Raw genomic sequence first — 72,089 nt, 5'->3', positions numbered from 1 at the left:
AAGTAGGGAAAGTGTGTGGGAGGGGTTGGGGGGGAATGAATTGGGAGATTGGGATTGCCATATATGCATTATTAATAAGAAAAAAATACCAAATTGTACATTCTAAATATATGCAGTTTATTGTCTGTTAACTGTATCTTAATAAAAGTTCTTAAGAAAAGAAAAGTACAATAAAACTTCGAGATTTTTTTTCTAATTACACTTTTATTTCCCTCCATCACAAATGTTTTGAATTTTATTTAGGAAGCCCAAATACAAACTTTCTTCAAGTTATCAAAATCCATCTAAGCTCCATTCTCTGATTCAATAAGAAAATTATTTCAATATACAGATGCCAAGTGAACTGAGAATGTACAAATTTCCCTAAAGTAGGCACTGTTGCTTGTAAATTTTATTGATGAATATAGATCTTATATTGAAATTCAATTAAACTTTTTATGTGTTTTACAAAAAAAAATACAGAATAGTAAGAATAAAAGTTTTGTAACTCTATTGCATTTATGTTCCTTTCAAGGAAACACATTTAACATCAATTGCATTGGCTTTATTGGAATATTGAAACACAAGAGAATCAAACATTCCTAGAATTGATAAATTGCTTCAGCATTTCTGCTAACTGAATAAAGTCATATTTATGGAATTATAGAATATCCTTTAATACAAATCTAGTTTTTGAAGTTATTGTGGAAATAATCACATTCCATATGTAGATTATGTGGCCAAACAGATACTTCCACTGTGGTCCACGATAGCATTTTAAGAAAATCTTTGAATTCTGTCAAATGTCTGCAATAGATATTATTTATCTTGAAATGCATAGTAAATGTGTACATGAATCAATAAGTTAAATATACTGTCATGTATATGTAATATCAATCCATAGTACTATGGATTCAGGACTCCACCAAATACAGTGCAATTATTTACATATTGGTTCGAGTGAAGGAAAGACAGAGTTCAATCATCTTAGTAGTTTTCCTAACAATTAAACAAAAAAAGAATCTGGATATAGTTATCTGGAGATAGTTTGACCAAATTAGGATATTGAATTTTACAGTGTCTATCTCTAAGCATACTGCACTTTGGATTAGTTAAAATATATTTATTTTCTTCATGAATTCCTTTATATTATACTGAAATATAATTGTGATTTATAAGGAAATGTAGCTTGTTAATTCAAATCGATAACTGTTTAAAAAATATAATTCAAGTTCCACAGGTTTTTTCTTCTTCTTGCTGTACAATTGATTTGTTTTCTCAAAGCTATTAATGTATAAATGTATACATAATGTTAACTTCCCAACTTATTGATGTTAATGATAAGGAAAACACATCCGTACACAATTTTCATTTATACCAGCCATGGCAAACAAAAGCCAGGATTCTGTCTTTGTCTTCATTGTGACCAATTCACAGCACTCAGGACATTAATCACAAGGGGGCATTTTATTACTTCCAATGTGAACTCAATATCACTAATATCAATAATAATTTACATATTCTTGCATCATTGAAAACAAATTTTTGTCACAAATATATGATACATTTGTTATAGTCATAAATTATATGGTATATGTTTTGGCATTTCTGAGAACAATTTTTAATATTCAGTATTATTGTGAATAAGAAAATTTAAATTTTCAGTAAAAAATGGTGAAAGTCATTAATACCACTCTGACTATTGTGAGGCACAAACTTTCTTTGCTGTTTTCTTCTTTCTTCCTCAATATTTCTGTTTCTTCAGTGTTCACTAAAAATGTGTAGCATAATTAGTACTGACCCATCAGAGTCCATTTCTAGAGATTGTTACCCTTTGTGTTTGGGAAACTTCCTCCTGATATCATCTATTGTAGAATCCATGTTATTTCCATTGTCCCTTGAATTTCCAGCCCCTGACTTTTTCAATCTCATTACACCTACCAAACTCCCACTTGTATCGGGACTGCTGGTTTTAATAAATACAATTTTATGTGTATTGCAGAACTTGATCCCATGAGAAACCAAGCACCACACTCAGAGAGTTGGAGAACTCAGGCTTATTGAGCTGTTGGCACTAGATGAGTTAATGCTCCAAAAATTCTGGGCCCCATTTTGGGCCAGTTTTCTCCTTTTATAGATAAAGACATATAGCTGCAGTTGGTACTAGCTGATTGGTTACACAGTTTCTATAAATCACAGGTGGTTACAGAATGTGGGGGTTGCTGAGGGTTACAGGATGCTGAGGGAGTTGCTAAGGGTTACAGGACATGGGAGTTCAGGCAAAGGTGAACAGAGGCAGAAATAGTACATTTTATACTTATATCAATCATTCCTATGCAATCATTAACAGCCAGGGTTCACATAGCAGGCCTCAAACTATAAATTTCACATCTTCCTCATCAAGTAAACATTCAAGAAGACCTAGAAATATTATGGCCTACATCCTAACCATAATGACACTTGATTTTTCTTTCTTTTATTTAACATTTTGATACATTTATATTATACTGGCCATTTAATGAAGACAGTAATACTCACATTGATTTAATTCACAAAGACAATAACAAAAGCCTGATATAAAAGGGCAAAATTTCAATGTTGGTATATATTTTCAGAAAATTTGGTATGATATTAATTTTAATTCAAAAATAACACAATTCACCTTATAATTTTCTATCAACCTCATATTCATTTCTAAATTTTTATCATATTTAGGACTTCCACATTCAATCTTCTACTACACACACACACAAACACACTATCCATTATTTTGGGGTATCTTAATAACACTTTGTTGCAGAAAAAAACTGATCCTGTGAGAAACCAAGCACAACACTCAGAGAGTTGGAGAACTCAGGTTTATTGAGCCGGAGGACCCAGACAAGCTAACGCTCCAAAATTCTGGGGTCCCGTTTCAGGGGAGTCTTCTCCTTATATAGGTTAAAACATACAGCTATAATTGGTACAAACTGATTGGCTACAAATTACTATAGGTCATGGGCAGTTACAGAGCGGCAGGAGTTGCCTTGGGTTACACACATAGTAGGGGGTCCTAACAGGAACTTGCAGGAGCCGGACATTCCATTCCTTTCAGGACTAAGGTCACAATTTGCATTCTCATGTTGGTTGCAGGTTGAAGTTAATGGTCACTTAACAAGTCTATGTGCAAAGGGTCTCAAACAAAGGCTTGGGGTGGGTGCCTGAGAGCAAGACATCCTTCCCTTATCTGATCACTCTTAGTAATTCATTTTAGTGTTTAACTGAGAGTGGCGAGCAGGCCTTTGCAAGATAGAGAGTAAGCAGTTACAAGTATGGAAGTTTCAATTTCCTCATCAACTTGAGTTCTAAAATTTTACAAGTCAGTATTGGGCATGTTGCCATAATAATGGCTACTCTGTACACTGAGGCCTAATAGAAACATGGAGATGGAGATTTTGGAGGAAGAGAGAGATGGCTGTATTTTTCTTTGCCAGCCAAAGGGAAGACACAGCAGGCTACTGTCTTAAGAACTGCCCTCCTCCACCCCCCACCCAGCCCTACCCCCCCCACCCCTTCCTTGGAAGTCAGGAAAGATTTTATAGGTGGGGCTCACAGTCTGGGGTATGTGATAAGGATCAAGATGGTGGAGGTCTTGCATTCTCATTTCTTCCCATTATTCTTTTTTTTTCCTTTGCAATATTTCAAAACAGTCATAGCTGGCATCAGGCCACCAGGTGACTGGTGTCTGGCAGTTTGCTGATTTTCTGTTTGTCTATGGTTTGCCAGCTGGGGACCTCCTTTCTGAAATGCAAAATAAACTATAGGAATGATTTTGTTACAAAGGTATGGAATGCAACTTTCAAGTTGTAAATATGGTTAACAGTGAGAGGCAGGATGTAACTCACACAGAGGTAAGTATCAGGGAATTAGCTTTGTGAAGTAAAAATCTAGTAATAACAGATTAGTGACAGCTAGAGTAAGATAAGGAATGATTAACTCTTTCAGGCCAGATTATCTTTCTCCTCTAGCCTGTTTGACATTCTCTTTGTCTTCCTTGCTCTCAAGAGGAAAAAGAGCAATCACTTCTATTTGCATTGCGACATTTCCTTCACTGCTAGTTTATTCCCTCCATGTCAATGGAGAAACTCACTATTATTTGTATTGCAGCAGGCATGTCAAGTGAAAAATATGCACAACATAATAGTTGAGAGTTATGTTTTATTCTAGGGACATTCTGAGGACTTCAAGCCCAGGACACAGCCTCTCAGATAACACTGTGAATATGCTCTCAAGTGGCAGGTGAGAGAGCCAGAATATGTGGGAGATTTTGTAGCAAATACCATGTAGTCAGAACATCAAATTATTACATTTATTAAAGAAAACCTGATATCTGTGGTAAAGGAATTTAGGGCTTTTCTATGTATGAGAAGATGCAAGAGTCTGGGCTCATTGAAATCATTCCTTTCACATGCACATCATTTCATTAGAAATCATTCCTTTCTGTGGCTAGTATCCTGTGCTTCTTATCTTGAGTTGCCCCAGGGTGCACCTTCAGGGATGACTGCAAGTGGTTGACTGCTTAATTGGGGCAAATCCTTCCTCCATTCTCAGTTCCCTCAGGGCTCATCATAGAGTGGCTGCAATGTGATGGCTTGATGGCTACAACATCCTTTGTTTACAGGTAAGGCAGGTAGCTTCTTTTTCAGTTCACAGACATATTATGATTCCTCAGAGGTGAAGTAGAAAAGTTCCTGTAGCAGCCTGGATTGGATCAAGAGTCTGATACTATGTATCACAGTGATACTAAAAAGATAATTTGATGTAAAGAATTATAAATTATGATAGAAGAGTCCTATAAGCTATAAGGAAAACATATGTGAAGTATGAATCTCTTGACCTAGGGCTAAGGGAATATACTCAAAGAAGGACACATTTGAAAAACGTGCAGAAATCACTGGCGAAGATATGGTTCAAGGAAGTGAAATTTGCTGCTTTGATGCAAATTTCCATAAGAGGGCACCCAAGCTGGTATAGAGTTACTTGGAAAACAATCAGCAACTCTCCATAGTGCAGGGCAGGGAGCATGTAAGCAGTAAACAGTCGCCTGGGTGTACAGTGTGAGTCCAGCTACCATGGAGAGCAGAAAGTCTTCAGAGCACAGGGACCATATATAGCATTGGGTTGGAGTGATTCTTGGAGAAGGAACTATTGTTTGATATGTGAACATCAGAGCCACAGAAACCTCATACAAGTCACACAAGGCCCTGTTTCCATGTCAACAGGGATTTAGAAAGGTTCTGACCAGCCTGAGGTAGACAGTGGTCTTATCTCCGCCTGGAGTGGGATCTACTAGAAATTTCACACCAAAATCTCTTCACCACAAATTGCAGTCAATGATTTTCTCCTCTAGCAGCCTATGTTAAGAAATCTTAACAGCATGTTCATTTTAAGGGAGAAATGCTTCAAGGAATTCTATTGCTTATTATGGAGTATGATGTCAGGTAAATTCAGAGCTGAAGGCAATGCAAACAAAGAATGCTGCCTGTCCTATTAATGAGGGAATTTTTAAGTTTATAACTTTATGCTAGCTCTGTTTCTGTAAAATCTGCTTGCTGTGCTGCGATAAGAACAAGATGACCTAGTAATCAACTATAACCTTAAGATGTTCTGATAAGTATGGAATGTCCTGCTCCTGCTTATGCAAGTTTCTGTTTGGAACCCGCCCCCCCCACCCAGTGTGTAACCCATAGCAACTCCTGTGCTCTGTAACTGCCCATAACCTATAGTAATTATGTAACCAATCAGTTTGTGTCAAAATCAACTAGAGCCTTGTTTAAACCAACCAATCAGTCTGTGCCAATTATAGCTAATGTGCCTTAACCTATATAAGGAAAAGATTCCCCTGAAATGGGGCCCAGAATTTTGGAGCGTTAGCTCATCTGGGTCCACCAGCTCAATAAACCTGAGTTCTCCAACCGTCTGAGTGTGATGCTTGGTCCCTCGTGGGATCGGTTTTCTGCAACACTATCTGCAAATGAGTGATGTTGCAGCCATCAAACCATCAGACACTACAGCTGCCCTTGGGGAGCCCTGAGGGAACTCAGGATGGAGTTAAAAAGGCTGCCCAATGCCAAATCTCAGCCACTGCAGCTGACCCAGTGGTGCATCCTGAGAGGATTCAGGGTGGAAGAGAAGAGGATACTATTCCTAGATAGCTAAGGTGGGTATCCAAGGGAAAATTTAAATGAGCCCAGATTATTGCATCTCCCCATACATAAAAAAGTGCTGAATTCCCTAACTCAAGACATTTGGCTTTCTTAAACTAACAGTAATCCTTTGATGTTCCCACAACCTGGCGTTTTTTGCAAAAATTCTATATACCCTGGCTCCTCCTTACATACTGGAGCAGTCCATCAGAGCTACCTGAGAGTTTGTCTTCCAGGCTGAATTCTTCAGAAAGTCCTCTCATTAAATCATGATACTCAACTATTATGTTTTGCATGTTTTTTCCATTGACAACAATAAATTGATAACTGAAATAGTCCACTTCTTTCACCACTCAGTTTCAATAGCAAATCAGCTCTATATTTCTATATAAAAATTACATTTGTATTTCTAGCAGGTAAAGGAGTTCTTACTCATACTCACATTGAGAAAACACACACTCCCAGCAATCATAGTATATATTTTGGGCTATATTATTTATTCATGAAAATTTAGTCATAGTCTCTCTGAATATTCTGTTATTTAAAGACTTATCTGTAGGAACTTCCCTGGTGGTGCAGTGGTTAAGAATCTGCCTGGCAATGCAGGGGACATGAATTCTATCCCTGGTCCTAGAAGATCTCACATGCTGCGGAGCAACTAAGCCCATGTGTCACAACTACTGAGCCTGACATCTAGAACCTGTGAGCCATAACTACTGAGCCCATGTACCAAACTACTGAATCCCACATGCCTAGGGCCCATGCTGCACAACAAGAGAAGCCACTACAATGAGAAGCTTGAGCACCACAACGAAGAGTATCCCTTGCTTGCTGCAACAAGAGAAAGCCCATGCATGGCAGTGAAGACCAAACACAAGCAAAAAATAAATTAATTAACTAAAAAATTAAAAAAAATAATGACTTAGTTGTAAAATTAACCTACAATTACTCGAATAATAGTTTTAACTGGAAAGGAGGAAGAACAAGGAAATAATTACTACATATAAATAAACACCTTCATGTAACAAGGAGAGAAAATATGATAAAGTGTGCAAAGTACTACAGTCCTCATTTCTGAAACTGGACATGCATTTAGAGTTAATAACTTTGGCTTCTTTCATTATTAGGCAATCCAGAGTTTTCTTTCTCTGGGCCAGAACCTCAGTTGTGCTTGATTCTTTACCTGAAGTGACCAAAACCTTTATTTTCAAAGGTTCTGAAGTTTAAGTGACCTGCTTTTAGTTGCTGTTGTTTTCCATTGACTTTTATTATTAGACACAAAGATACTAAGAAGTCCCCCAGAGAATCCCCTGGGACCCAAATAATCTTCCTTACCTCATCGTATAAGAACAACTAAATTTTCTCAACCATAGGTTAATTCTTCTTTTGCCTGTTGGTTAATTGACTTGAGGACCCCCAGATGGCTGGGTGTCAATCTCATCTCCCAATTTAAGGCACACATAGCTTTGTTCCCTAGTGGAAACAATCTTGGAGACTAAGATTTCCAAGCCTACAAAAGTCAGTGTTTCTGGGAGAGGAAACAAAAGTTCTGCACATACATCCTTAGGTATAGTAGTGAGAAGAGCCACACCATTTCTACCACTTGATTAACAGACAAATGAATTTGGTTATGAAGGAGACAGAATGCTAAAAGCATAAACTCTATCCTGTAACATGGAATGCTATCCTTTCAGGGTCTGTTTTCCAATGGGTGCTTTAACTGATTTTTTTTTTCCAGGCTGCACCACTCAGCATGCAGGATCTTAGCTCCCAAACCAGGAATGGAAACATGCCCCCTTCAGTGGAGGTGCCGATTCTTAACCAATGGAACTCCAGGAAAGTCCCTAACTGAATTTTTGATAAGCCGTTTCTCCTTTCCATTAGCCTAGCTTCTTCTGAATGGGATGATATATAAGTAAGACTATTACAAATAGGCCATGATTATATGACCATCAGATCATTGCTGCTCTTCTGTTTCTGAGAAAAGATTTTCTTGATCTGAAACCAATGCAGTGTGGAATGCATAATGTTGGACTAGGCATACTGTTAGTCCATGATGGCTTTGCTGTCAGATGCATAGGAGGAAAGAAAATTCATATGTGTAATATATGCCTATTCCATAGAAACCTATCTTTCCTGCTTCCTTCATGCCATAGATCCAATGATGGTAGTCTGGTTCCCTGGGTGATCGAATGATAGCAGGGGCTCAGTGTTGATCCCTGCTCTAGGTGTATTAAGCACTTGGCAATAACAGTAACTAGGTTAGCTTTGATAAAAAATGTCTAGTTTATTGAGCTCAACCATAGCCTTTATCCATGCCACTTTGTTCATGAGACCAGTAACTAAGCACTAAAGTACCCAGATCAGAAGGCTGACCAAAATCCACAGACCATGTTATTTCCTTCAGCTGCACACTAACTGTCTTCTCTGTGATCCATGGCCTATGGTGGACATTCATTTGGGACAGAAACATCTTTACAATCTATGCCTGTCTGTGAGGCCCATGCATATTCTTCTTCACCAAACTTCCTTGTCACCAACCTTCCAATTTCATTCCATCCTAGTTCTTGACCCATCAGCAAAACTATTAGCTATTGTTGTGGTAGAGGAGCTTGTACTGAAGTCTGATTTCACTAAAGAAATTTTTCTTGTTCTGATCTCTGATCAAAACAGATATTCATACAGGTGACTCTGCAAAAGTGTCAATGTTGCACACTCAAACGTATTATATGTTGCCTCCAAAATTCAAGCATTATGTCTGTTTCTGAATGTTAGTTCATGATAGCTGAAATGACTTATTTTCCATCTTGGAGGGAATACCTTCACATACATTTGACCACTAGCAACTTCACTAGGTGGTAAGTCCTTTCATTTTTATGGGATTATTTTACATTAATTTTTTGAATATATCTCTCTAAATCATTTAAAAACTAGCTATTATAATTCCTGCTAAATCCTTATAAGATCATTAATATTGTGGACAAGATTGATTCCTGCTATTTGTGGAATAGCAAGACAATATTTTAGTGAACGTATCATGATAAAAAACAAAAAAGCAGAACAAAATGAACCAAACAAAATCCCAAACTGAGGTGTACCTGGAACAAAACAGTTTGGGGGTATGTTGCTGCCCCAACAGGTAAAATAAAATTGCTTCCAGTGTTATCTACATATTAATTCTGTAAGTTAAAAACTTTTTTCCCCATATAATTCCAAAGACTAGAAATTGTGCTAATTGTCTCAGCAAATATATCTGGGAGAACAGCTATATTTGGATTTACCCCTTGATAAAATTTATGACAGTCCACAGTCCTACTCCAAGACCCATCTGACTTCTGCACAGGCCAAACTGATGAATTAAATGGGGATGTGATAGCTATCACCACTTTGTCTTTTTCATGATTTTGATGATGTCCTTAATCTCTGGGAATCCCTCATGGATGCAGTCTTGCTTCTGTTTTACTATCTTGGCCAAGAGCGGAAGTTCCAAGGCCTTCCATTTTGTCCTTCCCACCAAAATGCCTTCACCCTATGGGTCAAATAGTCAATTTAGAGATTATTCCCATTACCAATTTGTCTGTACCAATTACACATTAAGGAGTTGTGAAAACATCCAAAGAGTGAATAGCACATAGGTCACCATGAGTTAGGCTTGTTACATTTCCACCTATCACCAGAACCACCATAAATCCCTGTTTGGACTGGTCAGCTGTAGAGGCACTTGAGGTAACCAGAAATCAGTTTCATGCAGGACCAGTGTTTAGAAATGCTAAAAAGTTTTGGGGACTTTCTTTACCCTAATACATATTCACTCTATTAATGACCTCAGGCCACACAGGGGAATGCTTACAATAAGGCAGTAATATTGCCATATGAATCAACCTAGCCTCATCTAGTGTTATGTTAGATTTTTAAAAAGTTACAAAATTGAGAATGGATTTTGATGACACAATATTTTTCTAAAATGTATTCTAGCTGTAGAGAGAAAAGCAAAAATGAAGAAGATATTCTAAAACAAAAACAAAATAAAATGACATGAATAAAACTCATTTTTTTTCAGAGTAGAAGAAAGGCCCAGGTGGACACTATACATCTACAAAGAAGGCTGCCAACAGTCCTTTTCATCCCCATGTACACGTCATTCTTTCTTCAAGAACTGAAGTTTCCTGCTCTTTTTCCTGAGTCTTTTTTCACTTGCTTTGACCAAAAATAATTGGCAGAAGTAAAGCCATGCCAGTTCTGGGCCTAACCCTTAGAAAGAATGCCATGTTCCATGTTCATTCTTTCGAAGTGCTATGTCAGCCCATGAGGAAGTCCAGATGGCCTTCCATCACAGGGAGTGAATCCTGAACATTTCTCAGGTGTTAGTTATTACAGCCATCCCATCAGAGGCATCAGGCATGCGATTGAACTCAATCTTCCAGCCCATTCTATTGCCACGGCCAACTCCACATGAAAGACAAATGAACCTGATCCTGTGGAAACTGGTCTTCACAACTGTGAGTGATAAAATAGTTCAGTGTGTTAAATAGAACCCAAGCAGGATAACTTAACACATATACATGCATATGCAAACACACAAACACATACCATTCGCATTGTAAGAACATGATGATACCTGTAATGTTTCAAACCAATATATTGTACACTTCAAACTTACACAATTTTATATGTTATTTATATCTCAATTAAAAAAAACATGTTGAGGATAACAAAATGCTGAAGTATATTTGTTATGGGGTAGTGGCAATGTGGGAGAGATTGCCTTTCAAAGAGCAAAGTCCAAATTTAAACAAGACTTCCTATTACCAATGTTGATTGCACTAGAAATATTTCAACATGTTCAAAGTTTTGTGAGGAAACTGTCCTCATCATAATACACATGGCTGAGATTCATAAATCTTGGTGGCAATAGAATGCACAAAAAATGGTAGTGTGTTTGTGTGTATATTCTTTTTTTTAAATTTTCAATTCTCCAGAGCCTAAACTCAACTCAAATGTTGGCATGGTTGTATTTTCCACCCAAAGCAATCCTTTCTATCACTGAAAGTTAGAGATTAAAAGATGAATTTTAAGAATCTATCTATGGATGTTTAAAAGAAAGACACTTCAAATTTCAGAAAAATATTTTATTGTGCAAATGTTAACAAAAAATTCAGACCTCATAATAATATAATATAAAATAAAATTAAATCAGAAGGCAATAAACCACCAGTGATAGATATTATATGATTAAAAATTAACTACATCCAAAGGGGAAAATACTCCCCCCAAAAAAAGTAATTACAATTAAAGAAAGACTGCAGGGAATTCCTTGGCAGTACAGTGGTTAGGACTCTGTGCTTCCACTGCAGGGGCCCATGTTCGATCCCTGGTTGGGAAACTAAGAATCTGTAAAATGTGCAGCATGGCCAAAGAAAATAAAAAAAGTCATAATTGTATAAGAAACAATGTTCATTTTAAATGTGAAAATAAAGCATGGTTCAAAAATAGAAGGAAACATTGATTATTCCCCAATTTTAACACAAATTTTAAAATGTCTTTCTTAAGTAAAAACAGATATGATATGATAAAATATAAGGTATGTTTTAATAACAAATTGAAAAACTAATTACATAGCATTCACACAACACATGTATAGAAAAACTATGATTTTAAATTATTGGAATATTCATAGAAATCATCCCATTTTAGGCCAAATAATTTCACAAATATTAAGCATTTTCCTTACAAAGTATCCATATTTATTGATAAAGCACATAATGAGTCTAAAATTTAATATATTATAGATGACAGTGATAATAAGACAGATAATAGATAGGTAAGTAGATAGAGAGAGAGAGAGAGAGAGAGATGATAGATAGATAGGGATGATGAAGTGACAGACAAACAGACATACTATGTGACACATGTGAATGAAGGGGTGAGAGGTAAAGCATCTACATGATCTGCAAAAAACCACATCAAGAGTGACCCAGAAGCCCATTGTCTTTAGTAGAGACTCAGCCAACCCAGAATGTCCATAGTGACTAGACAAGCAAATACTCTCTTCTTGCCCTTTTATTTCCTGTCTGTGCTACCACTGGCCAAAACTCTACCAGAATTCAAAGGGGAAGGAACTCTGGAGGGCTTCCAAAATAAGAAGGAGAGGTGAAAAGGGGAGAGAGTGATTCTGAAAAATAAAAAATAAAGATCCAACACAACATTTTTTTTCCTAAAATAGATAAGATTCATATTTGTATGGAAATGAGGTGGAAGAGGTTTGGAAGTTGGGGTAGTGGTGGTGTCTATCAACCTTTTAAGGAAAAGGCAATTAATCTTTTGTATAAACATTTGGAATCCTGTTGTGAATACATTTAAGAGAATTTGGTGATGCAGAACTTTTAATTTTGGAAACTAAGCATAAATACCAAGAAGTTTATTTTTACAACCTCTCCAGATTTTATTTGAGATATTATTGAATATATTTTAAGCACGTTGTAAGCTTAACATGCACAGTGATAACTTGATATTCAATTATTGTGGTAAATGTTTTACAATATAAGATTAACTAATACATTCTTCACCTCACATAATTACCACATTGTTGTTGTCATTGTTATGCTGAGAGCATTAAATCTCTACATGCATTGAAAGTTTCAAGTATGCCATACAATATTGATAGCTATAGTCACCGTGCTAGACATTAGATGTCCAGAACTTACTGACTTATCACTGAAATTTGTGTGCTTTGAATGTCTCCTCATTTACTTGATGATTCAGCCATTGGCAACATTATTTTTCTCTTTGTTTCTATGAGTTAGTGTTTTCAATTTATTTATTCACTTATTTATTTAAGTATAGTGATTTTAAAATATTATGTTACAGGTGTGCAATATAATGATTCACAGTTTTTAAAGTTCATAATCTATTTATAATTATCATAAAATATTGGCTGCATTCTCCAGGTTGCACAATATATTCTTTTAGCTTATTTTATATATAATTTGTACCTCTTAATCCCCTACTTCCGTAGTGCTCCTCACCACTTCCCTCTCCTGCCGGGATCAACTCGGCGACTCGAGGTGAGTGACGGGTGCCGCAAGCTTGAAGAACACACAGACACAGACTGAAGAGAAAGATGGGACCGGGGGACTCAAGACCTCTAGGATCAAGAGCCCTGCTGACTCATCCCAGGTTGCTTTTATTGAGTTCATGGGCTAACATTCTCAGGTTACACTCATAAACAATCAAAGGCCTCATATGACTGGGGCAATGATCCTTGTTTGCCTCCTGGGTCCGAGCTGAGCAGGTGTGGATTTGAGCTGGGTGTGGAGAGCAAAACAGCCCTGGGGGCAGGAGACCTCTCTCAGATATTGGGGGTCTGTGCCCCACCCGTGTTGGCCCCTCTGCGACTGTGCCTGTCTTAGGTTGTTCCTCCCTTGAGGAATCTTACCCGTCTCTGGCTAACCAGTCATCCTCCAGGGCCAAACACGGTGATATAAGGAAGGCTCTATGCACCACCCCTGTTGGCCCCTCTGCGGCTGTGCCTGTCTTAGGTTGTTCCTCCTCTGAGGAATCTTACCCATCTTTGGCTAACCAGCCATCCTTCAGGACCAAACAGGGTGATATTAGTCTCCACGCCCCGCACCCTCAGCTCCTCCACTGCTCAAGCAGGACATTCTGAATCCCATCGCTCGGCCCACATACTTCAACATTTTCAATGTTTCAAAAAGGTTCCCGAATGTCTTCCCACACTCTCCCTACTGGTAACCAGGGTTGTTCTTTATATCTCTGAGTGTTCTTCTTATTTGTTGTATTCATATCTGTTGTTTTCACTAGTTTGTTATATTTTTTAGATTTCAAATATAAATGATAACATACACTATATGTCTTTCTCTGTCTGATTTGTTTCACTTAGTATAATACACTCCAAGTCCAACTATCCATGTTGCTTCAAATGGCAAAATTCCATTTTTTATGGCTAAGCTGTATTCCATTGTGTGTACGCGCACGTGTGTGTTTACATATGCATACCACAGCTTCATTATCCATTCATCTATTGATGGACACTAAGGTTGCTGCCAAATCTTGGCTAATAGATTGGGGTGCATGTATCTTTTCCAATTAGTGTTTCAAATTTGTCAGATATATATCCAGGAGTGGAATTGCTGGGTCATATGGTAGTTCTATGTTTGATGTTTCAAAGAAACTCCATAATGTTTTCCACAGTGCCTACACCAATTTAATTTCTCACCAACAGTGTACAAGGGTTCCACTTTCTCCACATCCTGGCCAACATTTGTTTTTTCTATTCTTTTTGATAATTGCCATTCTGACAGATGTGAAGTGACATCTCATTATGGTTTTGATTAGCACGTCCATGATGATTGGTAATGTTGAGCACCTCTTCATGTGCCTGTGGGCTATCCCCATTTCTTCTTTGGAAAAATGTCTGTTCAGTTATTCTGCCCATTTTCTAATCAGGCTGTTTTTTGTTTGCTTGTTTGTTTGATGATAAGTTTGAGGAGCTCTTTATTTATGTTGAATATGAACCCCTTCTCTGTCATATTATTTATAAATATTTTCTCCCATTCTGTTCATTGACTTTTCATTTTGTTAATTGTTTCCTTTTTCATTCAAAACCTTTTAAGTTTAATTGTCTCATTTGTTTATTTTTGCTTTTATTTCCTTTGCTTTAGAAGACAGATCCAAAACAATATTGCTACAATTTATGTCAAAGAGTCTCTTACTGTATTTTCCTTGAGGAGTTTCATGGTTTCTATTCTTACATTTAGGTTTTTAATGATTTTGAATGTATTTTTGTATAGGATTCTAGAGAATGTTTAATTTCATTCTTTTACATGTATCTGTCCAGTGTCCCAGGACCATTTATTGAAGAGATTGTCTTTTCTTCATTGTACATTCTTACCTCCTTTGTCATAGATTAATTGACCATAATAGTTTGGGTTTATTTCTGGGCTCTCTCTTCCATTCCATTGATCTTTGTGTTTGTTTTTGTTCCAGTATCACACTATTATGATTACTGTAGGTTTATAGTATAGTCTGAAGTCAGGGAGTGTGATTCCTCCAGCTCTGTTCTCCTTTCTCAAGGTGTTTTGACTATTTGGGATCTTTTGTGTTTCCATACAAGTGTTAAAATTATTTGTTCTAGTTCTGTGAAAAATCTCATTGGTATTTTGATATGGATTGCATTAAATCTGTAATTGTCTTGGGTAGTATGGTCATTTTAACAATATTCATTCTTCCAATCCAAACACACTACATGGGACTCCAGCATCTCAATCCTGTGGGGACATCTACAATATAATTATTCTCCAGTTTCTGGGTTGCCCACCTGGAGGAATAAGACATGTTTATATCAGGAGTCTACCCCTCCTACCTGTCTCATTGTGGTTTCATTTTTTATGTCTTTCATTGGAGATCTTTTTGTAAATCCTGGTCTTTTTCATTGATGGTTGTTCTGCAGATTGCTGTGATTTTGATGTGCTGGTGAGAGGTGTAGAGATCAGAGACTTCCTATTCTGCCATCTTAGCTGATCTGAGTTCATGTTTTTCGATTGCACATAAATTTGGTATCATACAGCATTTGTCTCTCTCTGTATAACTTATTTCACTTAGCATAATGCACTCACAGTTGATCCATGTTGTCACAAATATCAGGGTTTCTTTCATTTTTATAACTGAATAATATCCCTTTGTTTATATGTACCATTTGTTTATTCATTTATTCATCAATAAAGACCTAAGATTTTCTCTATATATTGGTTATAGTGAATAATCCTAGCAGAGTTTTTTTCTTCAATAAAGCCTCTATCCACATCCACACCATAGGGTATTGTGAGATGCTTTCTGACCTTGGTACTTTCTGACCAAAGTGACCCAGGAAGGCACTCACATTGCACCAAAATGGGAGATCCTGGGAATGGAATATTTCCCCATTGTCAGTTAAGACTCTTTAAATCATAACACAATATCCAACTGAAATAGGCTTTAAAATTGAATGGGAATTTTGGTTCACATAACTTTTGAAGTGAACATAGAATAACTAATCCAGTGTCTCAGTGTGTTACCAGTGGCCTATTTCTTTCTGTCTCTGCTCTGCCTTATCTAATGTCAGCTTTACTCTAAGGCTGACTCCCTGACAGTTGTAGGAAGGCTGCTAGTTACAATGAAGTCTTGAACATTCACATCCAAAGGTCAGAGTGGCTTCCTGACCAGCATTCCAAGCCAGTGTCCCAAAATTCATCTTAATTGAATAAGCTTATGTCATATATCTATGCTCACATCAATTCATATATTCATTTAACAAATATTTGTTGAGTCTCTACTACTTGCCAGCTACTGTACTCTGTTCCAGGATACGGAAATAACACAAAATGACTGATAGGCTTAAGCCAGTTGGTACCCACCACTAGAGCTAGGAGTATATTTTCTTTCCCTAAAGCACATGGACAATAGAGGGGTGGAAGTGTACACTTGGATACAGACCTCTGTGTTATTTGGAATGAGAGAGGAGGGAATGGATATTAGGTAGGAAGCCAAAATCTTTTCCTCTAGTCTTGCTACTGAAAGTGTGGTGTGTGGACTGGCATTATTGGTATCAACTGGAGCTTACTATAAATGCAGAATCTCAGGTGGGACCACAGATCTGCTGGATCATAATCTACATTTTAGCAAGATCCCCAGGTGATTAGATGAACATAAAACTTTGAGACACACTCATCTATGGGACATATAAAGATATTGATATGATTGGGGCCATAGGAGAAAGAAGTTGGAGAACAAACAAAATGGTTTCTGTAGCAGACACAAGTTGGGATGAGGCCAGTTCATAACAATTCTCCCAGAGGGAATTATGTAGTTAGCTCCTCTGCCAGAGAAGATTCATCCAAGGGGAGATACCCCTGCCAAGGTGGACCAATCAATGGATCATTCTTCTGGGCATTTTAAACATGAACAGTGGGAACAGGATATAGAAGTCTGTTGGGGAAGAGTTGCAAGTTGACAGAGTCCTAGCACGTCCAGAAGTAACTAATCTGGGGACCCCCAAGGTGCTCTGAGGCTTGGTTATTTGGCAACTTCTTTGATTTAACCATCACCTAAAATATCCCTCTTTTAGCTTAATTTAGCCATTAGGGGTTCTCTTGTTTTTCATAGAAACAACTTTAATATATATTGCTTTGACTTTCTCAGTATAATCTACCACGGATGAGAATTTTGGGTCTGCCTTGATGGAAAGACCAAAGTCAATTCATTTCACCATTTAGCTTCTGCAATGCATCAGTTGCTTTTCTCTTCAACTTCATGTTTATATATACCACTTTTTATCCATTTATTCATCAATGAACAATTGTTTCTTTCCATATTTTGGCTATTGTGAATGATTCTAGCCAATTTTTTTAATATACATTTATTTATTTATTTATTTATTTATTTACTTATTTACTTATTGGCTGTGTTGGGTTTTGTTGCTGCATGAAGGCTTTCTCTAGTTGCAGAGAGTGAGGGCTTCTCTTCATTGTGTTGTGCGGGCTTCTTATTGTGGTGGCTCCTCTTGAGGGGCACAGGCTCTAAGCACATGGGCTTCAGTAATTGTGTCATATGGGCTCCATAATTGTGACTCACAGGCTCTAGAGGGTAGGCTTGGTAGCTTTGGCTCATGGGCTTAGTTGTTCTGCAGCATGTGGGATCTTCCCGGCCCAGGGTTGTAACCCATGTCCCTTGCATTGGCAGGCCGATTCTTAACCACTCTACCACCAGGGAAGCCCTAGCAGATTTTAATGAAAGTGATTCTTAGACACATAATGACATTCCCCAGGCCTCCTCTGTTGTTAGTTGGATCCATTTGGTTTACTTCAAACTAAAGGGATGTAAGCAGTAGAATCATTCTTTCTTCCAGTAGAAGGCCTGTCCTAGGCTGTCCTTTGGATCACTAGCTGGCTGGAAACAACACTTCAAAGAATTCAGAGGCCCAAAAGCTTAAAGTTTCCTTAGTAAATGCTTATGTTATAAAATAAACAAATTATAAGTTGGGCCCATTGCTCAGAGATCTGCCCCATCAGTAATTATACATGCATGGGTCTATTAATGGACCCTATTATTTCACACTAGTCATTTCTACTGCTCTTTCTTGGTTGTGGTTATTGTTACTACATTGCCTGAATTGTTATAGCTGGCAAAGTATTGTCAATAGTTTTTTTGTTCGTGGGTTGGTTGTGCTCTTTGTCTGATTTTTTTGTTTGTTTTTCTGTTTATGTTGCATTTTTTTCTTCTATTATTTGTTAATTAGACAAAATGTACCCAGATGAAAAACCTGTGCAGTGTGTTGCCTTTGTGTTAACTGGCTTTCTTAAATAGAGTTCTTGAGAAGAGACTGATGTATATAAAGCCCTGTCAAATGCTCTTTTTCACTGAGATTATTTCTACAATAACTTAGAGCAAATTTCCCCTAAACCTTGGCTATTCTATGATAAATAGAAAGATGAAACATTTGAAAAATAGTAAAAAAAATCTATATTTCTTTGCATTATTATTGTTATGTTTTCCTTTATTACTCTTAGCCCTTTATTTATGGGAGTAAATTACTTCATACTCCATATGCCATGTCCAGGCAAATGATCCTCCATACTATATACTCAATCCTGTAGAGAAGAATGCTGCCGACTCAGCACAAATTTTTAACACTAAGGCCCATAAAAATCTGAGTTATTTATTTATTCACTATTAACACAGCTTGGGTTTGTGTGAGCAGACATGAAGTAACACATTTTCAGACATATTAACTATCTATGGATGAAAAGTTGGCTACTCTTATTCCCTAATTCCTCCTCACAACAGAAAAAGTGTCAGTTCAAATATCACAATGGAGACTGCTGTCCAGTAATTGAAAACTGGTCTATTTTTTTAACATTTCTAAAGATGTATGGAAAACACATACACATGCATACCTGCACACACAAACACACACACACACACACACTCATATACACACTTGCCTTGTAACTGTGAGGTGACAGATATGTTAACAGCTTGATTGTAGTCATCATTTCATGATGTAGTATACCTTAAATACACAATTTTTATATGTAAATTTTATATCTTAATACAACCTGGAAAAATATTGGAATACCCCATCTAGCATTCAGTAGCTCTATGACCTTGGACAATTTACTTAAGCAGTTTTATCGTGGAAGAAAACAGGAGGTCATAATTAAAATGTACCTGAAACAAAGTTTGTGAGTGTTCTATGAGTTTACATACATGCTTACCATAGTGTCAGTTACACAGGAAGAACTCAGTGTGCTTTTCCTCTAGTTATGTGAGAGGGCGGAGAAAGTTTTAGAAAATTCAAGCTAATACTCAAGGAAGGTGACATAATCATCTATCCTGATTAAGTAATTTCAAAAAAGAAGCTAATTCTGCCTGTTTACCCTAGGAGAGAAGAGAAAAAACAATATAAACTATTATAATTGAAGACAAGGGAATGCATTCCCTAGAGGGATAGAATCTTAAGTTTCTGTCTTCTTACATTGGTTATGGTGAGTAGACATTCTCCAGGAATGAAAACCCTTTTCATTGTAACTGTATATTTGTGTCTTCCTGGGAAACTAAGGAGAATAAGGATTCAATAAAACTACAATTTGGAGCAGGTATGAATTCCAGATTCCATGAGTACATCTAGAATTTAAGTGGAAGTATATTAATAATTTTCTCCATAAAATATCTAAAAAGAGAAGTATATTTTTGCTTTCATGGATATCTATTCATGTTCATGGATATATCGTATCTATAAAATCCGAGTAATATTGATTCTCTGTGGTGGTTAAATAGTATAATGTATTTGAAAAAAATATATTCACATGAGTGGTATTATGATGATTTGGGACCATTCTCATGAACACAATTGTATCCCTAGATATAACTTACCTATAGTTTATTATTTTGTCTTTCCATTAATTTGTCAATAACCATAAAGTTGCCAGCTGGGTGTTGTGTGTTATTAAATAAAAAATATGAAAATATGCAAGATATATAATTAGTCTTTCTGGTAGCCTACATCCATTGAAATTATATGCTGCTTAGACCCATACTAAGAGGTAATTTAAACAACAAGGAGAGAATGTGTCTAAGCTAATAGCAATCTTTCCGCTGAACAGAGAGATAATTGGTTTCATCAATTTACTGATTTTTGTTTTGTTACATAACTCTTTTGTTTTATCCAAACAACACTAGTTTGAGAAATGTTTCCCTTTAGGGATAGGGAATTGAGGCAGAAGGTAAGTCCCTGCCTTAGCTCATAGATGGGAAAGAGTGGATAAAAATCCTTCTTGTTTTCCCTTTTCTCACACAATACTGATATTTCTAGATGCAAAAGAAGTTGGTGGTGGAAAGAAGAGGGTAGGACAAAAGTGGCAGGTGAGAATAATTACCTGAGTTATTTGTAAGGTGGTTTTGGGTCACATTATCTTTTAATAAGCACAGCTCATATTCATGAGTACTTTACAAGGTGTCATGTGCTCTTTTAGGACTTTTACATTTTTTAATTGCTTAGTGTAACTTTAAATACACACAAATGTTTACTAAAAACAAATTTATTATGTATATCTTTTTTTTTGTAAGATGCTTGCAACATTACCAGTTGCTTTAAAAAGCAGTGTGAGACAATCTGTGATCATACAACTCTCCTGGTTCACACCGGTGATAACCATTATCACCATATTGCCACACTTCATCAAAAAATATATCATCTGTGCTTAAACTTCATATAATAGGATTCATTACTGTGTTCCCTGTGTGATGTATTTAGTTTATTTGACATTCTTTTCTATTCTATTAATAGTACCTGTAACTATGATTGTAAATCCCATTATTAATATGCATTAATTTGCTTTTAAAAACAGGGTTGCTGTGATTACTTTTGCTCATGTCACTTCATTAAGTTACTGTCCTCTTAATTTCTAGCTACAGTTTCCATAATTTCTGCATTATTACTGCTTGGAAAGAAATGTACACATCATGACAATGTCATGAAATCCATGACTCTTCTTTGAGAAGTGATGAGATAGAGAAAGCCATTACAAAGTAGCAAATGAATGTACTCTCTCTCTCACAAAGTGAAAAGTTTATTTCAAGAAAAGCAGTGTGGTTGAGATACAATAAATACAGACAAAATTAGAAATTTACAACTAAGGAAAAAAAGTAGACTCTGCAAGCAAAATTTGAAGCACAGTTTAAATTTTTTTTACCTTTTTGTATGAATATTTTTGAGAAATCAACAGGTACTGTGAAAAAAATATGTCCAAATTTCAAATTTATTACAGAAATGCTTCTTGTTTTATTCTTTCTGCCACAGAAACTGCTGCTCAAAATATGGTGCTTTGTTTTACAACAAATATTCCCAGGTAACTTAGCATTTCAATAAATATTTGACCAAAGACCCATTTCTTGGTAATAGTATGTAAAAATACTTCATGGAACCCCAATTTTTTCTGGAACATATTTTAGGATTCTTTTTACCCTGGGTATCCTACACTGAACTTTGACATTTGGGTCTCATTTTTCTGGTGGTTAAAAAAAAAGAAATTATTTCTTATATATCTTAATAACCTAGAACAAAAGTCTAGTTTCCTCGTGAGAAACAGCACTTGTTTGTATATTTTTATAGAATTTTCTTGAGTAAATAACCACACGATTGTTATATAGTTGGCACTGGGTAATGCATTATTCAATATCCTCCATCTATATCACTATTAAAATGTTATAAATTTTTGATATGGCTGTTCCTTGCCACATCATCCGTGACAGGGCAAACTGAATGAAAACAATTTCAGCATATGGCTGTGAAGGGAACTTTAAAGCAGTGTAGAGAGGTGAGAAAATATGATACAAGTAAGTGTGATTTTTTTGTATGTTCAGCTAGATCTAATGATGGAACTAAGAATTTCCAGAGGAAATGCATAGGTTCTACATTTATTAGCTAATCTTGTTTTACTATTAAAGAACTCCACTGGGTTTAAAAGCTAATGGCAGATATGTCCAGGTTATATCCAATAGAAGTAGTCAAAATTTTATATCAATTTAGTCAAAATTTATCCCCACATGTGCTAGACCATTTGACAAGCTATAAGAAGCATCAGCATGGACTAAGTTGAACCAGATGGTTTCATCCTTTGAGTCACACTGCAGACAGAATGAAGGAAAGTCATGATGAATCTTTGGACTAACACAAAGTCTTGTTTGAATAATTGATCTATTGCAATAGTTGACAAGTGCAAGATAACTGGGCAGCCTATGATATGACGTTCAAAATACTTGAGACAAGTTATTTTATAAAAGTAAATTTAGTTTTATAAGCACTTGAAATGATTGATGCAATAGAATGTCCTTTTCCTGACTGAACTTAAAGCCTGCCCCTCTTTGGAAGAGCACGAGGGTAGCTTGTGGTAGGGGTCCCACCCTCATTTTCAAAAAATCCCAGATATGACCATTGCATAGACCTGGCTCTAAGCTATTAATAACCAATGGTTTTCTTGCCTTGGTTGTAGCGAGATAAACATACATTTAAGGATTGCTTATTCCTTCATGCCAATAGACTATATATATACACATATACACATATATATATTTACAGATAACACTCCTCAGTTCATTAGATGCACATGAGGCATATTTAGAGGCAACTTTTTAGTAGATCAGTATTTACAGGTCACAATTGTTCATTAACTCAAATTTTAAAATACATTTGAATTTTTCTCTTCCTTCCCCAAAATACTGTCCACAGTGTATGTAAATAATTAAAACTCAAAGAAAGTGCATTTAACTACCTCTCTACTTAAAAAAATTAATTTGAACTTATGAGGCTGAATTCAAGTTTCCATCTTCCTCTACAAATTTATTTTCCCTTGCCAAGATTAATAAGCTTTTGTTTTTGTTTTGTTTTGTTTTTAGACTTTTAACAAAAATGTGATGCATAAACCAGCAAGTATAATTGCATTACTAATTTTACTTACTAATTAGTTAATAATTTTTCTATTCACCAAGCTGATCTATGTATGACATCATTTTTGTTGTCTGGAATAATCTCCTGAGGTATATTAATGTTCCTCATACATGTATAATAACCTCATACACTAAAATTTAACTGCAACAATGAACAAGAAATATAGCCTTAATGTCAAAAACTTTCTGTTTCCCCCAACTCTTCTAAACACTTCAGCTGTTTACATGTATGTTCTATGTATTACTTTCCACTGTGTGGAATTTGTGCATGGATTGTTTCTTCCTGTGTTGTAGTCTCTTTCTTACCTCCACCAAGCCTTTAGCCAAATACCACCAGGTATGTGAGGACTTCTTGATTATTCTATTCAAAATTGAACACTTGGTGCAATTCTAACACCCTCCTTTGACTTATTTTTCTCACACCATAAGTGACAATTGCAACCATGAGATTTAAATATGAATGGTCAAGTACTTTACGGATTGTGGCTCTCTCCTCACTGCCTGATACATAGACAAAACTCAGTGTGTGTTGTTTTCATGTGTAGACCGAAAGGTTCTCTGCATTCTGTTTTTGTATGTATGAATTTTATATAGGAGATACCAGTGTAGTAGTGTCCTAGGATGTTCTAACACTGGTTAGCTTAAAACAACAGAAATTTATTCTTTTATAATACTGCAAATTGAAGACAGAAATCAAGATATCAAGCAGGGTTGATTACTTCCTAAGACTCTGAGAGGGAAATCTGCTCTTTGCCTTTGTCCTAGCTTCTGGGGATACCAATAATCTTCAGTATTTCTTGGTTTGTGTATTATACCTATATATATATATACACACATATCACTACAATCTCTGCTTCCATTTTCACACGGCCTTCTCCTTGTATCTCTGTCTCACAGGGGCCTTTTCCTATAAAGCCACCAGTCACATTGAATTAGGGGCCCACCCTTTTCAAATATAACCTTATCTTAACTAATTATATTCTCTTCTGCCATTTTTCCAATTTAATTCACCTTCAGATGTATTGGAGTTTTGGAGTTCAATGTATCTCTCTCTTTTGGAGGAAAACGATTAACTTCACAACAATCTGCTGTAGAAAACAGTACATGTGTTTTAGATTTACACAATTAAATAACCTTTTCTCAACTCATCCACAAACTGCATTGGATATTTACTATACATTACAAACCAAACACTGTAAGCTGTAACATAATTGACAAGCATAGAGTTTTTGTTAACACTGGTTATAAAGGTGCCCAGTATTATAAAAGCAAGGGTTTAAATCTTATTCTCCCTCTCTGTTATCATGATTCCACAGGCTTATTTAAGTTTACTTCCTCTACCAATGTACTGATTACTGACTTCTGCAGTTTCAGGTATGTTTTGCTTTTGAGAAGCTTCCTTTTTATAGAAAACCTATTAATAAAATAATATTACATATTATTATACTAATTTTTCAATTGAGATGAAGAATAAACGTAGCTTGAACTTAGGGCGATTCCACAGTTTTATAAGTGAAGCAAATACCAACAAGACTCATTTTCTCTGATAATGATATTTCTTGCTCTTTGAGATTCATAATCCTAGTCATGATATTGTGGTTATTGGTCTACACAATTTTCTAGAGTCATACTCTATATAAGGTACTTTGTAAATGTTTATCAAACTAACAAATGCATATCACTTTTTTTCTGGTACATAAAGATCACATTCATCATGGCATGGGAGAATCAGACCTTTAACTCCGACTTCATATTGCTGGGAATCTTTGATCACAGACCAACCCATATCTTCCTCTTCTCTCTGGTCTTGGGCATCTCTGCAGTGGCCTTCATGGGAAACACTATCATGGTTCTCCTTATCTACCTGGACACCCAACTCCACACCCCTATGTACTTCTTCCTCAGCCAACTCTCCCTTATGGACCTCATGCTCATCTCTACCACTGTCCCCAAGATGGCCTTCAACTACTTGTCTGGTAGCAAGTCCATTTCTATGGCAGGTTGTGCCACACAAATTTTCTTCTATATATCATTACTTGGTTGTGAATGTTTCCTCTTGTCAGTCATGGCTTATGACCGCTATGTTGCCATCTGCCACCCACTAAGATACACCAATCTCATGAGCCCCCAAATTTGTGGACTTCTGACTGCTTCTTCCTGGATCCTGGGCTCTACTGATGGGGTCATTGATGCTGTAGCTACATTTTCCTTCTCCTATTGTGGGTCCCGGGAAATAGCCCACTTCTTCTGTGATTTCCCTTTTCTGTTAAGCATCTCTTGCAGTGATACATCAACATTTGAAGAAGTTCTCTTCTACTGCTGTATAATAATGGTTGTTTTCCCTGTAGCAGTCATCATTTTCTCCTATGCTCGTGTGATTCTGGCTGTCATTCACATGGGTTCTGGAGAGGGTCGCCACAAAGCTTTTGCCACCTGTTCCTCTCATCTCATGGTGGTTGGTATGTACTATGGAGCAGTTTTGTTTATATACATGCGACCTATGTCTAATCGTTCCCCCACCCAGGACAAGATGGTGTCTATCTTCTACACCATCCTCACTCCCACACTGAATCCACTCATCTACAGCCTCCGAAACAAGGAAGTGGCCAGAGCATTCCTGAAGTTTTTTGGGAAGGGCAAGACTAGAGACTAAATTCCTAATTATCTTCATGCTTTGCTTTCTTCTAAGTTCTTCTCTATAATGCCCCTTTTTTCCCCTCCATTCAGTTCTAAAAATAGCTCATTGTGTACACATTTTTAGAATAATGTATTTCTGGGAACTTTGCAATTTTTTTATTACACAGAAAAGTATTTCAAATATATATTATTATTTTATATTCAATCCCATTATGACTATATTATATGGTATTTTTTTGAATAAGAACATTATAGGTTTATTAAAAGCTATCAGGAATTTTGTGGTATATAGCCATATAACAAGCAAAGCTGTTTTTTCCCCCAAATTATAAACCCCAAATTATATTGAGGCACTTTGAATTTACTTTGGAAAAATTTTTATTGTTTGTTTTTAGTCTTCCAGGCTTTTAGAGGAAATTAAAATAAAACTTCAAAGAGGTTATTTTTTTAATTTATACTTTTATTTTCTTCCATCAAAAATTTTTAAATTTTATTTAGGAACCCCAAATACAAACTTTTTTCCAAGTTGTCAACATCCATCTAAGCTCTATTCACTGATTCAGTAAGAAATTTGTTTCAATATCCAGATGCCCAGTGAACTGAGAATGTACAAATTTCTCTAAAGTAGGTACTGTTGCTTATAAATTTTATTGATGAATATAGATCTTATATTGAAATCCAAGATATAAACTTTTTATGTTTCATAAGAAAATAAATATCTTCTTACATAATAGTAAGAATAAAAGTTTTATAACTCTATGACAGTTATATTCCTTTCAAGGAAACACATTTAATCTCAATTGCATAGGCTTTATTGGAATATTGAAACACAAGAGAATCAAACACCCCTAGAATTGATAAATTGCTTCAGCATTTCTGCTTACTGAATAAAATTACATTTTATTGAATTATAGAAAATCCTATAATACAAATCTAGTTTTTGTATTTATTATGAAGAGAATCACATTCTGTATGCGGGTTATGTGGCCAAACAGATACTTCGACTGTGGTCCAAGGTAACATTATAAAAAAATATTTGGATTCTGTCAGATGTCTACAGTAGATGTTATTTAACCCTGAAATGCATAGTAAATGTGTATATGAACCAATAATTTAAATATACTGTCATGTATATGTAATATCAATCCACAGCACTACAGATTCAGGACTTCACCTCATACAGTGTAGTCATTTATATGTTGGGTAGACACAAGTAAAGATAGAGAAAATATTGGATCATCCTAGTAATTTTCCTAACAAACAGCAAAGAATCTAGATGTAGTTACCTAGAAATAGCTTTACCAAATTAGGTATTTGAATTTTATAGTATCTATCTCTAAGTATAATGCACTTTGGATTAGTTAAAATATATTTTATTCATGAGTTCTGTTATATTATATTGAAATATAATTGTGATTTATATGGAAGTGTAGCTTGTTTACTTCAAACCAACAACTGTTTAAAAAGCATAATTCAAGCTGAACAGTTTTTTTTCTTCTTTTTGTTCTAAAGTTGAACTGTTTTCTCAAAGCAATTAATGTGTAAATGTATACATAATGTTAACTTCCCATATTATTGACATTAATAATAAGGAAAACACATCTGTACATAATTTACATTTATACTAGTCATGGCAAACAGAAGCCAGCATTCTGTCTTTGACTTCAGTCTGACCAATTCCCAGCACTGTTGGAGGAATCGATAGAGGTAGGCAGGACACTGAAGTTTGTAATGCAGGAAGCAATGTTTTTTGTACTGGTACAGGCCCAGTGGATTCACATCCAAAGACTGAGCCCTGAACTTAAGGAGAGCTTCTCTTTTTATAGACTAGTTCCCACACTTTTGGGAGTCTATAGGTAAGTTTATCTATGCAGAAGCAATGTACAGAAGCCAGAGTGCATATGTTAGTTTTTTGTTTTTTTTTTTTTCTTTTCTTTTTTTATCTCGTTGACCCAGATGTTTGTGCTGCCCTGGCAGGGTCCTGTGAAAAAGGCCACAAGTTATTTATTCCCTGGGGCTTGCATTTTCTTATTTTTGCTTTGTCCTTCCCTGTTTTGTTATTAACCTGCATCATTCTCCCTTTTGATGCTTGGATCTGACTTAAGGTCCAATAGCATCATTTTCATCTTGACTTACTGGTTATTTCCATAGCATCATTACATGGGTGGCCATTTTTCTCTCAACTAAATTTTTTCAATAAAGTTTGAAATTATCTGGATAATTAAGGGGATAAAACAGGGAAGTAACAGAAGAATTCCCAATATTGTAAGCACAGTTATTAGAGTCTTGCAACCACCTAAAGTTGAGAACCATTCTTCTAGCCAGCCAGTAACAGGGTTTTTAATTCCTGAATTTCTAGCCAGTTCATTTGCCAATGGTGATAATCCTTCGAGGGCCTTAGTTATGGTGCCATCTAGGGCGGTATTATTGAGGATAAAAGTACAGCAGTTTCCTCCCAGCATGATACATAAGCTCCCTTTTTCTGCTAACAGCATATCTAAGGCAATTCTATTTTCCCAGGTCATGTGGCTAGTGAAGTCTAACTGGCTAGCCACTCCTTCTAGGGCCTCTCTAGTGTAATTAATAAATCTTTGCTGGTTGTAGTAAATGTAGTTTATCCAATCTATGTTTTTGTTAATTGTCACCCATCAGAATAGGAACGACTCAAATCCTGCTGCTATCTGATCGTACCACCAGACATTGGCCCGAGGAATATTTAAGTTAGAGTAATTGGCTCCTGGTTCATGTGACATGTCTCTTGGCTTTACACAGTCTGACTGATCTCCCACAGGAGTAGTGAACTTTTCTCCCTGTCTAGAGAGACATGAAGAGTAGTTCACCTTTCCCACAGAGAAGGAGGGTGTTACCCTCGGGTCTGACTTGCAGATTACCAGGTAGCACAGGGCCACACTCCCACATGTCTCATTTCTCCAGGCCTTTTTGTCTTGATAGAGTGTCATCATGCAGCCAAATCCAGAAGGATCATTGTCCCATCTGAGAGGGAACATGTGCTTGGGGTTGCCCTGCAGCACATGCGTAACAGTCACTTTTGTTTAGGGCCAACACTGAGAACTTTACCCATTCTATCCAGGCATTTGGCCCCCCATATCCTGTTTCAATTTCTAGAGTCTGTCTCAGATCCTTTACTTCAATCACCTTTACTTGTTTTGGATTATTTACAGGCTGGAGTTTTGATGTCTCCTTTTTTGGGTTAGGCACTATGGTAGTAGATTTAACTACTGGGCTGCTGACTAAAGCTATTTTGAACTTTCCTATGGGGTCCTTCCCAGAAATATCAACTCCTAGCCCATAAGTCCGAGGGGCTATTACAAGATAGGTGCTTATTCCAGCAGGATTATTAATAGAAATGACTATCAGATTACATTGCAATGTCTGGCAGTTGGGCGGTGTAGTTCCTTTGTAAATATGTAATTTTGGTTGTAGGTGTTCCCACCCGTGGTGATGTTCTCTCCCTCCTCAGGTCCAATCTTTTCAGGCTGTCCATCCTTGATATTGAGTGGTTCACCATACATCTCCCCAACTCAGACAAGGGGGCCTTAGATAATTGTCCACCTCAAGACAGAGATACTTATCTATTTGTGAGAGTTGTCTCTGTGCATTTAAGTTTCCACGGGGTATGACCTGGCAAGCATCAAACTTCACAGAAAAAGGAGTGGCTGATCTAGTCACATTAATGGTCAGCTTAATAGGGTAGTAGGGGTTTTGGGTACTTTCTATAACAACAATCATCCCAAGCATCCAATAGCAAGCAAACAACTTATAAGCATGAGGAAAAACAGTGCAAGTAAAGTCCTTTCCCCACATGTCCAATCTTCAGGAGCAGTAGATGCTAATCCCACAGCTAGGTTTAGTGCTAAAAGTGCAGCTAGAATCAAGAAAAAGGGATCACAGTCCATGAGGAGGTAATAATAGTCTTATCTGTCCTTTTGCTGTGGTGTCCTTTCTCAGGCCTCCTCCGTGCATAGACCAGTCAGCCTCCAGAGTGACTGAGGCAGGGCTGTTGTCTTCCAGGGTTCCAAGTCCCGCAACTCGTTTCTTTCGAACAGTCAGTTTACATGGGGCTGTTGGATCAGGAATGCACTCCCAATCTGGAGAGGCTGGCTTCACTCTGCTGTGGTTAATCCAATGTGTCATCTCAGCCACCTTTATTGCAGTAAGAGTGGATATAATAACAGTGAATGGTCCCTTCCAGAGGGGCTTCAAAGTCTGGACATTCCGTTCCTTCACCCATACAATATCTCTGGGTTTGAAAGAATGGACATCAGTAGTTAGACTTACAGGAAGTAGTTCCCCAACCCAGTGATGTATATCAGTTAGGGTTGAGCCAAGAATGTGCATTTGTTGCCTTAAAGTGATATTTCCTATTTCTTTTAAATCTCCCCTTATGCTCTTAACTATAGGGGATGGTCGCCCATAAAGAATTTCAAATGGAGAAAACTCAGCCTGTTTTTTGGGGGTTGTCCTAATTCTCAACAGGGCAATAGGTAGCAGTTGATCCCAATGTAAATGAGTGTCCTGACATAACTGGCATAGCTGTAGCTTTAAAATTCTATTCATTCCCTCTGCTTTCCCTGAATTTTGTGGGTGATAGGCTGTATGCAATTTCCAAGTAATTTTTAATCCTTTGGCAACTAACTGTACTATTTCTGCCACAAATGCAGGCCCATTGTCTGACCCTATGGTAATCAGAATTCCAAACTGGGGAATGATCTCTCTTAGAAGGAGCCGGGCTTCTTCTCGCACCTTTTCCGTAAGGGTGGGAAAGGCCTCTACCCACCCTGAGAATGTGCACACAAATACCAACAGGTACTTATAGCCCCGGACGCAAGGGAGTTCAGTGAAATCTACTACAATATTCTCAAATGGAGTCCCTCAAACACTTTGTGACCCAGGAGCCATTACTGGCCCCTGGTGTGGGTTGCTTTTGGCACATAGTTCACATTGTTTGCTTATTGCCTGAGAGATACTAGAGAGCTGGGGAACATAGAAGTGTCAGCTCAGAGTAACCTCTGAGGCTGTCTGACCCCCATATGTTCCTTGATGATACAATTTGGTAAAGGCCAGGGCAAGGGCTTCTGGGATGGCTATGTGACCATCCTCAAACTGCCACCATCCACTTGGGAGATATTTTCCCTTCTCAGTTTTAAATCAAGTTTCCTCATTTTTAGAGTACCAAGGGTTCCATTCTGTTAGGGGATGGGGGAATAAAGCAGTAGTTAAGGCTGCAGTTTCCTGAAGTTCTCTAGAGGCCACTAGCCTTACCTCTCGATCAACCCGCCAATTTCCCCTAGCAGTTATTGTGTTTTCCTTCTGATGTCCCCAACAATGCATGACTGCCACTTTCTTGGGGGCCCAGATTGCATCTAGAAGTTCAAGAATTTCTCTTCCATATTTCATATCTTTTCCTCCTGAATTAATTAACCCCTTTCCTTTGTATAGGGCTCCATGCACATGGAGAGTGGTAAAGGCATATTTAGAGTCAGTATAGATATTTACTTGTATACCTGCTGCCAGTTGAAGAGCCCTGATCAATGCAATCAACTCTGCCTTTTGGGTAGAAGTTCCCTTTGGCAAGGGCCTAGCTTCTATGGTGGAATTCAATGTCACCACTGCGTATCCAGCCAACTGCTCTCCCTCCTTCACAAAGCTGCTACCATCAGTAAAATATTCTACATCAGGGTCTTTGAGGGGCTGGTCTGTTAAATCTGGTCTGCTAGGTAGTAATTCATCTATGACTTCAATGCAGTCATGGTCTAGTGAACCTGGTCCCACTGGCAAGAGTATAGCTGGACTGAGAGTTTTTACCACTTCTAGGTGGACACAGGGGTTTTCACATAACATTGCCTGATATGTAACCATCCAAGCATTGGTCAGCCAATATTGTCCCTTATAGTCCATCAGAGTTAGCACCTCATGTGGCACCTGAACAGTCAATTCTTGTCCCCTAGTGAGCTTCTCAGCCTCAGCGACCAGAAGAGCAGTAGCTGCCAGTGCTCACAACAAGGGGGTCATCCTCTAGCAACTGTATCCACTTGTTTGGACAAGTATGCTACAGGATGGTACCAGGAGCCCAGAATTTGAGTTAACATGCCTACTGCTATCCCAGTACATTCATGTACATACAGAAAGAAAGGTTTTGAGACATCCGGGAGCCCTAAACTGGGCGCGTTAATGAGGGTTCTTTTGATCTTTTTGAATGGCTCCTGTTGTGCCTGTTCCCATATTAATGGTTCCCTCCCCCCCTTTTGTTGCTTAATATAGGGGTTTTGCCATTATAGAGAAGTTGGGTATCCAAATTCTACAAAAGCTGGCCACACTGAGGAATTCTTGGACCTGGCGCCAGGTTGTAGGAACCGGGATTGAGCAAATGGTTTGTTTTCATTCTAGCCCTAATCATCATTGTTCCTGTGAAAAGTGGAACCCGAGGTATTTTATGCTTTCCTGGAAGATCTGGGCTTTTCTTTTAGATACTTTATAGCCTGCTTCCCATAAGAGGGTAAGGAGGCACTGGGTTCCCTCCATACATCTTCTTTGGTTTTTCCAGCTAATAAAAGCTCATCCACATATTGGAACAAGGTGCAGTCCAGCCTGTCAACCTGATAAGCCTTTAAATCAGTTGCTAGGACCATCCCAAAGATAGTTGGGGAATTTTTAAAACTCTGTGGTAACCTAGTCCAAGTCAGCTGGCCCTTGTCTCCATTTACAGGGTTTTCCCATTGGAATGCATAAATGTCCTAACATGGTGGAGCTAGACGGATGCAAAAAAATGCATCCTTTAGGTCTAGACAAGTAAAGTATGTTGCTTCAGCAGGAATAAGTCCTAATAGTGTGTAGTGGTTTGGGACAACTGGGTGCAGGGTGACAGTAGCCTGGTTTACAGCTCAGAGCTTTTGAACTGGCCTTTATTCCTCCTTTTCTGGTTTCTGTACAGGCAGAAGAGGTATGTTCCATGCTGACTGACAAGGCCATAGAATCCCATACTTTAAGAGCCTCTCCAAATGTTTTTGGAGCCCAACCTGAGCCTTGCGAGGAATGAAATACTGTTTTGGCGGATTGGCTTGGCCCCAGGTTTTAGTTCTATCATCACCGGGGGAATGTTTCTAGCCAGTCCAGGGGGGTTACCCTCTGCCCATACTCCAGGTATTTGGAAAGGGAGCTTGGGTCCTTCTTGTGGGTCCTTCATGGCACTATAGAGGCACCATTCTTCTTCCCGGGGGAAAATAAGAGCCAAAATCCTAGCCTTGGGCTTTCCCAAAATCAAAGCTGCTCATCCTTATGAGTTAAAGGTTATCTGGGCTTGTAATTTTCCTAACAAGTCACATCCCATTAGAGCTATAGGACAATCAGGGACATATAGGAACAAATGAACCATCTCATGGCCTCCTAGCCTGCATTGCCTAGGTAACAAAAAGGGATGGTGCGCTCGACCACCTGTGGCTCACACAATGGTAGTTTGTGTTTTTGAAATAGGTCCCACCAATTGTGTTACCACAGAGTGTTCTGCCCCTTTGTCTACCATAAAGTCCATGGGTTCGCCCCCTACAGTCATTCGGACCATGGGCTCTCGGGGGCCTAATAAAATGGACCCCGGTCTATCCTAGTCTTCCCCATATCCTTCCATGGCAGCCAGACCCACAAAGTCATCGGAGGAGGTCTCATGTCTCTGTCACCCAGGCTGATATCATCCCTGGATTACTTGCCCCCTTTCCTCTCATTGATGGCTTGAATGGCAGTCCTCTGATTGGTGAGGACATTCATTTTTCCAGTGTCCTTCCCTATGGCAATGGACACACTGGTTTGGTCCCAGCCTGGATCTTGGTTAGGTTGGTTTCCCCTCTAGACTCACTTCCAGACCCCTGCCATGGCCTCAACTTCGACCCTGTATGTTCCTTCCTCGGGGGCACCCTCTCCTTTCTGTAAGAGTGACCACAAGTAAATCTGCCTTTCTCTTTAGTTTTCTTTCAGCCTCCCACTTAGCCTCTTGGTCTCAATTAATATAGACCTTGGTGGCTACCTCCAGCAATTGACTGATGTTCATCCCAGCAAAACCCTCAAGCTTCTGGAGTTTTAATTGGATATCCCCTTAGGCCTGGCTCACAAAGGCTGTAATAAGTATCCTCTGGTTCTCTGTGGCTTCAGGATCAAATGGGGAGTAAAGGCGGAACACCTCACACAGTCTCTCATAGTATTGGCTCGGGCTTTCCCCAGGCTCCTGGAGCACCTCAGTGGTTTTATTCATGTTCATGGCCTTTTTCCCTCCTTCTTTCATCCCATGTAACAGGGCCTCTTGGTATCATTCTAGCATTTTAAGGCTCTGGATTTCACTGGGGTCCCACTGGGGGTCTTCCTCAGGAAAATAGAGCTGGACATATGCCTGAGTATTGAGTGCCTTCTGGTGAATGTTCCTCTAGCCACCTCAGGGCAACTTGTGTGACTCTATAGTGCTCTTCAATGTTAAATAATGTTAATAAAAGCTGATGACAGTCCACCCAAGTGGGCCTATGAGTTTGAATTAGGGACTACATCAAATCAATCATGGCTTGGGGCTTTTCTTTATATGAGGGGGTGTGGTTTTTCCAATTTAGGAGGTCTGTTGTGGTGAAGGGTTAATACAGAAATATACAATGTCCCCCCTGCATCTGTCCATCCTGATCATAGTAGAGAGGTCCCTGTGTCACCCTCAATGGCCATCTGTTAGTTCCATATGAAGGGTGGGCTGCCCTCATTTCCCTTCTGCTGTCCTGAGTTCAGGGACTTTCCCCTAGGAGGTGGTTTGGAGTCTGATGTGTGGGGCATAATGCATGAGGAGGCTTCAGATGGGCTACAGACCTCACGATTCCTTGCTGAACCAGTAGCAGGTAGGGGAGGGTAGAAGGGCACATATGGTGGGGGCACTTCCTTTGGCTCTCCTGCTAGGACCAGCTTTTTTGGCTTAGGCTTGCACCTAGAGGAGTCTATTGCCTGTGACATCAGATCTTACAATTTTCCTCTAGGCATAACTGAAGCCAGGGTGACTTTATCAGGACTACATCCTGCCATAAGCCTATATATGGGAATTGGTCTAGGTATACTGGGTCCCCTGTCATTACTTTATATATCTTATTGATTAGTTTCCTGTCCAAGGATCCCTCCAAGGGCCATCCTACTCTGAATGATGGCCATTCTATTTCACATAAGTTACAGAGTTTTCTAGGGGTCAATTTAACTCTGTAGTCTCCTGAGTATTCCTTTTTAAAGTTTTTAATCATGCATTCTAAAGGGGTGGATTTACTTTGCTTGCCACCCTTTTCCTCCCATCCTATCAGACAACACACACACACACGCAAGGGAGGGTAGGAGTAGGAAAATCGGGTTTCGGAAACGCACTTTATCCATCTACGGCTGCTTCTCTCGTGGAAATTTTCAGGCACCTCTTAGCATTGGTGGGACAGAATAAACCCCATATCAGGACTTCTCCAAAGAGAACCACCTTAAGCCATATGAAGATTTCCATGCAACAGGATCAGAACTCAACACTCGCTTCGATCTTAATTGATAGTTTCATTCACTCGCATTCATTCAACAAGCTCCAGCCATCTGCCCAATCCTTTCACCTTAGAGTCACAGTTTCACCTCCTCCTCTCCCCCTGAGAGGGTCTTGGAGGTTACTCGGGTGACTCTTGGACAGTGATCAGGCTCCCCTTCTGTCACTTAAGGATGGGCCTATTAAACCAGAATGAACCTGAGTTCTTACCAGTCTGTTGGGCAGTGCTCCCTGCACTGGTTTCTATGCCTCTCTGGGTTCTGTTGTGCTCTTGGAAGTCTCACCCTGACATTCTGAGAGGGCTAGCCTCCTATGGATCAATTGGTCTGCTGGCACCAGCTGCTGTCACCATCCTTGGTGTCCCAGGGCTCATACCCCAGAGACAAGGGAGCTGAAAGCACAGTCTCTGTATACCATTTCCTGATCCCAGACAAGCTCCCAGAAATGTTGGAGGAATTGGTAGAGGTAGGCAGGACACTGAGGCTTGTAATGCAGGAAGCAATGTTTATTGTACCAGTACAGGCCCAGTGGATTCACATCCAAAGACTGAACCCTGAACTAAAGGAGAGCTTCTCCTTTTATAGACTAGTTCCCATGCTTTTGGGAGAATATAGCTAGGTTTATCTATGCAGAAGCAATGTACAGAAGCCAGAGTGCATACATTAGTTTTTTTTTTTTTTTTTTTCTTTCCTTATCTCATTGACTCAGATGTTTGTGCTGCCCCTGGCAGGGTCCTGTAAAAGAGGCCACAAGTTGTTTATTCCCTGGGGCTTGCATTTTCTTATTTTTGCTTTGTCCTTCCCTGTTTTGTTATTAACCTGCCTCACTAGTATCCTGTGCTTCTCATCTTAAGTCTCCTCAGGGTGCATCTTCAGGAGTGACTGCAGTGGCTAATTGCTAGATGGGGTGCAAATCCTGCCTCTGTCCTGAGTTCCCTTAGGGCTCACCTTCAGGACAGCTGTAAAGTGATGGCTTGATGGCTTCAACATCCTTTGTTTACTGATAAGGCAGGTGGCTTTTTCAGTTCACAGGTATATTATGATTCCTCCGGGGGTGAATAGAAAATTTCCTGTAGCAGTCTGTATTCAGTCTCCAACAAGAGACTGAAATTACATATCATAGTGATGATAAAAAGATACATTCAATGTAAAGAATTATAAATTATAATAGAAGAGTGCTATAAGCCATAAGAAACACTATGTGAACTAAGAGTCTCCTGACCTAGGGCTGAGGGAGAGAACTCAAAGAAAGACAAACTTTGAAAAGATGTAGAACTCACTGGAGATGATATGGTTCAAGGAAGTGAAATTTGCTGCTTTGAGACAAATTTCCATACCAGGGCAGAGTTGGTATGAAGTTACTGGGAAACAATAGGCAACTCTCCATAGTGCAGGGCAGGAAACAGGTAAGCAGCAAACAGTCCCCTGGGTTCTCCACAGTGCCTGTACCAATCTACTTTTCCACCAACAGTGTATGAAGGTTCCCTTTTATCCAGATCCTTGCCAACTTTGTCATTTGCATTCTCTTTGATTATAGCCATTCTGACAGGTGTGAGGTGATATCTCATTGTGGTTTTGATTTGCACTTCCCTAATATTTAGGGGTGTTGAGCATCTTGTCATGTAACTGTTGGCCATCTGCATTTTGTATTTGGCAAAGTGTCTATTCAGTTAATCTGCTCATTTTTTAATTAAGTTGATCATTATTATATTATTATTATTTGATTTTGCATTGTATGTGCTCTTTATACATGTTGGATATTAATCTTTTATCTGTCATATAATTTACAAATATTTTCTCCCTTTCAGTTCATCATTTATTTACTTTGTTGATATTTTCCTTTGCCATTCAAAACCTTTAAGTTTAGCTAAATCCACTTTGTTTATTTTTGCTTTTGTTTCCTTTGCTTTAGGAGACAGATCCAAAGAAATATTGCTACAATTTATGTCAAAGAGGGTTCTTACTATATTTTCCTCTAGGAATTTTATGGTTTATCTTCATACATTTAGGTTTTTAATCCATATTGAATATATTTCATATGGTGTTAGATAATGTTCTAATTTCATTCTTTTACATGTATCTGTCCAGTTTTCCCAGGATCATTTATTGAAGAGACTGCATTTTTTTTTGTTGTACATTCCTGCCTCCTTTGTCATAGATTAATTAACCATAAGTATTTGGGTTTATTTATGGGCTCTCTATTCCATTCCATTGATCTCTGTGTCTGTTTTTATGCCAATAGCACCATTTTGTTTACTGTAGCTTTGTGGTATACTCAAGTCAGAAACTATGATTCTTCCAGCTTTGTTCTTCTTTCTCAAGATGTTTTGGCTATTTAGGGTATTTTGTGTTTCCATACAAGTGGTAAAATTATTTGTTCTATTTCTGTGAAAAATGCCATTGGTATTGATATGGATTGCATTGAATCTGTAATTGTCTTTGGTAGTATGGTCATTTTAACAATATTCATTCTTCTAATCCAAAAACTCTCCTACATGGGACTCTGACTTCTCAACACTGAGGGAGGATCTCTGAAATATAATTATCCTCCACTTTGTGGGTCACCCACTTGGGGCTGTGAGATTTGTTTATATCAGGAGTCTGCCTGTCTACCTGTCTCCTTGTGGTTCCTTTTTACGACTTTTGTTGTAGAAGATCTTTTCTGGTAGATCTTGGTCTTTTTCATTGATGATTCTACTGCAGATTGTTGAGATTTTGATGTGCTGGTGAAAGGAGTTGAGATCAGAGTCTTTCTATTCTGTCATCTTAGCTGATCCAAGTTCAAGTTTTTAGATTCCACATAAAATTTATATCATATAGCATATGTCTCTCTCCGTATAACTTGTTTCACTCAGCATAAGGCACTGACGGTCCACCCATGTTGTGACAAATATCATGATTTCCTTCATTTGTATGATTGAATAACACTTCTTTGTATATACACACATTTTTAATCCATTTATACATCAATGAAAACATAGTTTATTTCCATATTTTGGCTATAGTGAAAATTCTAGCAGATTTTTTTTCTTCAGTAAAGCCTGTTTCTAAATCCACACCATAGGGTGTTGTGTGATTTCTGACCTTGATGCTTTCTGACCAAGGTGACCAAGGAAGGCACCCACACTGCACCAAAATAGGACTTCTTAGGAGTGGAAAAAGACATTCCCCACTGTCAGTTAAGACTCTAAGTGGTAGCAGAAATCCAACTGAAATTTACTGTAAAATTGAAGAGAACTTTTGGTTCACTTACCATTGTGGTGGACACAGAGTAATTAATCCAATGCCTCGATGCATTATGGGTGGCCTATTTCTTTCTGTCTCTGTTCTGCCTTATCTAGTGTCAACTTCATTCTAAGGCTGATTCCCTGAAAATTATAGGAAGACTGCTGGTCACAATCATGTCTTGAACATTCACATCCAAAGCTGAGAGGGGTTCCCAGATCAACATTCCAAGCCACTGTCCCAAAATAATCCTAATTGAATAAGCTTATGTTACATATCTATGCTCTCATCAAAAAATGTATTCATTTAACAGATATTTATTGAGTATCTACTACTTGATAGCCACTGTTCTCTATTCCAGGACATGGTGATAACACTGAATGAGTGATTGGCTTAAGTCAGTTGATACCCACCACTAGAGCTAGGAATATGTTCTGTCTCTCCCAAAGCACATGGACAGTACAGTGGTGAAAGTGAATACTGGAATAGAGACCTCTGTGTTATTAGGAAAGGGGGAGAAAAGAATGGATGTTAGTTAGGCAGCCAAAAACCTCTTCTATAGTCTTGCTACTGAAAGTTTGGTACAGGAACTGGCATTATTGGTATAATCTGGGAGCTTACTATAAATCTCAGGTAGACCTCTGCTGGAACCTCAATTCTGCTGGAACAGAATCTACATTTTAACAAGATCCCCAAGTGATCAAATGAGCACAAAACTTTGAAAAGCACTCATCTGTGGGACAGATAAAATGATTGATATGATTGGGCTTGTAGGGGAAAGAAGTTGGAGAAGAAACCAAATGGTCTCTGTAGCAGACACCAGTCAGGAGGACTGCCAGCTCATAAAAATTCTCCTGGTGGGAATTATGTTGCTAGCTCCTCTGTCAGAGAAGATTCATCCAAGGGCAGATACACCTGCCAAGCTGGGCCAAATAATGTATCATTCTTTTGGGCATTTCAAATATGAACAGTAAGAACAGTATGAATCTGCTGGATCAGAGTTGCAAGTTGACAAAGCCCTAGCATGTTCAGAAGTAACTAATCTGGTGATCCCCAAAGTGCTCTGAGGTTTCTTTATATGACAACTCCTTTAATTCATCCATAGCCTGAAATATCCAATTTTTAATTTAAATTAGCCAAAAGGAGTTTCTCTTGCTTTTCACTGAAACAACTTTAACTTATATTGCTTTGACTTTCTCAGTATACTTATCTACCAAGGATGAAAATGTTGAGCATGACTTGATGGAAAGATCCAAGGCAATCCATTTCTACTATACCTTGGTGAAAATGTCTCCCAAACTTTGGCTTTTTCATGATAAATAGAAAGATGAAACATTTGAAAACTAATAAAATAATCTATATTTTATTTCTTTGCATTATTATTGTTAATTTTCCCTTCTTTTTCTTTTCTTTATTTAGGGAAATAAATTGTTTCACACTCCATATGCCATGATAATCCAATATAATATACTCAATCCAGTTAAGAAGAATACTGAGGACTCAGCACAAATTTTTAATGTGAAGACCACAAAAAATCTGTTGTTTATTTATTGACTATGAATACAGATGGGTCATGTGTTAGCCAACATGAAATAACAAATTTCATATATATTAATTATCTATAGATGAAAAGTAGGCTAATTTTCTTCCCTAGTTCCTCCTCATAACACAAAAACTGTCATTTAAGGTATCACAATGGAAACTATAGTCCAGAAATAGAAAACTGGTATGCTTTTCTTAAATTTCCAGGGATGTATGGAAAACACATGCACATGCATACCTACATGCATACACACACACACACACACACACACACACTGTAACTGTGAGGTAATGTGTATGTTAATTAGCTTGATTGTAGTAATCATGTCACAATGTATACATAAATTAATATGTCAAGTTGCATACCTTAAATACACACAATGTTTATTTGTCAATTATATCTTAATAAAAGCTGAAAAACAATGAAGCTGATTGCATTAGAATACCCTGTCTACCATTCACTAGCTCTATGACTTTGGAAATTTTACTTAAGCAGTTTCATCATAATAGAAAACAGGAGATCATAATTAGAGTGATGAAAGAACCTGAAACAAACAGTGTTTGTAAGTGTTCTGTGAGTTTATATACATGTTTACCACAGTGCCAATAACACAGGAAGCACTCAGTGTGTTTTTCCTCTCATTATTATCTGAGAAGGATGAGGAAATTTTAGGGAGTTCACAGCAATACTCAACAAAGAAGGTATAATTTTGTACCCTGAATAAGTATTTCAAGAAAAAAGAAGCTAATTCTGCCTGTTTGTTCTAAGAGAGAAAATGAAAAACAATACAAACTATTATAATTAAAGACAAGGGAATGGATTCCCTAGAGGGCTAAAAACTTAGGATTCTGTCTTTTTACCATGAGCATGATTCTCTAGGAAACAGATATTCTCTGGGAATGGGAAACCTTTTAATTGTAATTGTATCTGTATGTCTTCCTGCGATGCTACAGAGAACAAGGATTCAATAAAAACACAGTTCAGAACAGGTATGAATTCCAGATTCCATGAGTATGTTTACAATTTAGATGGAAATATATAAATAATTTATTACTTAAAGTACCCATAAATAGACATATATATTTCACTTTCATGGATATATATTCAAGTTCATGGATAGATCATATCTATAAAATGAGAGTAATATTGATTCTCTGTGGGGGTTAAATAATTTGAAAAATATATTGCAATAAGTGGTATTATGGTGACTTGAGATGATTCTCAGGAATACTATTATATCCCCAGATATGCCTTACCTATAGTTCATTATTTTGTCTTTCCCTTAATCTATCAGTAACCATTGAGTTTCCAACCATGTGTAATGTAGTTTTTTAATTATGGAAATATGAAAACATGCAAGATACATAATTTCTTTCCAGTAACCCACAGTCTCATTGAAATTATATACTATGCAGACTGGTAATAAAAGTTAATATAAATAACAAAGCAAGACTATATCTAAGCCAATGTCAAATTTTGCTGAACATGGAGATGACTGGTTTCATTAATTAAGTGATTTTTTTGTGAAGCACTTTATGTAATTCTTTCATTTTATTCAAAACAATATTAGTTTGAGGATTGTTTCCTTTTAGGGATAGAGAATTGAGGCAGAAGTTAAGTTACCTGCCTTAGCTCATAGATGGGAAAGATTGGATAGAAATCCTTTCATTTTTCCTTCATCCATACAATACTGATATTTCCCAGGTAAGAAAGAAATCTGTGGTGTATAGAAGTAAGTAGGAAAAAGTGGCAGGCAAAATTAATGACATAAATGAATGATTTGAAACATGGCTTTAGGTCACATTCTCTTTTAATAAGCACAGTTCATATTAATGAAGCACTTTACAAGTTGTCATGTGTTCTTTTAAGTCTTTTGCATTTTTTATTGCTTAGTTTAACTTAAAATGGACATAAAATTGTATTAACAAATTAATTATGCATTTTTTGATAAAATGCATTAAAACAACATTACCAATGTTTTTGAAAAGCAGTATGACACTCTTTCTGTTCATACAGCACTCCTGGTTCACACCAGTAATGACCATTATCTCAATATTGATATACTTCTTCAGAAAACATATCATCTGTGCTTAAACTTCATATAATAGAAATCATTAAAGTGTTCCCTGTGATATATTTTGCTTATTCGACATTCTATTCTTAGGTTCATTAATACTTGTAGCTGTGTTTATTAATCCAATTATTGATGTATATTTGCATTGCATTTTGCTAGTAGAAAAGGGTTGCTATAGTCACTCTTGCTCATGTCACATTCCTCTTTTCTGTCTTTTCCATTTCTAGCCATGATTTCCATGCATGCTGGGTTGTTATTGCTTGGACACATACATGTCATCACAGTGTCATGAAATCCATGACTTTTCTTTGAGAAGTGATAAGATACAGAAAGCCATTATGAAATAATAAATGAATGTACTCTCTCCCTTACAAAGTGAAAAGTTTATTTTAAGAAAAGCAGTGTGGTTAAGATAAGATAAATATGGACAAAATTAGAAATGTACAACTAAGGAAAAAAGTAAACTCTGCAAGCAAAATTTGAAGCAGTGTTTAAAATTTTGTACCTCATTATATGACCATTTTTGAGAAATCAGTAGGTGTTTTAAAAAAAAAAGTCCAAATTTCAAATTTATTCCAGAAATGTTTCTTGTTACATTCTTCCTGCCAAGGCAGCTGCTGCTCAAAATGCTGTGCTTTGTTTCACAGCAGAGTCCCATAACTTAGCATTTCTATAGATATTTCATCAAAGATCCATTTCTTGGTAATAGTGTATAAAAATACTTCATAGAACCCCAAGTTTTTTGGAATATATTTTAGGATTATTTATATCCTGGGTTGCCTACAATGAACTTTGAAATTTGGGCCTCATGTTTCTAGTGGTTAAAAAAAAATGAATTATGCCATATATATCTTAATAACCTAGAACAAACATATAATTTCCTCATGAGAAATGGCACATTTTTATTTGTTTATTTCTACAGAACATTCTTTTTTTAATGTACATATATACATATTTATCATAGGTCTATATACATATATATGTGTATATATGTTCTTTTTCAGATTCTTTCCCACTATAGGTTATTATAAAATATTGAATATACATCCTTGTTCTATGTAGTAGGTCTTTGTTGTTTATTTTGTATATACTAGTGTGTATATGTATAGAACATTCTTGTGTAAATATCTGCATAATTCTTATATAACTGGTAGTGGATAATGCTGTATTAAATATCTTCCATTTATGTCACTATTTTAATGCTATAAAAATTTCATATTGATGTTTCTTGCCACATTGTCTGTGACAGGGCAAGCTCAGTGAAAATTCCAGCACATGGCTATGAAGGGAATTTTGAAGCAATGTAGAGAGATGAGACAACACGGTACAAGTTAAGTGTGAGTTTTTCTAAGTTCAGATTGATCTGATGATGGAACTAACTCCAGAGGAAATGTGTAGGTTCTATATTTGTTAGTCAATCCTGTTCTTTTCTTTTTTCAGTCCTGTTTTAATATTACATCACTCTACTGGATTTAACAGCTAATGAGAGACAAGTTCATGAATTGAAATTTTAAAATAATTTTGAGTTTGTATCTTTCTTACTCAAAATGTCATTCACAATGTATATAAATAATCAAAACTCAAGGAAAGTTCATTTAACTACCTCTATACTTAAAAAAATTGAATATTTACTATGAATTAGGGAGCAAACACTCTAAACTGTAAAGTAATTGACAAACAGAGTTTTTCTCAATGCTGGTAATAAAAGGGCCCAGTATCTTGAGAGCAAGGGCTCAAATTTGATACTCACCATCTGTTATCATGTTTCCACATGTTAATTTAAGCTTAATTTTGAGATTTAATTATTAGTAAGTGAATTCTGATGTTTCAAGTTTATTTTGCTTTTGAGAAGTTTTATTTTTATAGAAATCCTGTCAATAATAATGAAAATAACAATAATAATTTAGGGTAACAGTATCACATATTATTATCTTGAATTTTCAATTGAGAAGAAAATGCTCAGAGTTTGAACTTCAGGCAATTCCACAGTTTTATAAATAAGGCAGGTATCAACAGGACTCATTTCTCTCTGAAAGGATATTTCTGGGTCTTTGAGATTCATAATCCTGGTCATACCATATTGGTTATTTACCTAACCAATTTTCTATAATCATATTCTATATAAGGCAATGTGTAAATATGTACATAGCCAATAAACTCATATAATTTTGTTTTAGTAGATAAAGAAAACATTCATCATGGCATGGGAGAATCAGACCTTTAACTCTGACTTCATATTGCTGGGAATCTTTGATCACAGCCCAACCCACATCTTGCTCTTCTCTCTGGTTCTCAGCATTTCTGCAGTGGCCTTCATGGGAAACACTATCATGGTTCTCCTTATCTACCTGGACACCCAACTCCACACCCCTATGTACTTCCTCCTCAGCCAACTTTCCCTTATGGACCTCATGCTCATCTCTACCACTGTCCCCAAGATGGCCTTCAACTACTTGTCTGGTAGCAAGTCCATTTCTATGGCAGGTTGTGCCACACAAATCTTGTTCTATACATCACTACTTGGCTGTGAATGCTTCCTCTTGGCAGTCATGGCTTATGACCGCTATGTTGCCATCTGCCACCCACTAAGATACACCAATCTCATGAGCCTCAAAATTTGTGGACTTCTGACTGCTTCGTCCTGGATCCTGGGCTCTACTGATGGGGTCATTGATGCTGTAGCTACATTTTCCTTCTCCTATTGTGGGTCCCGGGAAATAGCCCACTTCTTCTGTGATTTCCCTTTTCTGCTAATCATCTCATGTAATGACACATCAACATTTGAAGAAGTTCTCTTCTACTGCTGTATAATAATGGTTGTTTTCCCTGTAGCAGTCATCACTGCCTCCTATGCTCGTGTGATTCTGGCTGTCATTCGCATGGGTTCTGGAGCTGGTCGCCACAAAGCTTTTGCCACCTGTTCCTCCCACCTCATGGTGGTGGGCATGTACTATGGAGCAGCTTCATTTATATATATGCGGCCTATTTCTAATCATTCCTCCTCCCAGGATAAGATGGTGTCTATCTTCTACACCATCCTCACTCCCACACTGAATCCCCTCATCTATAGCCTCCGAAACAAGGAAGTGGCCAGAGCATTCCTGAAGGTTTCCAGGAAGGGGAAGACTGGATAGTAAGTTGCGTAATGATTTTCTTGCTTTGCTTTTTCCTAAGGTCTTCCCTTCATGCCCCTCTTTTCTCCATTCAATTTTTTTTGAGAACTTTTATTGAGATGTAATTTACATATAATAAACTGCCTATATTGAAAGTATACAATTTGATATTTTTCTTATTATTAGTGTGTATATGGCAATCCCAATCTCCCAATTCATCCCACCGCAACCCACCATGCTTTCCCCTCTTGATGTCCATATGTCTGTTCCCTAAATCACTGTCTCTATTTCTGCCTTGCAAACTGGTTGATCTGTACCATTTTTCTAGATTCCACATATATGCATTAATATATGATATTTGTTTTTCTCTTTCTGATTTCCTTCACTCTGTATGATAGTATCTAGGTCCATCCATGTCTCTACAAATGTCCCAATTTCATTCCTTTTTGTGGCTGAGTAATATTCCATTGTATATATGTATCACATTTCCTTTATCCATTCATCTGTTGATGGACTTTTAGGTTGCTTCCATGAACTGGCTATTGGAAATAGTGCTGCAGTGAATATTGGGGTGCATGTGTCTTTTTGAATTATGGTTTTCTCTGGGTATATGTCCAGTAGTGGGACTACTGGGTCATATTGTATTTCCATTTTTAGTTTTTTAAGGAACTGCCATACTGGCAGTTCTCCATAGTGGCTGTATCAATTTACATTCCCACCAACAGTGCAAGAGTGTTCCCTTTTTCCACATCCTCTTCATCATTTATTGTTTGTAGATTTTCTGATGATATCCATTCTAACCAGTGTGAGGTGATACCTCATTGTAGTTTTGATTGGCATTTCTCTAATAATTAGTGATGTTGAGCAGCTTTTTATGTGCCTCTTGGCCATCTGTATGCCTTCTTTGGATAAATGCCTATTTAGGTCTTCTGCCCATTTTTTGATTGGGTTATTTGTTTTTCTGATATTAAGCTGCATGAACTGTATATATATTTTGGAGATAATCCTTTGTCTGTTGATTTATTTGCAAATATTTTCTCCCATTCTGAGGGTTGTCTTTTTGTCTTGCTTTTGGTTTCCTTTGCTGTGCAAAAGCTTTGAAGTTTCATTAGGTCCCACTTATTTATTTTTGTTTTTATTTCCATTACTCTAGGAGGTGGGTCAGAAAAGATCTTGCTATAATTTATGTCAAAGAGTGTTCCTCCTACGTTTTTCTCTAGGAGTTTTATAATGTCTGTCCTTACCTTTAGGTCTTTAATCCATTTGGAGTTTATTTTTGTGTATGATGTTAGGGAGTGCTCTAAATTCATTTTTTAACATGTAGTTGTCCAGTTTTCCCAGCACCACTTATTGAAGAGACTGTCCTTTCTCCATTGTATATCCTTGCCTCATTTGTCATAGATTAGTTAACTGTAGTTTATCTCTGGGCTTTCTATCCAGTTCCATTGATCTATATTTCTATTTTTGTGCCAGTACCATATTGTCTTGATTATTGTAGCTTTGTGGTATAATCTGAAGTCAGAGAGTCTGATTCCTCCAGCTCCATTTTTTTCCCCTCAAAGTTGCTTTGGCTATTCGGGGTCTTTTGTGTCTGCATACAAATTTTAGGATTTTTTGTTCAAGGTCTGTAAATGATGTCATTTGTACTTTCATAGGGATTGCATTAAATCTGTTGCTTTGGGTAGTATAGTCATTTTCACAATGTTGCTCACAATCCAAAAATATGGTATATCTCTCCATCTGTTTGTGTTATCTTTGATTTCTTTCATCAATGTCTTATAGTTTCCTGAGTACAGGTCTTTTACCTCCTTAGTTAGGTTTATTTCTAGGTATTTTAGTCTTTTAGTTGCAATGGTGAATGGGATTGTTTCCTCAATTTCTCTTTCTGATCTTGCTTTGTTAGTGTATAGGAATGTAAGAGATTTCTGTGTGTTAATTTTGTATCCTGCAACTTTACCAAATTCATTGATTAGCTCGAGTAGTTTTCTGGTGGCATCTTTAGGATTTTCTATGTATAGTATCATGCCATCTGCAAACAGTGGCAGTTTTACTTCTTTTCCAATTTGGATTCCTTTTATTTCTTTTTCCTCTCTGATTGCTGTGGCAAGGACTTCCAAAACTATGTTGAATAGTAGTGGTGAGAGTGGACATCCTTGTCTTGTTCCTGATCTTAGAGAGAATGCTTCCAATTTTTCACCATTGAGAATGATGTTTGCTGTGCGTTCTCCATTCGATTCTATAAATAACACTCATGTACATAGTTTTGGAATAATGTATTTCTAGGCAACTATGCAATTTTTCTATTTCACAGAAAAGTACTTCAAATATTCATTATTATTTTAATTCAAACTTACTGTGACTATTATATGGTGTTTTATTTGAATAAGTACCTCATATGTTTATTAAAGTATCAGGAATTTTGTGGTATATACCCAGGAAACAAAGCTTTTTTCCCCATAGTTATAAACCCCAAATTATATTAAAGTTCTTTGAATTCACATTGGTGTACTGGGGTTTTGTGCAATGTCTTGGTATTTTATGGTTTATTTTTATCTTCCAGGCTTGTAGGAGAATCCAGTATAACACTTCAATACAGATGATATTTTTAAATTATACTTTTATTTCCTCCATCACAAAAGTTTTAAATTTATTAAGGAACCCAAAATATAAACTTGCCTGCAAGTTGTCAAAATCCACCTAAGCCCCATTCGTTGATTCAACAAGAAAAATTTTTTAAATGAAGGTGCCCACTGCACCGTAAATGTACAAATTTCTCTAAATTAGGTACTGGTACTTATAATTTTTTATTAATGATTATAGATCTTATATTGACATCCAGGATATAAACTTTTTATGTTTTATAAGAAAATATATTTTACTACATAATGGTAAGTATAAAAGTTTTATAACTCTCTTGGAATTTTATTCCTTTCAAGGAAACAAATTTAGTCTCAACTGCTTAAGCTTATTGGAATATTGAAATACAAGAGAATCAAATATTCCTCTTACTGTTAAATTGCTTCAGCATTTCTACTAACTGTATAAAATCAGACTTGAAATTATAGAAAATTCTATAATACATTTCCAGGTTTTGAAATTATTGTGAAGAGAATCACATCCAGTATGTGGATTAAGTGGCCAAACAGATATTTCCACTTCGGCCCAAGATAATATTTTAAGAAAATACTTGGATTCTGTCGAATGTCTACAACAGATATTGCTTACTGTGAAATACATAGTAAAGTGTGTCTATGAAACATTAAGTTAAATGTATTGCTATATATTTATAATATCAATCCATAGCACTATAGGTTCAGTACTCCACTGTATACACTGAAATTATTTATATATTAGGTACATAGAAGTAAAAATGGAGAAAATATTCAATCATCCTGGTACTTTTCCTAACAATTAAACAGCAAAGAATCTAGATATAGCTTTCTGGAACTAGATTTACCAAATTAGGAAACAGGATTTTATAGTATCTATCTCTAAGTGTAAAGCACTTTGGATTAGTTAAAACATATTTATTTATATTCATGAATTCCACTGTATTATACTGAAATGTAATTGTGATTAATATTGAAATGTAGCTTAACTCAAAATGACAACTATTTTAAAAACATAATTCAAGTTGTGCAGTTTTTCCTTCTTCTTGCTCTAAAATTGAACCATTTTCTCAAAGTATTAACGCGTAAATGTATACATAATATTAACATCCCAAATTATTTACATCAATGGAAAGGAAAACACATCTGTTCACTGTTTACATTTGTACCAGTCATGACAAACAGAAGCCAGAATTCTGTCTTTGTCTCTAGTCTGACAAATTCCCAGCACTCAGGACAGTAATCACAGGGAGGCCTTTTATTATGTCCCAAGTAAACTCAATATCATTTAATATCACTAATTATTTAACATTGTCCTGTATCATTTAAAATGAATTTTGTCATAAATTTGTCATATATTTGTTATAGTCTTGGATTATATGGTATATGTTTTGGAATTTCTGAGAACACTTTTTAAATGTTCAATAAATTTTTGTGAATAAGAAAATTAAAATGTTCAATAAAAATGGTGAAAATAATTAATACCACTCTGACTATTGTGATTATAAACACTCTTTGCTGTTTTCTTCTTTCTTCCTCAATATTTCTGTTTCTTCAATGTTCACTGAAAATGTCTAACATAATTGGTACTGATTCATCAGAGTACATTTCTAGAGGTTGTAAACCTTTGTGTTTGGGAAACTTCCTCCTGATGTCATCTATTGTAGAATCAATATTATTTCCATTTTCCCTTGAATTTCCAGCCCCTGAGGTTGCCAATCTCATCACACCCATCAAATTCTCACTTCTATCAGGACTGCTGATTCTAATAAATGCAATTTTGTAAGTGAACATTCAGGAATATCTAGAAATATTATGGCTTACTTCCTAACCATCATAAGACAATATTTTCTTTCCATTAGCAATTTGATACATTTATATTATACTCATCATTTAATGAGGTCAATAATATTCACACTGATAAAATTCACAAACAAATTAACAGAAGCAATGATATAAAAGGCAAAATTTCAATGTTTCCATATATTTTCAGAAAAATTATGTATGATATTAATTAAAAAAATAACAATTCACCTTATATTTTGTACCAGCCTCTAACACATTTCTATATTTTTATTGTATTTCAGACTCCTATCTTCAACCTTCTACTATATACACACAGGGTATCCAATATTTTGGGCTCTTAGATAACACTTGAGTTCTAAAATATTGCAAGTCCTTATTGGGCATGTCGACTGAAAAATATGCACACCTAAAAGTTGAGAGTTATTTTTTATTCTAGGGACATTATAAGGACTTCAAGCATGGGACACAACATCTCAGAAAACACTGAGAAAATGCTTAGACATGACAAGGGGCCAGGATATATAGACATTTGCAGCAAGGAGCAGGTAATTGGAACATCAAAATATTAATATTTACTAAAGAAAATAAGATATCTGAAGTAAAAGAATTTAGCATTTTTCTACAAATGGGAAGTTGCAAGATACTGAGCTCAATGAAAGTATTCCTTTCACATGTACCTCAGCTATTTGGTACTAGTATCCTATGCTTTTAATCTTGAATCTCCTCAGGGTGCACCTTCAGGAGTGATTGCAGTGACAGACTGCCAGATGTGGGGCAAAACCTGCCACCACCCGGAGTTCTCTCAGGGCTCATTTTCATGACCACTGTAATGTGAGGGCTTGATAGCTGCAACATCCTTTATTTACTGATAAGGCAGGTGGCTTTTTTAGTTCACATTTGATTCCCAGGGGCTTGAGTAGGAATGTTCTGGTAGTAGTCTTGATTTGATGAAGAAACAGAAACTATATATCACAATGACATTGAAAATATATATTTAATATAAATAATTATAAATTATAAGAGTGCTATGAGCTATAAGGAAACTTTATGTGAACTAAGAATTTCTTGACCTAGGGCTGAGGGAGAGTACTCAAAGAAAGGCAAACTTGGAAAAGTAGCAGAACTTAATGGAGAAAATATGGCTCAAGGTGGTGAAATTTGCTGCTTTAAGGAAAATTTCCATAATGGGGCAGAGCTGGTATGGAGTTACTAGAAAAACAATTCTCCAAAGTGCAGGGCAGAAATCAGGTAAGCAGCAGTCACCCAGGTGTACAGTGTGAGTCCAGCCACCATGGGGAGTAGAAGGCCTTTGGAGCACAGGGGCCACAAAGCATGGGGTGCAGTGATTCTTTTTTTTTTTTTTTTTTTTTTTTTTTTTTTTTTTATATGCAGTGATTCTTGGAGAAGGAAGTATTGGTTGATGTGCGAACATCAGAGCCATAGTCAACCTCATACAAATCACACAAGGCCCTGTCTTCATGTCAATAGGGCTTCAAAACAGTGGTCTAGATCACTGCCTGGAGAGGGATCTACTAGAAATTTTCACACCAGAACTTCCTCACCATTGCAGGCAGTGTCTTCCTCCTCTACCAGACTATACTGAAAAATCTTAACATCGTGTTCACTTTAAGGGAGAAATGCTTCAAGGAATTCTATTGTTTATCACAGAGTTTTCACTGAAAGGTAAATTTGGAGCTGAAAGACAATGTGGACAAAGAATGGTGCCTGCCATATCAGCAAATAAATAATGTTGCAGCCATCAAGTTATCAGCCCCTACAGCTACCTTCCATGAGCCCTGAGGGAACTCAGGATGGAGACAAACAAGCTGCTGGCCTGCAAGCCTCAGCCACTGCAGCAGCCCCCATTGGCAGACCCTGAGTGGATTCAGGATGGAAAACATCAGATATCAGCCATAGATATCTAAGGTGCATATCAAGGAAATGATTTTAATAAGCCCAGACTCTTGTATCTTTCCATATATAGAAAAGTGCTAAATTTACTAACTTGAGATGCCTGGTTTCCTTTAATTAACAGTAATCTTTTGATATTCCCACCACCTGGTGCTTGTTGCAAAACATCAACTCTTGGAGCAGTCTATATACCATTACCTCTTGGAGAAATCTCTCAAAACTGAGAGGCTGTCTTCCAGGCTTAAGTCTCCAGAAAGTCCTCTGAATCAAACATAATTCTCAACTTTTAGGTTTCACATTGTTTTCAGTTGACAACAATAAATTTATAACTGATATAATCCACTGCTTTGGCTGCTCAGTTTCCATAGCAGAAAAAACAGTCTGGATCTCTATATAAAAAGTATTGATACATCTATATTTCTTTTGAATAGAAGAGTTCTTACTCATATTCAGAATGAGAAGACACACAATTCCATTAGTCAACTTATACATTTTTGGATGATATTAAATATTCATCAAATTCAGTCATGGTCTCACTGTGTATTCTGTTACTTAAAGACTTGGTTTCAAAATTCACCTCTAGTGACTATTGTATAATAGTTTTAACTAGGAGGTAGAAAGAACAAGGGAAGAATTACTATATATGTTGACTTAAAAAAGTGCACAATGTGAGAGTCATGAGTTAAGTTTTATTTGGGGCAAAATGAGGATGGCAGCTGGGGAGAGACAGGATCCCAGATAGCTCTGAGAGACTGTTCCAAAGAGGCAGGGGGGAAAGTCAGTATATATGTGATTTTTTGTAAAGGGGGAATACGTGCAATCAAGGCCATATTATTTAGCATAAGGTTTCTGCTAGTCACGAAAATCAGTCATCACCATGAAGGATTTTATTGTTTTTCTAGATATGAGGAGATACAATAATTGGGCTCATAAACTTGGCTCCTGAAAATATCTAACTATCTTAAGTGTTGTTCTGCCAGTTTTTCCCAGAGCACGGAGCATGTCATTTCAGCTCTCCACCCTGAACTCTTTCAGGGGAGTGTTGAAAATCAGCAGCTGCAGCAGCACATGATTTAATCCTTGTAGAGGTAGACAGTAAGTGCCAAAGGTGAATGCCAATTTTAGTTGACAGGGCCCCCTCATGGTCATAAATTTGACCATATTTTGGGAGGCATTTCATGACCATTTTGTCCCATGGTGCTAGGAAGTCTCATTCCTAGGTCTGGCAAAGATTTCACCAATAGGGCACTCAATGTGCTATTACTGGGCTAGGTCATTTTAACAAAATTCAAAGGTCTCTGGACCACTTGTATTTCTAGTCTGTTATGGTCCAGGAAAAAGTTCCCTCTTGTTGTATCTTCCCATATGTAGAGTTACACTATTACAACCACTGATCACATACAAAACTATATATTTGATCAATTGTCTCAAGTCACCTAGTTATTATTTTTGTTTGGTGCCTCAGTCACACATTTGTTAATACAAGAAACAGCAGTCTTGTAAAACAGGCAAAATATAAATAATATAGCTAATAATATGAGGGTGAGTCAAAAATTATCCTCACTCTGGCTGTAGAATTTATTTTAGTTAAGTTTTAGAAAAGACAAATACATCATTTTTCAACATAATCTCCTTGCTTTTCAATACAGTTTGTCCATCTGTCAGCAAGCTTTCATATTCTCTCATTTAAAAACGTTTTAGGCTGAGCTGTGTGCCACAAGTGCACTGCTGTATTCATTTCTGATGAAATGAATCTTCATCCTCATAGGGTTGCTTTCAGGGGATCAAACAGGTGAAAGTCTGATGGAGCAAGATCAGAACTATAGGGAGGATGCTTTAACACCTCAAAACAATGGTTTGCAGATTGTTGACAGTATGGACAGAAGTGTGCAGATGTGCATGCTCTCAGACCACAAAAAACAAATCACTGAACTCTGCTCTTCTTTTGTGCAAATCACAAGTGGGGCATCCATTTTTGTTTGCACTGCAGATACAAATGAACTGATGTAACACATTCACACCTGCACAGCAGTGACTGGGGAGACAGTAGCTTTGAATGGAAAGTGCTGATAAGACAGTGCAGACCACAGAAGTTTTAGTATAACTGGAATGTGGATTTTTTTTTTTTTTTTGTCTCACCCTCGTAGATCTGAAAAACCTGGGTTTGTAGGTCTGGATGGTTAAATGAAATTCCTTAGCAAATCCCAATGGATCCTGACTCAGACCAGGAAATTTCTTAGCCAAGGCTGTAAGTTCTGCTGGAATCTAGGCTGTGTACCTAAGCACTGAGGATGGTTTACCTCCCCTGTAATAGGTTTTTCCTTAAAGGGAACTATAATCACTTCTGATATTTTATCCTCCTTTGCTGGGAGAGGGGAGCAGCAGGAGGTGGGAGAGTTGGCAGAGAAAAAGGGATAACATGTGGGCCATGCAATTCAGATAGAAGAGGATACATGGGAATAACAGAGGGAGAGACAGAGTCAGAGACAGAGTGCTAGCAGCCTTTTAAGTTTAGAAGTTTCTAGATACCAAAGTAAGCATTCCATTTGGTATGTTTGGTCTTAAGGCTTGCTTTTTTTCTAACTGTGTGCACAAAATAACAACTTTGGAATATCAAAAGAACCCCAATTTAGTCATTTTAAATTGAGATCTCCTTTGGTATAATTTCCCAATTAAGTAGGTGCTTGGGAGTATGTATGAGTTTTGCATGTACATAAACTTGGCTGAGGTTTTAGTCAGAGGCCGGCTTTCTGATGTCTCTTAATTCTGTGTTTGAGAGGCTCTATTTGGCATTTTTTAAGTTGAATTTGTCTGTGATAAAAACACTAGTGAAATTGTGTGGTTGGTCACTGTGCTGCTTGTGAGCTTAACTTCTCCAGGTATCATCCCAGAGTTGTTTCAGTTCCCTTACATGTGTCAGTTTCTCCCTTTAGCAGCCTAAGGTCACTGAGGGTGCTTGGATCACCAAATGGTCAATTCTTACTGTGACCCCTGGATGAGCAAGTGTTTTAATTAATGAGGGGGTTTCCCTATGGGACCACTGCATGGTATGAGGACTCTGCATCCACCACTCCTGTAAATTTCTCAGTCACCTGAGAAAGCCAAAACTGGCTGGGAGGAGTCTTGTCCCTTTTCTTTGGAGCAAAGCTCTCATGTAATATCTTTACATTTACATTTACAAATTCTATTTAGGCAGCTGAACTGAAGAAAAGCGTCAAATCAGCCTCTTACACAAACACTCAGTGCAGACCATTCAGTCTTGTACAACTGAGCAAACCCTGGTCTTTCTCAACCAGGCCTTCCCCCAGTATCTTTTGCCTGGGTAAGTATTCCCCAGTATCTTTCAACCTGGACCCCCCGCCACACAGTATCTTTCAACTAGGAAGAGGCAGGTACCTGCTACACCACCAAATTTATAGAGTTCAGGCAAAGGAGAGAAGTCTACTCTGGGTCCTTTCTTTCATGGTCGACATTATTGTGGACTTAAAAAAAATGCACAACATGAAAGTTGTGAGTTAAGTTAATGTTAAGTTAAATTAATGGCTTCTCTATTAGCCATTCCATAGTTTTCTTTCTCTAGGCCAGAACATCAGCTGAAGTGGCCAAAACATTTATTCTCAAAGGTTCTGAGGCTTGAGTGACCCTGCCTTTCTAGCTGCTGTGGTTTTCCATTGACTTTTATTATTGAACATGAAGATACTAATAAATTTTCCAGAGAATCCCCTGGGATCCACATATAGTCTTCATTTCCTTATTGTATAACAGCAACCAAATTTTCTCTCCATAGGTTAACACTTCATTTTGACTATTGTTTAGTTGACATGAAGACCTTCTAGATGACTGGATGTCAATCTCATCCTCAAATTTAGGGCACCCATAGCTTTGTTCTCTAGTGAAGCAATCTTGACAACTAAGATTTCCAAGCCAACAGAATTCAAAGTTTCTGAGACAGGAAGCAAAAATTCTTCATGTGGATTCTTAGGTATAATAGTAAGAAGAGCTACACCATTTCTACCACTTGATTCACAGACAAATTAACTTGGTTATGAGGGAGACAGAATGCTAAAAGCATAAATTATGTTCTGTAATACAGAATGCAATCCTTTCAGGGTCTATTTTTCAACTGGTGCTTTACCTGAATTTTTAATAAAATATTTCACCTTTTATTAGGGGAGCATCTTCTAAGGGTGTTGATGTATATATTAAGACTATTTGATTCCATGGCCATAAATGCTTTGCTGCACTTCCTTTTCTATGAAATGTTTTTCTTGATCTGATGCAGTGCTGTGTGGAATTCATGACAGTGGATTAAGCATACTGTTAGTCCATGATGGCTTTGCTGGTAGAAGCTTTGCAAGCAAGGAAGGCAAATTCATATCCATGATTTATGTCTATTCCACAGGAAACATATATTTCCCTCTTTCATGATGAAATAGATCCAGTGATGGCTCTCTGGTCCCCTGGGTGATGGAATCATAATAGAGACTCCGTGTTGATCCCTGCTCTGGGTTTATTAGGCACTTGGCAATAACAGTAACTAGGTTAGCTTTGATAAGAAATTTCCAGTTTTTTGAGCTCAACCAGAGACTATATCCATGCCACTTGTTCATGAGACCAGTAACTAGAACATTCAGATAAGAAAGTTGACTGAAATCCACAGAGAATGTTATTTCCTTCAGCTGAATAATAAATGTCTCCTCTGTGATTCATGCCCTGTGGTGGGCATTCATATGGGGCAGAAATATTTTCACAATCTATGCCCATCTGTGAGGCTCACACACATACTTCTTCATCAAACTTCCTTTACGCCAATCTTCCAATTTCATTCTATGCAAGTTCTTTACCCATCAACACAACTATTAGCTATTTTTGTGGTAGAGGAGCTTGTGGTGAAGTTTAATCTTGCTGTAGAAACTTTTCTGGGTCTGCTCTCCAATCAAAACAAATAGTCTTACAGGTTATTCCACAAATGTGTCAAAGTAGCACAGTCAAATGTAGTCTATGTTGCCTCCAAAATTCAAGCATCAGACTTTCCAAGATGGAGGAGTAGTAGGAGAATTTGCAATTTATCTCTTCTCACAAACATATCAATAATATGTATACAAATGGAACAATTCTCATAGAGCAACCTGCTGAACCCTAACAGAGGAATTCAGATGCCTAAAAGGACAAGAAAGATCCCCATGTTACTGGGTAGGATGAAAGAAAGAAGGGAAAAGGAAGAGGAGAAGAGGCATTATGGGGCCTAAGACCCTGGTGGGAGCTGAAGGTGAATAGATTTTTTCACTTCTGGGGAAGCCACCTAACTGTAGGGGAGATCAGCTGAAACAGAAGGGGAGCTTCATGGGCTTGCCAGAGAGCCCAGCAAATGGTCAGTTGCAAGCAGGACAGAATGAGACCTACACAGATGGCCCATGCCATAGGACTGCATGCCCCAATTTGAGATGGGTGTCCACCATTGCACACAGGGGCTGCATGCTGGAATTTGGGGTTTGGAGAGCAGACCCATGGAGGAGGCTGCTATTGGCTGTCAGGAGACAGCCTGAGAGGATGAGAGTGAGGAGCTCTGCAAACAGGCATTCTCATGGAGGAAGCCCAGATCACCACAGAAGTGAAGTGCCTTTGTTCAATGACTTTCAAAAAAGTTCTCTTTCCTCATGCACCAGGCTTTTCCTCCTTGGACACTAGGGAAGGCTCCAGCCAGAGCCAACTAGGATGCCACTGACATTGCCTCCTCTGCCCTCCTCTCCCCATAGGTAACCAGCTCATCCCAGTCACTGCCTGACTGGTTCATGTATTCCAGTTGCCACCCCAGCACCCTCCTGCCTGGGTCATCTGCTCACTGTGATTGATGTCTTGGCCCCTTCTTACCCGATGGACTCATATGCTCCAACAAGCTCTGGAGCATATGCCAGGGGTAGGAACATACACAGAGGTGGGGCTAAAACCACAGCTGAGCCCCAGGAGCTGTGTGACAAAGGAAAAAGAGCTGAAATCTCTACTAATGGCTTTATGAACACCTCCACTGACAGCTTCCTAAATTCAGCACGTGTGAAACATTTGAAATGACTTCAAGAAGCTGGAACACATCTGGCTTTAGTAACAGTTGGCTTTATGGGCATGTACATGTAGGGGATGGGCCAGGCCAGAGTCTATGATGCCTCCATAGCTCCCAGTGCAGGCCCAGGTGCATGTATACCACAGTCCTGGGATGTAATCTCAGTGGATCTGCACCAGTGGACTGGTGAAAACAACTCCTGAGCCACAAGGGCCAATTACCAGCATAGCCACAATTAAAGTGGGGCCAAGAGCAGTGTGAACAACAGCATAATTTGTGAGCTTGCAAATAGGTGAAAGAGGACACAACAAAGCATATTCCCAGATGAATAGCTCCAGAGGAGGACTACTCAGTGGCTTCTCTCCCAGTGGGAGCGCTCCATTCCTGCCTACTTTCCACTGCAGATAAAAAACACAGCTAAGAAACAGATTTTGGGGTTTCTACTCCAAAACTAGGGAGGATACCCTGCCCCTAACAGGGGAATGATAACCACAGAGTGAAGGGGAGGCCCTGCTCAATATCCAGGGTAGGCTCTGGTTACCACAACACTAGTAAAACCCCCTACCAAGGGGATAATGGCACAAACAACTGGACCAACCTCACCAGGGACAGAGAACAGAAGCAAGAGGAGCTAGGATCCTGCATCCCATGTAAAGGAAACCACAAACACAGAAATTTTTACAAATTGAGATGATAGAAAAATATGTTGCAGATGAAAGAACAAGATAATAATCTACAAGAACAACTAAATGAAGAGGAGATAGGCAATTTACCTGAAAAGGAATTTAGCTGATCCAACATCTTGAAAAAAGAATGGAGGCATGGATCAAGAAGATACAAAAAAATGTTTAATAAGGACCTAAAAGAACTTAAGAACAAACAAATAGTGATGAAAAATACAATAACTGAAATGAAAAATACACTAGAAGGAAGCAATGGCTGAATAACTGAGACAAAAGAACAAATAAGTGAGGTGGAAGACAAAATAGTGGAAATCACTGTCATAGAACAGAATAAAGGAAAAAAGAATGAAAAGAAATGAGGACAGTCTCAGAGACATCTGGGACAACATTAAACACACCAACATTTGAATTATAGGGGTCCCAGAAAAAGAAGAAAAAAAGTCCTGTCAAAATATTTGAAAAGATTATAGTCAAAAACTTCCCTAACACTCTAACATGGGAAAGGAAACATTCACCTAAGTCCAGGGAGTGCAGAGAATCCCTTAGAGGATAAAGCCAAGCAGGAACATGCCAAGGAACATATTAATCAAAGTAACAAAAATTAAACACAAAGAAAAATATTAAAAGCAACAAGGAAAAGATAACAAATAGCATGCAGGGGAATCTCCACAAGGTTATCAGCTGATTTTTCAGAAGAAACTCTGCAGGCCAGAAGGAAGTGTCATGATATATTTAAAGTGATGAAAGGGAAAAACCTACAACCAAGGATACACTAACTGGCAAGACTCTCATTCAGATTCAACTCAGAAATCAAAAGCTTATAGATGATCAAAACCTAAGAGAATTCAACACCACCAAACCAGCTTTATGACAAATGCTAAAGGAAATTCTCTAGGCAGGGAAAAAAAGAAAATAAGAAAAAGAAAAACAAACAAACAAAAAAATGAGGCAGCAACTAGAAACAATAAAGTAACAAGTCACAAATATAAAAGTGCACTGGTAAAGAAAATAAACAGAAAAAACAGGAAATAATCCATTCACAAATATGACATTAAAAACGTCAACTGTGAGAGGAGGAGAGAGTACAAATGCAGGAAATGGAAATTGCATTTGAAATTAAGAAACCTGAAACTTAAAGCAACCTTGAATACATAAACTGCTTTATCAAAACCTCATGGGAAATGCAAACCAAAAGTCTACAATCAATACACACACACACAAAGAAAAGGCAACCCAAACATAGTATTAAAGATGGTTGTACCTACAAAAATCAAACCAAAAACGATCAAGAAAATGGCAATAGGAACATACATATCAATAATTACCTTAAATGTAAAGGGATTAAATGCTCCACCAAAAGACATAACCTGGCTAAATAGATACAAAAACAAGACCCATGCATATGCTGTCTACAAAAGACCCACTGCCGCCCAAGGGACACCAATACACTGAAAGTGATGGGATGGATAAAGATATTATTCCATGCAAATGGAAATCAAATGAAAGGTGGAGTAGCAATACTCATATCAGACGAAATAGACTTTAAAAGCAAGGCTGTTACAAGAGACAAAGAAGGACACTACATAATGATCAAGGGATCAATCCAAGAAGAAGATATAACAATTGTAAAAATCTATGCACCCAACATAGGAGCACCTCAATACAGAAGGCAAAAGCTAACAACCATAGAAGGGGAAATCAACAATAACACAATAATAGTGGGGGACTTTAACACCACACTAACACCAATGGACAGATGATCCAGATGTAAAAATAATAAGTAAAATCAAGACTTATATGACACATTAGTCCAGAAAGACAATTGATATTTGTAAGATATTCCATCTGAAAGCAGCAGAATACATTCTTCTTAAGTGCAGATGGAGCATTCTCCAGGATAGATCACATCTTGATCCACACATCAAGCCTTGGTGAATTAAAAAAAAAAAAAATGAAATCATATCAAGCATCTTTTCTGACTACACTGCTGTGAGATTAGAAATCAATTACAGAAGAGAAAAACTTTAAAAAGCACAAGTACATGAGAATAAACAATATATTACTAAAAAACAAATGAATCACTGACGAAATCAAAGAGGAAAATAAACAAAAAAAAAATGCCAAAAGCCAAACAACAAGGAAAACATGGCAATCCAAAACTTATGTGACGTAGCAAAAGTAGTTCTAAGAGGGATGTTTACAGCAATACAACCTTATGTCAGGAAACAAGAAAAATCTAATCTTTACACCTAAAGCAACCAGAGAAAGAAGGAACAAAGCCCAAAGTGAGTCGAAGGAAATAAATCAATGATCAGAGCAGAAATAAATAAAACAGAGATGAAGAAAACAAAAGCAAAGTTCAATGAAAATGAAAGCGCATTCTTTGAGAAGATGAAAAAATTGGTAAATTTTAGCCAAACACATCAAGAAAATGAGGGAGAGGACTCAAATCAATAAAATTAGAAATGCACATGGAGCATTTACAAAAGACACCACAGAAATACAAAGGATCATAAGAGACTACTAAAAGCAACTATCTATCAAAAAATGGACAATCTACAAGAAATGAATAAGTTATTGAAAATGAACAAATTCTTGAAAAGATTCCTAGACTGAACCAGGAAGAAATAGAAAATATAAACAGACAAATCACAAATACTGAAATTGAAACAGTGATTAAAAATCTTTCAACAAACAAATATTCATGACCAGATGGCTTCACAGGTGAAGTCTATTAAACATTTAGAGAAGAGTTAACACCTATGCTTTTGAAAGCCTTCCAAAAATTTGGAGAGGAAGGAATACTCCCAAGCACATTTTACAAGGCCATCTTCACCTGGATACCAAAACCAGACAAATATATTACAAAAAAACAAAAATACAGGCCAATATCACTGATAAACTTAGACACAAAAAATAGTAGCAAATCAAATCCAACAACACATTAAAAGGATCATACACTATGAAGAAGTGACATTTATCCCATGGATGCAAGGATTCTTAACATAAGTACATCAATCAATGTGATACACCATATTAGTAAATTGAAGAATAAAAACCATATGATCATCTCAATAGATGCAGAAAAAGCTTTTTATAAATTCAACACCCATTTATGAAAAAAGCTCTGCAGAAGGTGGGCATAGAGGGAGACTGCCTCAACATAATAAAGGCCATATATGACAAACCATAGTAAACATCATTCTCAATGGTGAAAAAAATGAAAGCATTTCCTCTAAGATAAGGAACAAGACAAGGATGTCCATTCTTACCACTATTATTCAACATGGTTTTAGAAGTCTAAGTCAGGGCAATCAGAAAAGAAAAATACAAGGGATCCAAATTGGAAAAGAAATACAAATGTCAGGTTTGCAGATGACATGATACTATACATAGAAACTCCTAAAGATACTGCCAGAAAACTACTAGACCTCATCAAAAATTTGGTAAATTTTCAAGATGCAAATTTTATACAAATAGATTTCTTGCATACCTATACAATAACAATGAAAGATCAGAAAGAGAAATTAAAGAAACAAATATACCAATACATTAAAAAGTATGCAATATTGAAGAATAAACCTACCTATGGAGGCAAAAGACCTATACTCCCAAAAGGACATAACATTGATGAAAGATATAGAAGATGACACAAACAGTCAAAAACATACACCATGTTCTTGGATTAAAATAATGCATATTGTGGAAATGACTACACTACCCAAGGCAATCTACAGATTCAGTGCAATCCCTATCAAATTACCAATGGCATTTTTCACAGAATTAGAACAACAACAACAAAAAAAATACTATTTATATGGAAACACAAAAGACCCCAAATAGGAAAAGCAATCTTGAGAAAGAAAAACAGAGGTGGAGGAATCAGGTTCCTTGACTTCAGACTATAGCACAAAGCTACAGTCACCAAAACAGTATGGTACTGGCACAAAAACAGAAATATGCATCAATGCAACAGGATGGAGATTTAAAGATAAATCCTCACACCCATTGTTACCTTATCTATAACAAAAGAGGCAAGAATATACAACAGAGGAAATACAGTCTCTTCAAAAGCAGATGCTGGGAAAACTGGACAGCTACACGTAGAAGAGTGAACACTCCCTAACACCACACACAAAAATAAACTCAAAATAGATTAAAGACCTAAATGTAAGGCCAAATACTATAAAACTCGTAGAGGAAAACATAGCCAGAACACTCCCTAACATAAATCACAGGAAACTTTTTTTCAATCCACCTCCTAGATTAATGAAAATAAAAACAAAAATAAACAAATGGGACCTAATTAATCTTAAAAGATTCTGCACACAAAAGGAAACCATAAACAAAACAAAAAGGCAACCCTCAGAATGGTAGAAAATATTTGCAAACATAGCAGCAAACCCAGGATTAATCTCCAAAATATGCAAACAGCTCACGCAGCTCAAAAATAAAAACAACAACAACAACAACAAAAAAACAAACAAACCATCAAAAGTTGGGTGCAAGATCTAAATAGACATTTCCCCAAAGAAGACATATGAATAAATGGCTAAAAAGCACATGAATACATTCTCAACATCATAATTATTAGAGAAATACATATTACAACTACAATGAGGTATCACCTCACAGTGGTTAGAATGACCATCATATAAAATCTACAAATACTAAATGATGGAGAGGCTGTGGATAAAAGAGAACCACCCTACACTGTTGGTGGGAATGTAAATTGATAAAGCCACTATGGAGAACAGTATGGAGGTTCCTCAAAACTCTTTAGAAATAGAACTACCATATGACCCAGCAATCCCACTCCTGGGCATATACCCAGAGGAAACCATAATTCAAAAAGATACATGCACCACAATGTCCATTGCAGCACTATTTACAATAGCCAGGACATGGAAGTATACTAAATGTCCATCAACAGATGAATGGATAAAGATGATATGGTACATATACACAATGGAATATTGCTCAGCCATAGAAAAGAATGAATAATGCCAATTGCAGCAACATGGATGGACCTAGAGATTGTCATACTGAGTGAAATAAGTCAGACAGAGAAAGACAAATATATGATATCACTTTGTATGTGGAATCTAAAAAAGGGTACACATTAACTTATCTACAAAATAGAAATAGGGTTACAGATGTAGCAAACAAACTTATGGTTACCAAGGGGTTGAGGGGAGGATAAGTTGGGGATTTGGTATTGACATATACATACTATCCTAAATAAAATAAATAACTAATAAGGATCTACCATATAGCACAGGGAACTCTAATCAATATCTGCAATGGCTTATATGGGAAAATAATTTTAAAAAAGAGTGGATACAGTATATATATAACTGATTCACTTTGCTGTAAACCTGAAATTAACGCATCATTGTGAATCAAGTATAATAAAAATTTTAATAAAATAAAGTGATATAAGTACTGCAAAAAAAATATCAAGCATCATGTCTCTTTCTGTATGGTAGGTCATGGTAAGTTAAACAACGTATTTATCATCTTGGAGGGGATATCTTGATATGCTTTTGACCATTATCAACTTCACTAGGTGATAAATTCTTTTATGTGTGTGTGTGTGTGTGGTTATTTTCCATCATTTTATTTCAATGTATCTCCCTAAATCATTTAAAAGATTATGTACTTCCTGCTAAATCTTTATAAGGTCATTGATATAGTGGACAAGATTGATGACTGGTGGAATATCAAGACCATATTGTAGTGAACAATATTATGACAAAAAAAAACTGATCTATACCTGGAACAAAACTGTGTGGGAGTATATTGCTGCCCTGACAAGTAAAATATAATAGCTTCCAGTGTTGTTATTTACATATTAATTTTGGGAAAAACTTTAATACTGTTTTACCCCCATATTACCCTACATATCAAGAATAGTGCTAATTGGCTTCAGCAAATATAAAAGATCTGGCAAAACAGATATACTTGGATTTGCCTCTTGATGAAGTTTATGATGGTTCACAGTCCTACCCCAAGATGCATTTGACTTCTGCACAGGCCAAACTGATGAATTAAATAGGTATTTGATAGTAATCACTACTTTCTCATTTTCATGATTTTGGTGATGTCCTTAATCTCTGGAAATCCCTCATGGATGAAGTCTTGCTTCTGTTTTACTATCTTGGCCAAGAGCGGATGTTCCAAGGCCTTCCATTGTGTCCTTCTCACCATAATGCACTAATCCTATGGGTAAAATTGTCCATTTAGAGATTATACCAGTTGTCAAATATGTCTATTCCAGGTACACATTCATGATCTCAGGAAATAAAAATGGTCAATAGTGTATAGTTTCACCATGAGCTCCACCATAAATCCCTACTTGGACTGGTCAGGTATAGTGGCTCTTGGGGTGACCAGAAGTCAGTTTCCTGTGGGGCCAGTGTTTAAAAATACTCAAAAACTTTGGGGACTTCCTTTTCCCTAGTACATAGTTACTCTATTAATTTCTTCAGGCCATACAGGAAAATGCTTGAAATAAAACTTATATTGGCATATCAACCAACTTAGCCACATGTAGTGTTATGCTATATTTTTCAAAAGTTTCAAAATTGAGAAAGAATTTTGATGACATAATATTTTTATAAACTGTATTCTAGCAGTAGGAAGAAAAGCAAAAAGGAAGCAGATATTCTAAAACAAAAAAAGCAAAACAAAAAACAAAATGACACAGAAAACATTTTTTGTTTGAGTAGAAGAAAGGCTATATCAGGATGTCTGTGAAGAATCCTGCCAATAGTTCTTTCCATCTTCACATACACATATTTTTCCTTCATCACAAAATTTTTATAAGCCTTTTGACTTTTTTTGAGCAATAAACTATGACAGAAGTAAAGCCATGTCAGTTCTGGGCCTAAACCTTAGAAAGAATGGCATTTTTTCCATATTCATTTTTTGAGCTCTGTGTCACCACATGAAGAAGTCCAGATACCCTTCTCATCATTGAGAGTGAATTTTGGCCATTTCTCAGTTGTTAATTGTTACAGCCATCCCATCAGAGGCATCAGGCATTTGCGTGAACTCATCTTGGATCTTCCCAGCCATTGTATTACCACAGACAACACCACATGAACCTGACCCATTGGAAACTGGTCTTTAGAATCATGAGCAATAAAATAGATTAGTTAAACAGAAAACAAAGAGGATTACTTAACACATATACATGCACATGCAAACACAAACACATACCATAATGCATTATAAGAACACATAGCTATAATTGTTTCAAACCAACACATTGTACACCTCAAGCTTACACAATGATGTATGTCACTCATATCTCAATTAAAAATAACATATTGATGAAAACAAAATGCTGAAGTACATTTGTTATGGAGGTGGTAGTCTGTGGCAGAGATTGTCTTTAAAAGAGCAAAATCCAAATTTAAATGAGATTTACTGTTAGCAATGTTGAATGCAGGGAAAATATTTCAACATGTTTACAGTTTTATGGGACAATAACTTGAATGATAATAATATACCCACCCATTACGCAAGAGTGAGGTTGAAGTAATATAATTTTTATAGAATTAAGAGCCCAGAACATCTATACTGACACATCTGGTTATAGGATAGTGTTACTAATAAAATTTGTATCCTAGTCAGAAGAAAAGTTATCTAGATAGGAGGAAATAGGTTAAAATATTTAGTAAATACACAGAAATACCTGAATAGCTAATGAAAATAGTACTTAAAAAAGAAAAAAAATAAAATCAAGATGATTTACCAATATTGATGATGTAAGAGAAGAAAGAAAAAGGAAGCAAAAAGCATAGAAAGGCTTTCCTTTCCATTTTATATTTGGAATAATGTTTATAAAATTTGTTTAAATATGTATATGTAATATATATAATAGGCATTTTATATTATATATACATAATATAACATTATTTATAATATATAACATTATGTAACATTGTAAATACAGTATATAATGTCATAAAACACATTCATATATATAAATTTGGAGCAAATGATAGAAGGCATATAAATTAAAATTAGACATGAATGATAAATAATTAATAAGCAATCATCCAAAAGACAAAGAGAGTAAAACAATTTGAAACATATGGGAAAACAGCAGCTAAATACTGAGTGAAAATAATTAAAAGCAAAGAAAGTGGAGTTACCTAACACACATACCCACACAGTATCAGACTGCAGAAAAAATTATAAACTTGGATAAAGTGACACATCAAAAGACAGAGCTTAAAAGATGAATTTTGAAAATATATCAATATATGTTTAAGAGAAAGACACTTCACATTTCAGAAAAATAGCTCATTGTGCAAATGTTTAGAAATAATTCAGACCTGATAATTTTAAAATAATATGAAATACAATTAAATCAAAGGGAAATAATTTATCAGTGATAGATGCTACATCATTAAAACATAATTACATCCAAAGGAGAAAACACCCAGAAAGAGTAATTACAATTAAAGAAAGACTACTGTCATAATTTTATAAGAAATAATGTTCATTTTAAATGGAAAAATTAAGCACGATTCAAAAATACATGGAAGCATTGATAATTCCCCAATTTTAACACAAACTTTAAAATATCTTCCTCATATAAAAACAGATAAGGTATGATAAAATGTAAGATATCTTTTAAGACAAAATTGAAAAACAATAATTACATAGCATTCACACAACAAATATATAGAATGATTATTATTTTAAATTATTGGAATATTCACAGAAATCTTCCTACTTTTGGCCAAATAATTTCACCAATATTAAACATTTTTCTTAAAAAGTGGCCATGTTTATTGATGAAATGCATTATAAAGCTGAAAATTAAAATTTTGTAAATGACAGTGATAATGAATATGTTTGGTAGATAGATCAATAGATCAATCAATTGATGAATAGATGATAGATAGGCAGATGATGGCTGTAGATGATGAACATACTGACAAACAGACATAGTGTGATACATGTGAATGAAGAATTAAAAGAAAAAGCAGCTACCTGACCTGCAAAAAACCACATCAAGAGTGACCCAGATGCCCATTGCCTTTAGTAGAGACTCAGCAAACCCAGATTGTACACAGTCACTGGACAAGGAAATACTCTCTTTCTGATATTTTATTTCCTGTCTAAGCTACCACTGCCCAAAAGTTCACCAGAATTCAAAGGGGAAGGGACTTCTGAAAACTCCCAAAATAGGAAAGAGAGGTGAAAAGGGTAGAGAGTGACTCTGAAAGATGAAAAAAAAAAAAAAAAAATCCAAAACAACAGAACATTTTTTTCCTAAAAGAGTTTAGATTCATATTTGTCTGGAGATAGGGTGGAAGAAGATCGGAAGATGGGGTGCTGGTGGTATCTATCAAGTCTTTAAGGAAAAGACAATCTTTTGTATAAATGTTTGGAATCCTGTTGTGAATATATTTAAGAGAATTTGGTCAGGCAGAACTTTCAGATTAATTTTGGAAACTAAGCATAGATGTCAAGAAGTTTAACTATTGTCCACACCACTCTAGCAGATTTTATTTAATGAAATATAATTAAATATGTTGTAAGCTTAACAAGCACAAAGTGATAATTTGGTATTCAATTATATTGTAAAACATTTACCACAATAAGTTTAGTTAATACATTCTTCACCTCATATAATTACCACATTGTTATTGTCATTGTTATGCTAAGAACATTAAAGCTCTACATGTATTGAAAGTTTCAAGTATGTAGTACAGTATTGGTAACTATAGTCACCAAGCTGCTCATTAAATGACCAAAACTTGTTTACTTATCACTGAAAGTTTGTGTACTTTGAACAACACCCTGTTGTTTTCCTGATGATTCAGCCCTTGGCAAAGCCATTTTACCCTCTGTTTCTATGAGTTCATAATTGTAATTCTATTTATTTATTATTTTAATTTATTGAAGTATAGACATTGTACAATATTTTACATGTTACAGATATGTAATATAGTGATTCACAATTTTTAAAGTTTATACTCTATTTATAGTTATTATAAAGTATTGGTTATATTCCCCAAGTTGTAAGTCATATCTTTGTAGCTTATTTTATATATAATAATTTGTACCTCTTAATCCCCTCCTTCTATAGTGCATCTTTCCCCTTCCCTCTCCCCACTGGTAACCACAGTTGGTTCTCTATATCTGTGAGTCTGCTTCTTTTTTGCTATGTTCACTAGTTTATTGGATTTTTTTAAATTCCACATATAAATGATAACACAGAGTATATGTCTTTGTCTGATTTTTTTCACTTAGCATAATACCCTCCAAGTCCAAGCATCCATGTTGCAGCAAATGTCAAAATTTATTTTTTATGGCTGAGTAGTATTCCACCATGTGTGTGAGTCCATGTACAAGGGTTAGTCAAAAATTATCCTCACTCTAGATGCAGAATTTAAAGAGGTTTTAATATAACTGGAGTGCAGATAATTTTTGACTCAACCTCATAGATACCACATCCACATTCTACTTTCATCTGTTAATAGATGCTTAGGTTGCTTCCACATCTTGGCTATTGTAAATAGTTCTGTGAAAAATGCCATTGGTATTTTGATACAGAGTGCAATGAATATGTAATTGCCTTGGGTAGTATGGTCATACTCATTCTTCCAAGCCAAGAGCTCTAGATAGCCCTATATGGGGCTCAGAAATCTCAATCCTGTAGGAGAAACTCTGCAACATAATTATTCTCTACTTGTGGGTTGTCCACCAATTATTAAGAAAGTTAATTATATCAGGAGTCTGCCCCTCCTACCTGTTTTCTTGTGGTCTCTTCTTTATGTCTTTAGTTGTAGAAGACTTCTTCTGGTAGGCTATGGTCTTCTTCATCAATGGTTGTTCTACAAATAGTTGTGATTTTGATGTGCTTGTGAGAAGAGTTAAGCTCAGAATCTTTCTATCCTGCCATTTTAGCTGATCTGAGTTCATGCTTTTAGATTCCACATAAAATTTGTATCATGCAGTACTTGTCTCTCTCTGTATAACTTATTTCACTTAGCATAATGCACTCACAGTCCATTCATGTTGCTACAAATATCAGGATTTCCTTCATTTTTATGACTGAATAATATTCCATTGTTTATATATACCACTTTTTATCCATTTATTCATCAGTGAACACTTAGGTTGTTTCCATATCTTGACTATAGTGAATAATTCTAGCAAATTTTTTTTTTCTTCAATAAAGCTTGTTTCTAAATTCCAGCATAGGATGTTGTGAAATGTTTTCTGACCTTGGTGCTTTCTGACCACGGTTACCCATGAAGGCATCCATGTTGCACCAAAATGAGACATGCTAGGAATGGAATAAAACATTTTCTCACTGTCAGCTAAGTTTCTTTAAGTTGTAGCAGAAAATCCAACTGAATTTGGCTTTAAAATTGAAGGGAATTTTTGGTTCACGTAACTTGTGGTAGACATAGAGTAATTAATTGTGTCTTGATGTGTTAATCAGTGGACTTTTCCTTCTCTCTCTGCTCTGCCTTATCTAGCGTCAGCATTATTCCAAGGCTGTTTCTCTGACAGTTGTAGGAAGCCTGCTAGTCACAGTCAAGTCTTGAATATTCACATCCAAAGGTGAGAAGGGCTTCCAAATTAACATTCAAAACTAGCATCCCCAAATTCCTCTTAATCGGATAAATTCATATCACATATCTATGCTCACATCAATTCATGTATTAATTTAACAAATATGTGTTGAGTGTCTACTACTTGTCAGACACTGTTCCCTATTCCAGGACATGGAAATAACACTGAATGACTGATTGGCTTAAGCCAGTTGATACTCACCACTGGAGCTAGGAGTATGTTCTGTTTTCTCCAAAGCACGTGGGCAGTATAGGGGTGGAAGTGAATACTTGAACAAACAGCTCAGTGTTATTAGGAAAGGGGAAGAAGAGAATGGATATTAGTTAGCCAGCCAAAAACCTCTCCTCTCCTCTTGCTACTGAAAGTGTGGTACATGGACTAGCATTATTGGTTTCACTTGGGAGCTTACTACAATGCAAAATCTCATGTAGTATTCAAGTTCTGCTGGAATAGAATCTACATTTTAACAAGATCACCAGGTGATCATATGAACAAAAAACTTAGAGAATAACTCATCTATGGGACAGATACAAACATTGCTATGTTTGGGGTTGTAGGGCAAAGAAGTTGGAGAACAAACCAATTCCCCCAGTGGGAATTATATAGCTAGTTCCTATGTCAGAGATGATTCATCAAAGGGGAGATACACCTGCCAAGGTGGGCAAATTAATGGATCATTCTTCTGGGCATTTTAAACATGAACAATGAGAACAGGATCTAGAAGTCTGTTGGAGCAGAGTTACAGGTTGATAGAGCCCTAGTACATCCAGAAATGACTAATCTAGGGACCCACAAAGTACTCAGAGGCTTGGTTATTTGGTAACTCCTTTGATCCATCCATCACCTAAAGTATCCCCTTTTAAGCCTAAGTTAGCCAAAAGGGGTTTCTCTTGCTTTTCATTGAAACAATTTTAACACATCACTTTGAATTTTTCAGTATCATTATCTAATGAGGATGAGAATTTTGGGTCCGCCTTGAGGGAAAGACCAAAGTCAATCCATTTCACCATTTAGCTTCTGAGATGCATCAGTTACTTTTATCTTCAGTTTCCAAACGTGACTCATAACTCAGTAATATTGTTTATATATACCACTTTTTATCCATTTTTTCATCAATGAATTTGTTTGTTTCCATGTCTTGACTATAGTGAATAATTCCAGCAGATTTTAATGACACATAATGACACATAGTGACATTTCCCAGAGGTCCTCTGCAGTTTGATGGATGCATTTTTTTCAATTCAAGCTAAAGGGAGGTGAGCAGTAGAATCATTGTTTCTTCCAGTACAAGGTCTGTCATAAGCTCCCTGATGAATCACTAGCTGGCTGTGAAAAATACTATGGAGAATTCAGAGACCCAGGAACATAAAAGTTATTTATTTTATTCTTATATTAAAAAATAAATGGATAATAAGTTGGAGCCATTGCTCAGAGAACTACCCATATCAGTAATTATATATGCATGGGTCTGTTTTTGGACTGTATTATTTCACATTGGTTATTTTTACTAATTTTTTGTTATTAGATTGCTCGAATTACTACAGCTGGCAAACCATTTCCGATAGTGTTTCGGTTGGGTTGGTTGTGTTTTTGCTTGTTTGTTTTGTTTTTCTATTTGTTTTCATTTCTTTCTTTGCTTCTATTATGTGTTAATTAGACAAAATCTATCAGGATAAAAAACTGTGCAATGGGTTGCCTTTGTGTTAAATGACTGACTTAAATAGAAACCTTGAGAAGAGACTGATGTATATAAAGCCTTTTCACTGAGATTATTTCTAGTATACCTTGGTGAAAATTTCTATTAAAACTTTCTTTTCTAGGATGAATAGAAAGGTGAAACATTTGAGAAATAGTAAAATTCTATATTATATTTATTTGCACTATTATTGTTGTTTTCCTTTCTTACTCTTATCCCTTTATTTAGGGGAGTAAATAACCTCACACTCCATATGCCATGGCCAGGGAAATGATTCTCCAAATTATACACTCAATCCAGTAGAGAAGAATGCTGAGGATTCAGCACAAACTTTTAACGTTAAGGCCAAGAAAAGTCCATTTTATTTGTTAATTTAATATTAACATAGATAGGGCATGTGTGAGCAGAACTGAAAT

General features: G+C 36.7%; 2 protein-coding genes across 2 annotated transcripts; both read left to right on the top strand.

The window, feature by feature from the left end:
* Positions 1-24,879: 24,879 nt before the first annotated feature.
* Positions 24,880-25,818, top strand: LOC130837315 (olfactory receptor 2M3). The gene has a single exon (XM_057710141.1). It carries the CDS (start codon positions 24,880-24,882, stop codon positions 25,816-25,818), a length of 939 nt encoding a protein of 312 aa, XP_057566124.1.
* Positions 25,819-44,385: 18,567 nt separating this feature from the next.
* LOC130837318 (olfactory receptor 2M3-like) lies at positions 44,386-45,321 on the top strand. Its single transcript, XM_057710144.1, has one exon. It carries the CDS (start codon positions 44,386-44,388, stop codon positions 45,319-45,321), a length of 936 nt encoding a protein of 311 aa, XP_057566127.1.
* Positions 45,322-72,089: the final 26,768 nt, after the last annotated feature.

This window comes from Hippopotamus amphibius, chromosome 15 (assembly GCF_030028045.1).
Source record: "Hippopotamus amphibius kiboko isolate mHipAmp2 chromosome 15, mHipAmp2.hap2, whole genome shotgun sequence".
In the NCBI taxonomy this organism is placed as follows: Eukaryota; Metazoa; Chordata; class Mammalia; order Artiodactyla; family Hippopotamidae; genus Hippopotamus; species Hippopotamus amphibius.
This window is presented reverse-complemented; position numbering and strand designations above follow the sequence as displayed.

Excerpts from the sequence above, each read along its gene's own strand:
- LOC130837315 (XM_057710141.1), top strand. The coding sequence starts at position 24,880 with ATGGCATGGGAGAATCAGACCTTTAACTCCGACTTCATATTGCTGGGA.
- LOC130837318 (XM_057710144.1), top strand. The coding sequence starts at position 44,386 with ATGGCATGGGAGAATCAGACCTTTAACTCTGACTTCATATTGCTGGGA.